This window comes from Mesoplodon mirus (genome assembly GCF_964341445.2).
Source record: "Mesoplodon mirus genome assembly, chromosome: 5".
In the NCBI taxonomy this organism is placed as follows: domain Eukaryota; kingdom Metazoa; phylum Chordata; class Mammalia; order Artiodactyla; family Ziphiidae; genus Mesoplodon; species Mesoplodon mirus.
The window spans coordinates 16,865,551-16,936,745 of NC_138980.1; the positions used below are offsets into that span (position 1 = coordinate 16,865,551).

The 71,195-nt window shown below is 48.6% G+C and overlaps 1 protein-coding gene across 2 annotated transcripts; it reads right to left on the bottom strand.

The window, feature by feature from the left end:
- Window positions 1-17,989: 17,989 nt before the first annotated feature.
- BOD1 (biorientation of chromosomes in cell division 1) lies at window positions 17,990-27,745 on the bottom strand. Of its 2 annotated transcripts, XM_082621320.1 has the most exons (5): window positions 27,299-27,745; window positions 25,774-25,836; window positions 23,619-23,743; window positions 19,760-19,956; window positions 17,990-18,780 (listed from the first exon to the last, which is right to left on the bottom strand). In XM_082621320.1, the coding sequence occupies exons 1-4, from the start codon at window positions 27,533-27,535 to the stop codon at window positions 19,761-19,763; spliced, it is 621 nt and encodes a 206-aa protein (XP_082477446.1). In that variant the 5' UTR covers window positions 27,536-27,745; the 3' UTR covers window positions 17,990-18,780; window position 19,760. The 2 variants fall into 2 exon arrangements, with proteins under 2 accessions (XP_082477446.1, XP_082477447.1); XM_082621321.1 differs by lacking the exon at window positions 25,774-25,836 and having other exon boundaries at window positions 27,299-27,740.
- Between the last annotated feature and the right edge of the window lie 43,450 nt (window positions 27,746-71,195).

Here is a 71,195-nt window from a genome sequence, read left to right on the forward strand (position 1 = left end):
GTATCAACATGACTTATCACTGCTGATGTTGACCTTAACACCTGGCTGTCAAGTGACCTTTTCCTCATTTCTGTAGTTCCTCTTTGGAGGAAGTTACTGTGTGCAGCCCACACTTACAGAGCAGGGAGAGTTATGCTGTCTCTCCGTGAGGGAGGAGTAGCTACATCAGTTCTATAGCCCTGGGCTGTCTCAACCCTACCATGTCAGGCTGGCTGACATGACCCAGAGTCCTGCCATAATATACCCATGAGTTTCCCAAACAATAGTGGAGAAGTTTTCTTTTTTCTGCTCTGAGCAGATTGTTTAAAAAAAAAAAAAGTCAAACAGTTACAAAACCACAGCAAAATAATGTCTCCTCCTTTCTCCCCTCTTTGAATGTGTGGCCAGCGCTGAACTGTGTGTCCAGAGCTCCCAACATGACATGCTCTCCCATGAATGCCCCAGAAGCACCTGGTCAAGGGAGATGGGGCCCTTGGGACTTGTGATTGGGTCCCAGCTCTGGGAGAATGCCACCAAGAATTTTTCCACTCTGTGATGAAAGGAAAGGCTCTTCTGGGTTGGGCTGCGCAATGAAAGGCAAAAGCAATTTGGAAAAAACAAGATGTAGCTACTAATGGCAAAGGTTTTTTTTTTTTACTGCAGAGACCGGGTCATCTATTAAAATGCTGCCATTGCCAAAGCTTGTCAGGCCCTTGGGAAATGTTATGGGTGCTTTTCATTACGGAGCTCACTTGCTGTCAGTGTCTCAAGGAGTTAAGTGAGAGCCTGGCCAATGTCACACAGTCCCTGCCAATGGAGGTGGTGTCCCCTAAGGGCTGGGGTTTGTTCGTCACATCATGCTATCTTGTGCTGCACTCCGCCAGCACACAGGCCGCAGGAGACATGAATTTCTGGGTTGCTGTGTCCTTCTCCCAGACCTGAGATGCAAGTTTCTCACAGAGGTCACGTGCCTTGTGCACGGCTCCATTGCAACGGGACAGAAAATATTCTCTGAGGGCTGTCTGTGGCTGGGTGCAGCGCTGAGTGAGATTTCTGCCTTCCTGAATCCTGAATTGAGAAGATGTGTCTAGATGAGCCATTGCTCTCCTAGCAGCTATTTGAAATGAGCTTTCAGCTGCTTCCAAATGCTTGCTGCAGGCTTCACAGCCTCCTCCAGAGAGATGGGCAGAGTGATACTCACCGCTGGAGGGGATGACATGAAGGCGGATCGCAAACAATGAAGATAGTGCGTGGTGGAGAATATATTTCCTCTTCCTCTTCTGGCACAGATCTCCAGCTCTTGGTTCTTAAAAAACAAAATCATTCCACATTTCCATTCCTTTTTTAAAAAAAGTCTTCATTTGGTGCGGTGGGGGGCAGTTTTAGGTTCATAGCAAGATTGAGAGGAAGGTATAGAGGTTTCCAATATACCCCCCTCCCCACACGTTTCCAGCCTTTTCCATTACCTACATCACTCACCAGAATGGTACGTTTGTTACCAAAGATGGATCTATATTGACACATCACAATCACCCACAGTCCAGAGTTTACCTTAAGGTTCAGTCTTGGTGTTGTACATTCTATGGGTTTGGATGAAAGTATAATGACATGTATCCATCATTAATTATAATGTCATACACAGTGTTTTCACTGCCTTAAAAATCCTCTGTGTTCATCTCCCCATGCACAACCACTGGCCACCACTGATCTTTCTACTGTCTCCATAGTTTTGCCTTTTCCAGAATGTCATCTAGTTGGAATCATACAGTATGTAACCCTTTCAGATTGGCTTCTTTCACTTAGTAATATTCACTTAGTAATATTTAAGTTTCTTCCATTGCTTTTGGAAGAAATGCTTTCTTCCAAAAGCATTTAAGACTTTCTTCCAAGTCTTTTCACGGCTTAATAGCTTATTTCTTTTTAGCACTGGATGATATTCCATTGTCCGGATGTACCACAGTTTATTTATTCATTCACCTACTGAAGGACGCTTTGATTGCTTCCAAGTTTGGGCCATTATGAATAAAGTTTCTGTAAATATTGCATGCAGGTTTTTTGTGGACACAGTTTTTAACTCTGAGTAAATACCAAGGACCATGATTGCTGGACCTTATGGTAAGAGTATCTTTAGTTTTGGAAGAAACCACCAAACTGTCTTCCAAAGTGGCCATACCATTTTTTTTTACTGAAGTATAGTTGACTTATAATATTATATTAGTTTTAGCTGTATAACAAGTGATTCGATATTTTTATAGATTATACACAATATAAAGTTATTATAAAATATTGGCTATATCCCCTGTACTGTACATTTGAATGTACCTTTGTATCCTTGTATCTTATCTATTTTATACATAGTAGCTTGTACCTCTTAATTCCCTACCCCTATCTTGCCCCCCTTTCCCTATCCCCACTGGTAACCATTAGTTTGTTCTCTATCTGTGAGTCTATTTCTGTTTTGTTATGTTTGTTCATTTGTTTTATTTTTTAGACTCCACATATAAGTGAAAACATACAGTATTTGGCCATGCCCCTCCCTACAGGACAAGGGTCAAGGGATGTGCCCACCTGGATCCTACGTCTCTCCTTACTTCTCGACCAGGCCCTGGGTACTCTGTACCCTGGAATTCCCTCCCCAAATGGCTCTGTTAGGTAGGACCTGGGTGACCCTGATCAAAGTATGTTGGAAGGAATGGAGATGAAGTGCCCCACAGACAAACTCACTTTGTCTGCTCAGGCTGCAATTACAACATACCATAGATTGGGCAGCTTAAACAAGAGAAATTTCTTTTTCTAGTGGTTCTGTAGACTGGAAGTCCAAGATCAGTGTGCCAGCCTGGTCAGATTCTGGTGACAGCCTTCTTCCTGGCTTGCGGATGGCTATCTTCTCACTGTGTCCTCACATGGCAAGGAGTCAGAGCACAAAAGCTCTCTGGTTTGTTTCTCTTCTTATAAGGGCACTAATTCAAATGGATCTGGCCTAACCTAACCTTAATTACTTCCATCAATGCCCTGTCTCCAAATACAATCATACTGGGGGCTAGGGCTTCAATATATGAATGTAGAGGGAGGAGAGGACAGAAACATTCAGCCCATAATGCTTACCAAGAAAAACATGGGAGGCTAGGTGGTGAATGATTCAGGCTCAACAGTGGGACAGCAGTGGAAGCTGCTCAGGGTCTCATCTTGGGGAATCATGTCTGAACATGAACCAAGGCAGCCAACTTTGGAGACCAAGTGTGGGACCCCACTGCAGAAACAGCAGATACAGAAAAGCAGGGACCACCCCGCAGTGGTTTATGTGTCCACAGGGCTGTGCAGAACTGGTGTTCAGCAGTGCCCCCTTGTGGTGCAGAGAGGCAAGAGCTCTTATCAAAGAGGGATATGGGCTTTCCAGTTCTCCCTGCATCCAGTATTTCAGAAGCAGGACTAAGGCCCTGGCGTCTCCGGAATACTCAAAAGCAAGATATTAAACTTTATAATAATAGAGTTTGAGAGGGAGGGAGGATTCAAGTGATGAATTAGGAAAAAAGAGATATGCCCAGATTCATATTGGTGATATAGGGCCTACCAGTTCCTCAGGAAAACAATACATCTGCATAGCCGTTAAGCAACTTGGTAATAAAAGGACTTCACCTGTTCACATTGGCTAACTTTTAAATACATTTGCGGTACATAAGAGCACAGGCTCATCTGAATATCCATAGAACATGGCACAAGACTTTAGTGGTTCTCTCTCATAAAATGAAATGCTTCAAATATTTTTTATAATATAAATTTGTTTATTTTTAATTTTAGTTTTGGCTGCACATGGTATTTGTTTTTCTCTTTTTGGCTGCGTTTGGTCTTCGTTGCTGAGCGCGGGCTTTCTCTGGTTGTGGTGAGTGGGGGCTCCTCTTCATTGCAGTGTATGGGCTTCTCATCGCGGTGGATTTTCTTGTTGCAGAGCACGGGCTCTAGGTGTGCCGGCTTCAGTAGTTGTGGCTTGCAGGCTCTAGAGCGCAGGCTCAGTCGTGTGGTGCACAGGCTTTGTTGCTCCGCGGCATGTGGGATCTTCCCGGACCAGGCCTCGAACCCGTGTCTCCTGCATTGGCAGGTGGATTCTTAACCACTGCACCACCAGGGAAGCCCACTTCGAATACTTTTTAAAAGTGAAAATCCAAGGCAGAACCAGAGCAGGGGCCTCTAAAATGCGTGGCCTGGAGCAGGGGTCCTTTTTGCCCAGGTCTAGAGCCAGGCTGCCTGAGCTCAATCATGGCTCCACCATCCACTAACTGTGAGCTTGGGGCAGGTTATTTTCTCTCCTTGAGCCTTACTTTCATCACCTGGAAGATGGGGGTAATGATATGACTCACCTTACAGGACTGTCATGAGGGTTAAATGAGTCCATCCATGTAAAACACACAGAATCAGGCCTGACATATGAGAGCTATTATTTTTATAAAACTCAGCCACTCTGAGTGCTTTCAAAATCATCCACTCACACATAGCAGCAGTGGTCAATGTAGCCTTTACTCAAGATTTAGTAAGTGGGCCAGAGGCCTGGGGTTACATTATGTTTTCCACAGTAAAAACCCTAAAGTTCTCCTTTCAGGAAGTTCTGTTCTCTGCATTCTCTTTGGTTATCCTGCCAGCAGGCTGTCTCTCCGGTGGCCCCCTGGCAGCCCCTACCATTCTCATTCCTCATGAACAGAATTTACCCTCTTTGTCCTTGGAGAAGACTCATTCCTCTTCCTGTCTCCTGGTCTCTGAACCATTCAGTCATATCGTTTTTTTATTTGTACATGTGCTATGGGTCTCACCCTGCATCCTGATCATTCTATCAAAGTACTTCTTTCAAGGAGATAAAACGTTCTCCCTCTGAGGATACTGGCAGAGGACACTTCCTCTGTCCTTCTATGTGCGGGACTGAAAGCTGCGCCTTGGAGGGCTTGTGAGGCTCAACTACACTATTTCAATGCTGCCTCTGCACCCACAGTTGAAGAGAGCTCCCCAGAGGCAGGCCTGACACCTTATTACAGACACCAGGGCCTGGCTTCCAGAGGCACAGATGGCGGGTGTGTGTGGAATGGCTGTGTGAGCGCTGCCCTTGGTCTCTGATGGGTCCCCAGGAACAGGGGGGCTCACCAAGCTCCCTCCCGGGAATGGCCCCTTTCTAGCTCCCACGAGTCACTTGCATTTTTTATCTTCACCTGAGGGCTCCTGAGAAGCTCTGCTCTGTGCTTTTCCCTAGCAACACAATGTTCTCAGCTTTGGCGTTTAAAACCACCCCTTTTGCATTGTTTCATCTTAAATAGAAAGGGAGCAAACAACTCAAGTGCCAAGATTAATGGGGAACACCCCATCCCCCCGCAAGTGTTCCTGATCAAGACCTGATGTCCATCTCTGATGTAAAACAAAATATAAATTAAGATTTTGTGCAAAGGTATCTAAATCCACAAGCAACTGAGAGGAAATATTTTTATCAGGTCAGATACTAGCTTAGATAACTGCATAATTTTAAAGGTTCACACAATGTGACCTCCAAAAATGAACTGAGACAGCTATGAAGTAGAGTTATAAATATATGTATATATATATATCTTTCTATTATATTGAGAACTAAAACCAAATCAGTAAATAAAGGATTTTGCAGCCTTCAAGCCATTATATTACTGCCACGTGGGCAGTGAGCCCTGAGGGAACTCAGGATGGAAAAAAGGATTGCCCGCCATCTAGCAGTCATCAGACTGCAGCCACCTCCGGAATGTGCACCTGAGAAAACTCAGGATTAGAAAGTAGAGGATACTGGCCCCAGGTAGCTGAGGTGCATATCAAAGGAATGACTTCAGTGAGCCCAGGCTCTTGCATCTTCCCATACATAGAAGAGCACTAAATTCCTTAATGTGAGATATCTAGTTTTCTTTTATTAACAGTAAGCTTTTGTTCTGAACTATCTGGTTTTGTTGCAAAAACTCCTATATGTCCTGGCTCCTCGCCTTCCTCTTCACAACAGTTTTCTCAGCATTATCTGAGTTGCTGTCTCCCAGGCTTGAAGTCCTAAGAATGTCTGCAGAATAAAACAACTCTCAACTTTTAGGTTGTGCATTTTTTTTTCAGTCAACAATATACACATATAACTTTTTTAACTTAACAAACATTTCATTGGAACTTGTTTTGTGCCAGGAAATGTTCTAAGAATGTTACAAACGGTGGCTCACTGGCTCCTCATATCAGCCCTCTGAGGCGGGTACTACTATAACCCCCATTTTACAGATGGGAAAACTGAGGGACAGGAGAATGAAGTAACTCACTCAAGAACACACAGCTGGTTGGGGGCAGCCAGGATGAGGAATCTACATCGTGGGGCTCTGGAGTCCACACTTTTTTACACCTATACTATCCTTCTAGAACTTCAAGGAGCCTAAGAAGTAATCTGTTTACCTGTGGGTCTGTTCAATGACCAGACTCGTGGTGCTCACCCATGCTGGGCCAGGTCCACGCCGGGTGGTGGCCCCACAGAGGGGAAGGCGTTTGTGGTCCTTACCATGTCAGCATCCCAGTCCCGGGTCCACACTCAGCCCTGCCACTTAAGAGAAATGCAATCCTTGGGCACCTTACTTAACCTCTAGTCTCCATTCTTTCAGTTGTAGAATGAGGATCAGACCACTGACCCGATCGGGTGGTCTTGAGGGTGAAATGAATGAGCACTTACAAAGCAGTATGTGAAGTCCTGCTGAGTGCTCAATCCACGCCCTTCTCCTACAGAGAAATATTTCCCACTCGGATTCTTGTTTCTATATGCATTTGTAGAGCCGTTCAGCAAACTTGCTTGTTTCACTGGGTGTTGGAGTGTGCTTGGTGCTGACAAAAGAAGGGTCAGCAGAGCCTGCGTGGCTCTGAGGGTTGACTCCAGGGCAGGTAGAAGTGATTTTCCAGGGTGGAGCAGGGTGAAACCTGGGGTTTGGAGCCAGACTTGGATTCCGATTCCAGGCAACCCTCCAACTTTATGATTTGGGGCCAGTCGTCTTATTGAGACTTCGTTGCTTCATCGGTGATGGCACCCATCACCTCGGATGGTGAGGGCACTCACGAGATGCTGTGTGTAAGGTACCCGGGGTGTGTACTCTGGTCAAGGCTGCTGTTGTGGTCACTCCTGGGGGCAAGGCCAGCGGGGGGCACTGAGAGGCAGGGGTGGGGCGGGTGATGCCAGGCCCAGTTGGGGTGGCGAAACAGAAGCTGGGGACTCGGCCTGGATGCCCTCTGGCTTCAGCACCTGTCTTGCTGCTTTGTCTGGCCAAAGGTCTTTCGTGGCCTGCCCCGTCCCTGGGCTCGGTCGTTATTTCCATCCAACCAGGCTGCCACCCTCCACCTGACCTCCTTCGAGGTCGGTGGCCTCCAGGACCAGCAGGGAGCGCGTGTTTACTTACACTGCCTCTGTCTGTTTATAGCGGTGGCACTGATGAGACCATCGCTGCGGTTGGGCCTGGGTGGCTGCCCCACAAAAACAGCTTTCAGGCCACACTCGGCTGGAAAACTGGGGGCAAAAGCAGGGTGAGATAGAAGTCAAGGTCAGGCCAGGATCTGGCTCAGGGGGAGAGTGAAACAGACAGGCAGTAAAAATAACAACGACTCTTTTTAAAGTCCTTACTACATACCAGATAGTACTCAGGGCTTCACATGCATTATCTCAGTAATGTATGCCACACGGCGGAGCTCTGCTGCACGGAGGAGGAAACAGAGAGGCTGAGAAACTTGTCCAAGGCTGCTCAGCTACTTTTTAGGGGAGCTGGGATTTGAGTCTGATCTCTCTGAAGTCGGAAGTCTGTGCCTTCTCCAGCTTGGTTATTTTGCCTCCCCAGGTAAAAATTAATACCAGTATTTCTGTTTAAAGAATTTCTATCGTCCTCAAGGCAATTTTATAGATGAGGAAACCGATGTTCAGGGAGGGCCAGTCGCTTGCCCAGGGTCGCACAGGCAGGAGTGACAGAGCTGGGGCACATCCCCCGGCTCCTCCAAACTGTGAGGGAAGGAGCCAAGCAGCTCTCTTCTGATAGAAACTTGTCCTCTAGGAAAATGCATGGCAGAGGCTCACTGGTTCCTTCTCCTGTCATGACCACGTGGAGTGGATCTGAGAAGCACACGTCTGCCATCTCTCTTTGGCTCTATGATAATAACCACAGCTTGGCTGAGTGAGGATTAAGAGCTGCGTGCTGCACGTTATTTCATCAATTCCCTCAGCGGCTCCGTGAAGTAGGAACCACCATTTGCCCCATTTTATTGAAGAGGAAACAGAGGCTCAGGGCATTAGGAAGACTTGCCCCAGATCACCCAGCGACTGAATGCGGTGCACTCACCCAGGTGGGTTTCACTTCAGAGCCCAGACCGGTCGCCGCTGCCTCCTGCTTTCTGCAACCCCCCCCCCAAATAGCTGGGGACCCTCCTCTCCCCCAGCTCTCCTCTCTCCCAGGCTGCATCCACGCCTCACGCTTCCTATCTCTCTTTTCCCTTTCCCCGCATCTTTTGGATCTTGCTCTAGTTCCACGCCTTGAGCTAGTCTCCCTGATCTCCGGCAGGAGACAAGCCCTTGCCCCAGCTCTGCTGCCCTCAGGCCAGCAGGCAACCAGGCTACTTCACAGCTCTGGACTTCAGTTTCTGTAAAATGGAGGTATAATGGCTAGTCTGCACTCTGGGGTGTTGGTCAAATGAGTCATTAACGACAACACCTACTGCTTCTGTTGCTACTATGAGCAATCACAATATTTAATGAGTGCTTACTATGTGCTCTGCATGGACCGGTGCTCTGCAGGCATGGGTAACTAGCGGATAAATGATGGAAAGGGGTGAACTAAGGGACGTGAGTGTTTCTGAGGTTCCTCTTAGCTGCTGTTCCCTCCCCTATTCCTATTCCTCTCCTATTTCTATATCCTATTCCTTTTCTATCCCCGCGGAGCCTGGCCATGAGTGGAGTGCCACGTCTCAGAGCCCATGGAACGAGAAAGCTGCCAGATAACAGAGGTAGTGGTTGAGTAAGGCGACCCTGTCCCTCGAAGATGTAGCTGTGTCACTCCTCACAAATGGATAGGCCACAAGTCAGTGTTACATGAGGGAACCTAAAAACCATCCCCTAGGTAACCTCTGGGAACCATGCACCTCCTGTTTCCAATTATTTTATTTTATTTATTTATTTTTGGCTGTGTTGGGTCTTTGTCGCTGTGTGTGGGCTTTTCTCTAGTTGTGGCGAGTGGGAGCTACTCTTCGTTGCGGTGTGCGGGCTTCTCATCGCAGTGGCTTCTCTTGTCGCGGAGCACAGGCTTTAGGCGCGGGGGCTTCGGTAGTTGTGGCTCACGGGCTCAGTAGTCGTGGCTCGCGGGCTCCAGAGTTCAGGCTCAGTAGTTGTTGTGCACGGGCTTCAGTAGCTGTGGCTTGTGGGCTCTAGAGCACAGGCTCAGTAGTTGTGGCACATGGGCTTAGCTGCTCGCGGCATGTGGGATCTTCCCGGACCAGGGCTCGAACCCGTGTCCCCTGCATTGGCAGGTGGATTCTCAACAACTGCGCCACTGGGGAAGTCCCGTTTCCATCTTACAACAACATTTGACAGATTTGTGGAAGGCCTGCTCTTGCCTCCCTTGGCCTCTCCAGTCCCCTTCACTCTGCACCTGGGTTTATCCCACCGAGGAGACCCCCCTGGCCAGGGGGAACAGCCCTTGTTGGAACAGTTCAATTCTAGGTCCCTAGCGGGGCAGCAGGGCTAGTATGATGTCGCTGGTCTCCACTCACAGGCCCAGTGCCCTGGTCGTTGCCTTTCTCTGACCGTCACGTGAGATGAGAGTGGGCACAGAGGTAACTCTGCTCCCTCAGGGCAGGCCCTGGCATCCTCTACCTCTTTCTTTTCTGCTCTGGAGGCATGTGATGAGAACACAGCCTGGCTCTATAGGCCCTGGGAGGGCCTTCTCCATATCTCACGCTGTCCCTCCCTCTCTAGCTCCAGGACTCCACGGGCCCCTCCTACTGCCCACCTTGCTCCCTCTCTTCCTCTGCCTCAGGTGGGAGAGGCCTGCATCCCCCTGGAGTGGTAAGTTCCAAGACTTGGGTGCAGCACAGGGAAGCAGGCAGAGCCACCTTCTTCAGGCTGGCTTTGGTTCAAGGCTGTGCCATCCGAGAGCTGGCTGGGGTGAGCACAGTCCCCATGTGGTCCAGCTTGTCTCCCTGGAGTTCTGTGTCAGGGTTTGGGGCCAGAGGCTCTGCTGATCATAAAGGACCACTTTGCCAGCATCAACTGTGCAAACATCTCCTCGGGGACTTGTAAGGAGGTGGGAGCCTGGGCCAAGGCAGGAGAGAAGTGGTCCTGGGTCTCCAGGCTGCAGAGGACTCATCTTACAACTGCAAACCACAAAATATTCCCAGGGTGAACTTAATGAGGAAAAGTGCAATGACGTAACACAATACTCCGTTTACGGCGATTTCAGTGAATAATGTTCTCTGTGTTTTCATCTACACTTGCCAAGCGTTTATGGAGAGATTTGTGCTTGGAATGGACATCAGTGAAATCCTAGCTTATTAATAACTTATGGAATATAACTAAGTTTCTGTTAGTTTCCACAGCTTGTGGACTTTTGCCAAACTGGTGGGTATTTTTTCAGGTGGTCTAACTTGGTGATGAGGAATAAGCAGACATCAGAAAGACAGGCGGCCTGCCACCAGAGGGGCTGACGCTGAGCCATGGCAAGAGGATCCAACAAGTGGATGGGAGAGGGTGGGGATGGTGAGACAGCGTGAACAAAGAAAAAAGAAAGAGTGAGCTTGACCCCAAGGCCTCTCTCTGTGGTCCACACCATCCGGGAGGTGACCCTACTGTTTCCTCTTGTGGACAAGCCTGAAGTCAGACAAGCCACCTGCTTCACTTGGCAGGGGCTGTCAAGTGGTGTGGATTCGATTCCACTGCCCCTGCCGTTTCATCTCTTCATTGTCACCATCCCCTGGCCCATTCATACCATAGGACCTTGAAGTGGGGGTCAGGTCAAGGGTTTGCAAAGTCACAGGGCCACCAGGTGGGACTGAGCAAGGTAAGTGTGCATGGAGATGGGAGAGTGGGGAGAGAAGATGAGAGTGCGGTGCCGGAGCCAGAACAGGGTGAGGGGCATCAGTGGGAGCTTGAGGTGGTGACAGTGATGGGAGATGAGTTCTGAATAGTGGTACTGATCCAGTGTAGATGTGTTTAGGATAATGGGAAAGCGGTAGAAAAGTAATTACTCTTAGAGGAAGGAAGGAAACTAGTTGAATCCCGAGAGGGTCTGGGAGCAGAGGCATATCTAACGCTCAGATTTGATTTTTAAATACCAGCCAAAGGAATCAAGCCTCCTTGGAAAAATGGCAGATTCCAAGGGAAAGTATAACATGAGCTTGGGGGCATCTTCTTGTGCCAGAAAGGAAGGAAGTGCTGAAAGAGAGATGGAGAAAAGTCCCACGGATACAAAAACCCACTGGCCAAATCTGGGACAATTTGAGCATCAAAAGAAATAACTCTTAACACTACTAGAACACATTGATTAAATAGGAATCCATGGGTCAACACGAATAGAAATAAATGAGAATAAATAAATGAGGACAAGGGAAAGCTTTCGTTACAGTAGGATGCCAACTAATAATTGTAGAGGAATGATGGAATTAGAAAATGACCACTTGGCCCTTGTCACAGGGATACTTAGTTCAGCAGAGAAACATCAATAGGTGTGAATGTTTGATGAAGAGTGGAATGTTTACAAAGTCTAAAAGTATCTCCCCACAAGATATTAATTAATTACAAAGGGATAAAACAGCAACCTGGCAGACACATCTTTAATCAAGTGATCAAAGTGAACATCACCAGCAAAGGGACAATCTAAATCATGCACCTAGTAGGATGCTATGAAAAGAACACAGCATCACTTCTGTGATATTCCTGCCAAAGATGCAGAATCTGAATCTAACCATGAGGAATCGTCAGACAAACCCAAGGACTAGTCTACCAAAGATCTGGCCTGTTGTCTTTATAAAGAACTATACCAGATTGAAGGAATCAAAGGAGATGCGACAACTAAATGTAGCATGTGATTCTGAACGGAATCCTTTCTCTGTAAAGGATATAATCGGGACAACTGGCAAAACTGAAGGTCTGCAGGTTAATGGTAGTCATGTATTAATGTTCATTTCCTAATGCTCTTACTGTGGCTATGTAGGAGACTGTCCTTGTTTGTAGGAATTACATGTTGAAGTACTTGGGGGTGATGGGGCATCATGTCAACAACTGCTCTCAAATGGTTCAGGAAAAAGAGTTATTTTTAGTATTCTTACAACTTTTTGGTAAGTTTGAAATCATTTCAAAGGAAAAGGAAAAAGTTTTAAGAAGTTATTAAACATCTACTAAGAGTCAGGCATCTTCGCTCAGTGCTGTGGTTGAAAGCTAGGCTTTGCAAAATGTGCTGTGTGTATGCCATGGAATATTATACAGCCTTAAAAATGATGGAAATTCTGACACATGCTGCAATATAGATGCACCTTGAGGACATTATGCTGAGTGAAATAAGCCAGTCTCAAAAAGACAAATATTGTACGATTTCACTTACATAAGGTACCTAGAGTAGTCAGACTCCTGAGACAGAAAGTAGGATGGTGGTTGCCAGGGGTTGGGGGAGGGGGAATGGGGAGTTATTGTTTAATGGGTATAGAGTTTCAGTTGGGCAATATAAAAAGTTCTGGAGATGGATGGTGGTGATGTTTGCATAACAAGATGAATGTACTTAATGTCACTGAAAAAATGGTTGAGATGGTAAATTTTATCATATGTATATTTTGCCATAATAAAAGAAATTGGAGGGGGAAAAAAAGCTAGGCTTTGGAGGTGAACAGCTTCTCAGCTCTGACACTTGTTACTGAGATCTCAGGTGAGTGCTTGTTTCTTTCTTTGTTACTGGTGACAAGGACACTGTCTTCATAGTGCAGAGTCAGAGACCCCATGGGGAAGCCCTTCATGTAGCGGCTGTAGTGGACAGCACAGAGCAAGTTCTCAAAACAGACGACCTCCTCTTATTCTGATCGTTATGCATCACTGACTCCATAACTCCACAGGGTGGCTGCCGTTTTCCCCACTACCCCTCCTCCCACCTCCAAGACTTGTGGACTATTCAGCCCCCAGCCCACTATCTCCCCCTTCCTAGGAACTTCTTCTGTGGGCAGTTAGAGAGGTGGAGTGTGTCCCAGCTGAAGACAGATATGAAAACTTACGTGCTTATATATGCACAGACTGTCTCTGGAGAGGTCTGTATAGACCGGATAACAGCGAGGGTATCTGGAAGCCTGGAGGGACACAGTGGGAAACTTCTGTTAAACCCATTTGTACCCTTGGGATGTCTTCCCACATACAAGCATTATTCCTTTAAATCAATAAGATAATTAGCTGGCTCAATCAATCAAACAAATTACCCAAAGAGGGGCCCTCAATGACAACTGAGTTCCTTTTGGAGGACCTGTCTTTAGGCAGATAAGAGGAGTTCAGAGAAAGCCTCTCCCTGCATTTGCTCTTTTTCAAGGGCCTACAGCTCAAAGTAGTCAGTGTACTAAAGCAGCTTATTTTGTGGAGGCACGTCCTCAACTCCCACGGTCATAGTTTGGAGCGGCATATTCTGCTACCCTTCACTCTCATTTACAAAACGTTAAGCTATGTACACTGATTAGTTCCCCACATAAGCCTTCTTCTGGCCTTGGCTCGGGAGACTGCCTCTTGGGGCACCTCTGAGAGGCTTCTGAGAACACTGGTTTCTGCCTGCTTCCTCCTTGCACCTCACCCGCCTCTCCATGCTGTCTACATCCTGTCACCCTCATGCGTCCTCGGGTGGTTCTATGTAGACACCCAGACAGGGATGTGAGGGAACCGCAGGCACCCTTCCTATCTTGAAAATTCTAGAACCAAAATCGGGTAGATTAACAATCTAGTCTCATGGAAAATGAAGGTCTAGAAGACAGCTAAAGAGCTGTTTTTGAATAATTTAAAATAATCACAAGATAATGACCCTCTAGGGCAAGTATTTCCAACTCAAATGTCCTCAGGGGCCAGCAGGGTGATGGAAATGGGTGAAGCCAGCCAGTGGCATCTGCATGTCCCACTCATCTGAAATGGTGAGCTGCTCTCAAACTTGGGCTGTTTGTTAGCCAGTGGGAATATGAAAGTGTTTCCAAACCTTGACATTCTCCTTTAGGAGCCAGAAATACAAATCTATATGGAAATCTCCCCATTTAAATATATCGGTAATTGGGCTTCCCTGGTGGCGCAGTGGTTGAGAGTCTGCCTGACGATGCAGGGGACAAGGGTTCGTGCCCCGATCCGGGAAGATCCCACATGTCGCGGAGCGGCTGGGCCCGTGAGCCATGGCCGCTGAGCCTGCGTGTCCGGAGCCTGTGCTCCGCAATGGGAGAGGCCACAGCAGTGAGAGGCCTGCGTACTGCAAAAAAAAAAAAAAAAAAATCGGTAATTAATAGACAATAGTCACAATTCCTTGGCCAATAGAACATGGTTAGAGGGCACAGCAGAGCAGCCTGTCAGCTGGCAAACTCTGCCCTGTGACATGCACTTGAGTGAGGGGAGCGAAGGTTGGCTAGAACTAAGGGCATGTGTTGAGAAGTAGAAGGAGGTCAAGTTGATTTGATTTGGGTCTACCTGTGGAATGAGGGGAGGATCCCGGAGGACTGACAAGCTGGGACTTGTTCTGTTAAGTAATAGGGCGGCAGAGTAGCAAACGGCGAGGCGGACGGGGAAACATGGGCTTTGAATTCAGAGAGGCTTGGCTTCAAACCTTGCTTCCCTATTTAATAGCTGTGTAATGAGTAAGATGCTTCACCTCTCTTGAGTCTTGGTTTCCTCATCCATAAAACGGAGGATAGATCCTACCTAACAGGGTCATGAGAATTAAATGAAGTTGTGCCTATGAAAATGTCTACCACCTCGTAGGTGCCTAGTTCACTTGTTTCTTCCTTTCAAAGGTTTGTGAGTGAGGACGATACTTGATGAAAGCAGTGTTTCAGGAGGAATGGCCAAATGGCAGCTTGGAGACTGGAGTCAGAAAGACTGGCTAGGTCTCAGGCGGTGTGACCAGTTTGAGAGGACAGGTAATTATTACTGCACGGCCTTGGAGTTGAGCCCATCCCCAGGGACAAGACCATAAAAGCTGACCCCCCGGCTCCTCCACGGGTAAGGTGATGGACAGTGTGCAATGCACAGTGCTAAAGACAGCTTGGCTGCGCCAGCTTTCCTGTCTGTTTCCCACCCCATCTTCCGCAGCCTTAGGGCAGCCAAGTGAGCCAGAGCCTGGCCTCTTGCCAGCGCTGATCCAGACGTGAGTTTTGAGCCCAAACCTCAGTGCCAGCCTCAGGCACCAGCCAGGCCCTGACCTTTGCTGGGTCCCTGCACATCTCTCCTCTAACTTTAGGAGCCACTGAAGGCCTTTCTGCAGAGTTCCTGGTAAAATTCTGAGCTGCTAAGCAAACTCATCTTCAGAAGATGGCTGATAGCTTTTGAAAGCTAAGGAGGTTTAAATTACATGCAGACATTTCTAAGCCAAAATGGCCAAACGCACAGTCCTTGCAAGGGACTAATGGGAGAATTAGCAAAAAAAAAAAAAAGAGAGAGAGAGATGAGAGTCTTGTGCCTCAGGAGCAGAAGAGACACTGATTTTATACACTATGTAGACATTATGTTTATCCACTAATATAATTAAACCGTCATTACCAGTCAGCAGCACTGACTTTCCAAAGTTTTCCTAAAGTGAAAATGATTTTTAGTGTGCATCAGAATCATCTGGAAGGCTTGTTGGCCCCTCCTCCAAGTCTCTGAATCAGTAGATCTGGGATCAGGGCTGCATTTCCAACAGTTCCAGGGTGATACTGATGATGCTTGCTGGTGGCTGGGTGGTATGCTTTCAGAAGCACTGCTGTAATGAATCTGCTAGTATTTATTCAGTCCATAGTGCTAATGAGTGTTCCAGAATGAATGGGAATCCCGACATCCATCCCCTGAGTAAATAGAAGTTAATGTTAAACAACAGAAATAGGATAAAACGACGATTGAAAATCTGATCTAGGAGCCACAAACTTCACTACAAGCCAGGAAGGAGTTAGACAGTCATGACTAGGTGGACATGGTGGTTTGGCAATACCAGTCAAGCACTGAGGCTAGTAACTGGGAACACGCTGGGAGCAATCGTCTCCAGTAGTAATTGTAGACACTGCCCCAGGTCAAAGAAATGGACTACAAAAATGAGCATGGGGTTCTTCTTATCACCGTGACTCTAAGGCTTTGATGGCTTCTAAAGGTTGGTAATATTTGGTGATGTCTTACAAAGGCTAGTTCTGTGCTTCACGAGGTTTTTGCAAATGGCACTGGTTTTTCCAACTATAGGGAGAGAAGCCTTGAGGTCCGAGACAACTAGTTTCTTGTTTAGGAGTGAATATAGCAAGGGTGTTTCAGGATATGATATTTTTGGGTGGCCTCATCCTCCTCAGGGAGGAATTCTTTTACTTTATCTCAGAACACACGAATTGTCTAGGCTCTGCACACCTAACCTAATACACAAGCATGAGGACTCCACTGAGAATGCAAATAGGCTTCGCGGGTGACCCATTATTAAGGAGAGAGCAGAGGTGGCTCTGGGCTCCCCAGCCCCTCTGGTGCTGTTTGTCTGGTCTCCTTTTCCCGGCCTGCCGATCTAACCACATTTACTCAAGGGCATATGGGCACTACTTCCATCTCACCTTGGCTCAGCTAAGAGTCAAAGCCAGCCCTCTGTCCCAAAAGCGGTGATGAGTTTAGTTACTCCTGTCATCTGATGATTTCATTTGAAAAAATTACCTCTAGTCTACAGTGACTTAGTGGATATAACACTGATTTAAAAAAAAGAACAAAACTCCTTGGTATCTTGGCATATTTAACATTCTGTGAAAATTATGGTGTTTCTCATCAACTGGTACACTCTTCTCTAGTAATGGAAAAAAAGAGAACTGAGATGGACAAGAAACTGTCCGCCAAAAAGCATACACAACAGTCACTTGGGCATTTGTGGGCAGAAGGCCACCTTCCCTGGGTTGCTCTATTCTGCCCTGTCACTGGGATGAGGTCAGTGTTGGATGGGCAGGATTTTGGCCGGGTTGACAGAAAGGGGCTCTGCTGAGGCCTCCCTCCGGTGGCAGAGGCCTCCCAGGGAAGGAGGCTCATGGTCTTGAAGAGGGGACACTAGTCTGAGAAGCTTCCTTGCAGAGCATAGGACTGGTAAGACTGGTCATTCCATGTTTACCTATTAGCGGAGTGAAGAGGACTAGAGGGGCCCTTCTCCGGGTATTGAGGACTTGGTAGTTGAATCCCAAACTGAAAAGGACACCAACCTGTTTCAGCTGGAAGCAGAACACACTTTAGAAGTAACTGCCGCCTGCCCTAAACATGTGGTCAGCTTGCTTTTAAACTCAGGGCACATGTTGCCCGAACATCTTGCTAAATATGGAAGTGCAGTCCTAACTTACAGGTATTGATGGTAAAGGTGCAAGTCTAAACAGGTTAAAGTTTGAGTAACAATATCCAGGAGTAGACTCAACTAAAAACGAAAGACACTTAGTTGAAGTAATTTTTGGTATCATCCAAGGCTTGGGATGCAAAATGCCGAGTCATCACCTGGAACCTGTCAGAAACACTCTCAGGTCCTCCCAGGACTTCTGAATCAGATTATGCATTTTTTTCTTAAAATCCCCAGGTGACACTTCCACAAACAAGTTTGGGAAACACTGATAGAACGCACTACGCTCAACTAAAGACTGGCATCAGGAATAGTCTGGGGAAGAGAGGAACGTCTTGCTCACTTCCAGCTACACCCACTAGCTGCAGGACGACGGTACTTCCAAGGCATGTCTACCAGTCCTTCACTGCCATTAAGTCGTGTTGTGCACAGGAATGGCATGCAGGCCGAGGAAAAAGGTTACACTGCGCACCTGGGGTCTAAGAATTAGTCGAAGCTTCAGAGTATCAAATGATTTAATTACAAAACTTAAGCCACTTACTAATTATTCACCTTCTAAAAAACACAAACATGAGAATAAAATAAACACACCGAAGACTCACTAGCCCTTGCAGGATAGGAAGAAGCCCTGGACAGAGAGCCTGCAAATATTTTTCCTTATACCTAAGTCTACATTTCCTCATGCATTCTAGGGTCCCATGTTTTGACACCTCTTACAGGGGAAAGGAAACGGAAGCTAAAGAGTCATGGACAAGAGGGTCACAACAACCTTAAAGCTATTTGATGCTAATGGCTTGTACACTCTTATTTGAAACTCTGAGAAACAGTATCAAATAAGCATTGTCAAATACCTACTCCTGGCTAACCTTTACTGTCATTCCTTGAAATTGCATCTTTGGGACTGGTTATGTTCCTTCATTGTAGGTGTTGCTTATCCCCAAGCACAAACCCTAAAATTCATACACAGTCTCTAAGTTCAAGTACAAAGGTTTGTTTCAGGACAACCCCAAGTTGATGTAGTGTTTCTTAATGTATCTGTAGTGTCTACTGGGTGTCACCCCTTGGACAGGCTGGCCAGACGGCAGCACGAGGTGGGGCCCACGTGGTCAATTCTCCTACTGGCCCACTTGCTCTCTACTTTATCTGGACACCGCCCCACAGTCAATGTTGAATTGTGAAGTCAGTGACGACCTTGGCCTGTCTTCACTCTGAAGTTGTACTCTTATGTAACTGAATCCAGTTCTTCACCATTAATTCAATGGAGCTTCCAAAACGTGTCAGGCATATTCTAAAAAGAAAAGATAATCATATCAAAATGTTAGTTTTGTGTTATGTTTAATTTTATGTCCCCAAAGGAATTAAACTAGAAAGACTTGAAATGAATGTTTTACACTCCATAATGGAATTGAGGTCTTCTCCTAATATAGATAGGTACAAAGGGACAATTCCTCTCGAGTGCCCGATGTGAGCCTGATGTTCTCACTTTGTTCACTCACTGATGCTTATTTTATTTATCAAAAGTAACAGACATCTTAAAGAATCTTACAAAGAGAACACTGAAGTAGAATGAGGGGATGAGGCACACCCTGATGGTTACCAACAATGGCTGAGTTAAGAGTCTGCCACTGCTTACTTGGTGATTGCTGATTATGTTTACTAATGTGTCCCAAGCTCTGCAAAAAGCATTGTTTTGTGCATCTAGAGCTGATTTTTAAAATTACATTTCAAATGTAAAAAAAGAAAAAAAGGAGTGCTCATAACAGAAGAATCCCACGGTAACTGACAGTGGTGAATTGAAATCCTTACTAAATACAAGGAAATCCAGCAGGGCTTAAAGCAGACTCTGAGTCCCATTTAGGATGCCACTTTAGAATGCATTGCTTGATTTTATATAAAAACTGTAAACCCAAGTTAACTCATGTCCAGGGGAGAGGCTCATTTAAACAATTTCAGAACAACAAGACTTTCATCTGAATTTGCCTTGTGCACACCAATCATCCCAGGTGGTTTCTAATGAAACATCTATTCACAGCTTAAACGTTTAGCTCTGCTGGCACAGAAAATCATACTCATGGACACAGGCAAACATTACTAATTAGTTCTCAGTAAAAAATGACTCATAACAAAATGAAGTCCATTTGCAGTAAATACTTTTCTGAATAGACAAGAAACATGACCCTAAAAAATAGGCTTACTCCTTTTCTATCCATTTTCTATATCTATAAGCCAGAGGTGAATGTTCCTGGACAAAAGATGGGATACTGGACCTTAGGAAGCATCCTGGGATGGAGCTGGAGGGTCCTGGCTTTCAGGCTCTGGAGGGGGTGCTGGCACAGCTTCTTTTTTCTGGGCCGCCAGGAACTCGTGAATTGCTCGTTCTATCTGTGGCCTGAAGATGTGGTTTAGTTTGGGATCCACCACCTGGGAAATAATTCTGTCCACTCCAGCTTCCAACATCCCTGACCTTGAGGAGACAAACAGGTCATTCCATTATTTAGCCTCCAAGTGTCATGAGAGAGCCCAATAAATGTCCACCTGGTCCAAAGTACAGCCCCTAGAAGGAGTTCTTTCACAGGGCGGTCCACTTACCACATAGGGCTCAAGCCATGATATCTTTAGAGGGCAATTCACGACCAGCAGCTATCATTACTCCTAATTCACAATCTCATCCACTCCCACCTCAACCTTGTACAAAAGAACCACACAAAACTGTCCCAAAGACAAAGAGCAAGTACCAATATGGTAGGAAAGATCCGACGGCAGGGGGAGAGTTGAAAACCTCAATCTGTCAAAGCCAGTAAGCCTCCCACTTGACTCCATTTCCTTCAATATCTATCCTCTCACAAGTCAACACAGGAGAAGCAGCCTCCAGCAGCAACCTGGCTAGTAAGCCCTAAATCTTATACAACACCAATCAGTCAGGGCTGGGAATGTTTACAGCATCACCAGCAATTCAACAAGGCCTTTGGCTGTGGTTGTTACCTATGACACATACTAGGCAACTTGGAAGCAAACAGGTAAACAGACAAGAAACAGACTGGTTCTCAGTCCCTAAGGGGCTAAAATACATCTCCAATCCTTTCTGAAACAGAGCAAACATTAGTCAAGATGTCTATATTCAAACACCAGGGGTGGGTAGTGAGGAAGATTATGGTCATAGGAAACAAATCTCATTTGAAGAGTTTGGAAAATAGTCCATGCAGGGTCAAACTGAATTGTTCTCCTCAAAGGATTAAAACAGTCAAATACCATCACAAGCATGGTGGACAGGTTTTACTTACTTTCCTTTAGACCTGAGTTCTTAGGCCATTCAAGCTTTTGCTTGGGTAAAAATAGGTCCTGCAGTAATGGGGCAAATGGTGTGTCAGGAGACAACTGGGTGGACACACACAGTGATAAGTGAGATGAGAAACAGGCCTTGAACTGGTTAGGCTGAGTAGTGAATAAAGTGCTTCCTAGATCCAGTGGGAACTGACAGCTTATCAACAGAAAGCCTAGATGTAAACAGACCACCATTAGAGTACAGAGGCACTTTTGGGCAGACGCCAATAGACAGTGTGTGCCCTTAGAGATGAGCACCGTGGAACACAGAGAGGTCAGCAGCAGGCCATGGGTCAGTGGGGAAGCAAAGTCACCTCTCCTTAGGCACAAGCCAATGGCTGTCCACCTACACCACCCCGCTTCCCAGGTCAGATTCACAGGGGTCTTTACTGGAGGTGAAAGCCTGACCAAGGAAAACAAAGTACCAAGAGTGTAGCTCCCTTTCTTGGAGATTTTAAAAGTGTTTGGAGAAAACAGGATCTTGTCAGGAGCCTAAAACAGAAGACGAAACGAACAAATATGCAATTAGAAGACTTATCAGTCATAATTAGGTTCAACAGTAGAGCCTGATTTCCTGTTAAGCCCTCCACACTGCAGAACTGGGATACAGCTTCTGGACCTGAACAGTCAGGCCAGCCAGACAATGCTGAGGGCTGTGGTGTTTCATCTGTAGGGTTAAGTAGCAAATCTTCACTTTAAAACTTCATTAGAATTTGCCTCAAATTCAAAATGTTAGCAAGAATCACATAGAAATGTCTCAGTATTACATCCAAATTCATGTTTTCAGGTTAAATACATTCTAGATCAAATCAAAAAGGAGGAAATATTTACATAGGTGGTAAAACTATGAAAAAAAAGCAAGGAAAGAATGACCATCCAACTCAGAAGTATGGTAACCTTCTGAGAGGAGGGAGGTATATCAAGAAAGGAGGGAAGCAGGGCCGGGGTGTTCTGGAGGGTGCTGGTAAGTTCTATTTCTCAACCTGGGTGGTGACTACAGGGATGTTCTAATTACCTGTTACACTGCATCTCTGTTCTAAGCACCTTTCTGTGTTACATTTCATATTAAAGGTATATAAAGAGAAGCGCCACATGCATACCTCAAGAATGACATTGTGTATTAGAAATTAACAGTAATGTTGACAGTTTTCATACCATTAATGGCACCCTTTCAAATATTTCAAATATTTGGTGTTTTGATTTAGTTTCTTACTATGCTTGCCAACCTTTTAGAAGGCAGGGTTAAAAAAAAAAGTTTCATCTGATTTGTTACTGCAGCTGTCAAATAGGTTTTTTGTAAGGATTAGCAATAACACATATAGGGACCAGTGCCAGACATGAAATAGTTGCTCAGTGAGCAGAAGCTATCGTCCCCTTCTCTCTGAAAGATCCCTGTGCCACAGTCTGCTCCCTAGAGAAACAGAAAGGCAATGGGTGGTAAATCCAGAATGACAAGGCACTGGGCATCTTTTGGTATCATGCTTCTTCCCTAACTCCGAGAGCTTTTATAAATTTTAGTTTCATTTAAAAAGATTCAGATTTCATCAGCCATACAGCCATACTAAAAGTGCCAGCTTGTTAATAAGCATCGTTTTCTATTTTACAAAACTTATTTTGAAATTAGATATCCATAGAAAGTTGCAAAGAATTACATAGGGAGGTCCACGCACTCCTTTACCCAGCCACCCCGAATGCTTGTACTGTGCACAACTGCAGTACATCAAAGCCAGGAACACAGGAAAAAGGAAAAATTCTGTAACTATATGTGGTGATGGATGTTAACTAGACTTACTGTGGTGATCATTTCAAAATATATACAAATATTGAATCTTTATGTTTGAAACTAATTATACCTGAAACCAATATGCTGTATGTCAATTATACCTCCAAAAACAAAGGGGGTGGGGGCAAAAATCCAGAAAACCAGCACGGGTACTCTCCTGACCTCGGTTACATCTCAGTTACAGCTGCACTCATGTGCGTCTGCGTGGGTAGCTCTGCACAACTTTATCATGAGGAGCTTCATGTAACCACCACAATTAAGATACTCACCTGTACCCCACCCCCTTCACGCTACTCCTTTCTAGCCACACTCACCGTTCCCGACCCTAAGCCCTAGCAGTCACTAATCTATTCTCCATCCCTATAATTATATGTTAGTTCACGAATGTTACAGAAATGGAATCGTGCACCACTATCTTTTTGATACTGGGTTTTTTTTCACTCAGCACAATTCCCTGATATTTCTGTTTTTAAAGAGGAAGGCTTCACAGGCTTTTAGATATTCCAGGAGAGACAGTGGGTCAAGAAAACCTGAACATAAGCGCTGGTATTAAGAGCAAAAAAAGGATTCTGAATGGATTAGAAAAAGCTTATCTTAGGACACTGGATTTCATGAGCCACCACCACTTTTGTGCCAGTGACACTGAGAAGTCACTTGGATGAGCAATCAGTAGCACCTCATTAACTAAGGTTCAGTTTGCTACTGTGAAGAATATACTTTAATAAGACTCCATGCCTTCCTGAAAGCTGCCATTACTTCAAAGAGTATGAAATATGTCTTACAGCTTGGAATATCTTTCCTGGTAGAGGTGTGCATGGGAGGCCTGTGTGGGTAGCAAGAATTTCAATTGAGTTCTTTGCTCACTTGAACCTTAACTTTAATAGGGGCGGGGCCTGCTGTAACTTGTATGTCATATTTGCTGGAAAGTACCATGCATCTTGACCAAACAGTGCCTTGCACTGGCCTTCTTGCGAGTCACACTTGTGATTACTGCCTTTTCGCTCTCAATTCTGCTTACTTACTGAACCACACTCTGTCTCAGACCATTTCGCAATTGGTTTTTGTTCATCGTAGGATTCCACTCCTGCTTGTCCAGATGTGTTGACACAAAATTATCCACTTTCTGCCTCAGGTTTTGGTAAGCTGGCTAAAATATTAAAAAGAAGGGGCAACGTCAGAAGTTACATGCACCAAAGTTTTGGAAATTAGTCATTCAGAACACTGCTTTTCATAGAAACGCAGAATTTCAGGTCCTTAAATACACTCCCATCGTGTCCATGAAGATCACCACGCAGCATGGCAGAGCATGGATTAATGACCAACATGTGTGCCTGCTTTATGGTGGGTAGGTACCATGCCAGATGCTTTATTACCCCACTTACTTTTCAAATAGCTCTACGAGGGAGGTCCTATTGGCTCTCTCCTGCTCTCATGTTAGAGGATACAGGCTTAGAAAAAGTAAACAACTTGGCTACAAGGCTAAAATGTGGTAAAGCCAAGGTTAGACCCAGGCCGTTTCCAAATCAAAGGAAATGGGTTCTAGTCCAGCTCCATTGCTTACTAGCTCTCTGACTTTCGACAGGTCAGCCAACCTGAGTCTCAGTTATTTCCGTCTGTAAAACAAATATTACTGCCCTGCTTACCTCACAGGGTCTTCTTGGCAACAAGCAAGGCCTCAGGAAAGTTCTCCGCATAAAATGAAGGGCCACCCAACCCTCAGCATGACTCATGAATGCACACTGAAGTCAAAGCCTACGGAACACTGCGAAAGGCTAAAGGGAAGCAAAACTTAAGTCCCGAAAGGAGCTTGAGAGGCACTTATTGGTCTCAAATGTTCTAGACCCAACTAGGATCAGAACAAAAGCAGAAAGGAACTTGATGAACACAAGGACTCCATGTGAACATAAGGAATGCATGTTCTAAGCCTCCAAGACCTTCTGGCACCATTAGCTGTTCTTCTCCAAACCAGGTGTAGCAGTGTGCATTGCTGTTCACACTTCATTCCTCTCTGCTCCCACTACGGGCAGAGGATACTTCCCTACCCCAGTGACACTGCGTTTAGCAGTGTGATTTGCTCTGGCCAATGGAGTGTTAGTGACAAGAGGTCCTAAATGTGGCTGTGCCACCTGGCTTGGCTCTTGTACTCTGGTGACCTTTGATGAGGGCATATCCTTTGCAGCCCCTGTCCATTTGGCCTGGGACCTAGGATGAGCACATGTGCAGCAGACCTACCCCAACCCACAGCTTGGACCCAAGCCCAGGCCACCTACAGCTGAGCACCAAGCCTATCTAGATCAGAGGAACTTTAGCTGACGTGTAGCCCCATCAGCATGAGAACAAATGCTTGTTATAAGTCACTGAGATTTGGTTTATTATGTAGTGTTACTGTGACAAAAGTTTGCTAACAGTCAGGTAAATGAAACTGACAAAGGAGTCAATAGGCCTCAACTCCATGAATGGGCTCTTCCCAAAGGCCATGACTCACAGACATGAAGACTCTCCACCAAACCTGGAGAGAGTAAGGCAGGGAGATGGGTGAGGACTAAAATTCACAGATACCCATGTACTGTCTGCCTAGCAACTCCTTTTTCCTGGTAACCATCTTCCCCTCTTCATTACCCACTACTGTGGGTAGGGCAGTGGGTGCCATGTTCTCCTGGCTACAGGGGTGGGTGCCTACCCATGTTGAGACGATGCAGACACTTCCTGGGATTTTTTGAACTGGAGCTGTTTCTAGAGGAAGAAGCTGTAAGATGTAACCAATAGATACTAGTAACCAAATGGATGACTCTGCTCTGCAGTGACAGTTAAAAGAGTTATGAAGAATAGGCATGAAAGACAGCCCTAGCGGAGCATCCCTGGTTCCAAATGCATCCCTACCCTTCTGGCAGTTTGTTCATTCTATCTTTCCTTAGATCCCATGAGCCAACAGATTCTCCCCTTTGCTTACAGGAGTTAGAATTAGATTTGTAGCTTTTAACCATTAATCCTGATACTATACCTTCTATGATTCAAAATAACTCACCCAGTTTTAGATAGAAACAGTTCACAGGGAAAAGGACAAAGGACAGCTGTCACCACCAAACCTTAATAGACCCTGACAATATAGAATAACCCCTTCAGTTCATGAAGTGAAAGGACCTAATGTGCCTGCCACTAACATTTTATTATACTTACTATCACTATCTCCGTCTCTTCTTCACCTATCAGTTTGTTCTGTTTGTTTATATTTTGGATGCACTGCAAAGTAAATTACAAACACCATCAGTACACTTTTTATGTCTGTAGTCTGGGGTGGAGCCTAACAATATGTAAATCTGACAAGTTGTCAGGTGACACTGATGATCCAGGGGTCACACTTTGAGAACCACGGGACTAAAGCAACAAAGGATGTGCCTAAAACACACTACCTTCAAGAATTAAGACAACCAGGTTGACTACCAGAAAGAACATCTAAGGAGGTGTTAAGTGGTGAAGGCTCCAATTCCCCCTCCCCCAACAGATTCTCAATACCGATTTAAAGAAATGTATACTACATTGATTAAGCCACACAAAACCCAGTGAGACAAATGAAACATGAGTGGAGAACTTGCAATGGGAAGTTGAGAACACCCAGTATCGGGAAAGGTGAAAGCTCTGTCAATACGTACCTGGGAACCTTAAATAAGGAAAATTAAATACCCCATTTCAAGGACAGCACTTGTCCTTGAGTTTTTAATCTTGGAGAATAACAGCATACACCACTTACTATTTATACTATCTGGTCTACGTTTCAGTTTTCTACCCTAGAATACAATCTTTGAGGACTGGGTAGTGACTTGCTCGTTCCTGTATCCACAAACCCCATCAATAAATGTTTAATGGGTACATGGACAAGGTCTTTCCCTATTTTTAAGGCCTAGTTTTAAGCTCACAATCTTGCTGTGAGGTACGCAAAAGATTTCCATGATAGGCTCAGAGAGGAGAAATCACTTCCCTCTAGCAGCCCATTCAGTAACAGAGCCTCCTAAGTCTTGTTGGAGAAGCTTCTGAAAAGGGAGTAAACGAATATTCCAGCAACTGCTGTTTGTCTGACACTTAACACACGTGACTTCACAGAATACAAATGAACCTTGGCAAGTAGGTAAAGTGAAACAGCACTGCACTACCTGTTGACTTGGCTGACCTATGGCATTAGGATCTAAAATAGGCACCAAATCCCTTTCAATCAATGATGGAGAACAAAATAGGGTGCTGGTTCTACAACAGTGTACCTTAATTACCTGTGCATAGAAGTCTGCAAATCACTAAGCTAGAGAAAAGGAACAAATAGTTATTATAGGCTGATGATTGTGCATTCAAACCATTCACGCTTACTTACCTGGTTTTCTCCACTGTTTTTAACATACTGAGATTTGTTACTGAGGGCTTTAAAGGAGTCCCATCTTGGGAAAGACAGGAGATAGACAGGCTGTGAAACCGGTATTGGATCCCCAAGTTGAGAGATGCGACTGGGCTAAGTCGCACCGAATAGTGATGGGGCTGGGAGCCGAACCCACGTGGGCATCCCTCAGAAAGCTTCCTATACTGCCCTAAGCGGTCTCCTCGCTGCTGAGATTTTTAAGGTGTCTTTTGTTTTCCTCTCTCCTTTGGAAATGCGAAATGCAACCCTGGCAGCCTCCTGCCCAGCCCGGCCCGCCTGAGCCCAGGCGGCCTAATCTACCTTGGTGTCCACGTCGGCCAGGCAGTCCCGGCGGAAGCTGTCAAACAGCCCCCGGCTCTTGAGCTGCTCCACGATGAGCGCGATGAGCTGCGGGTCACCGGGAGGCAGTGAGGCCGGGTTGATGGGGCCGCCGCTCCCACCGGCCCCCGTCGCGCCTGTCGTCGCCCCCGTCGAGGCCTGGCCGGCGCCGCCGCCGCCCACCGCGCCGGTGCCCCCCCCGCCCCCGCCGTCCGCCATGGCTGCGCCCCGGGCCCGCGAAGGAGACTGAATACGGATTCCTCTCAAGGACAGAGGGCCTGGGTCGTGTAGAGGTGGCCGAGGGGCCGGAGAAGGAGGAGGCGGCGGCGGGGGAGGAGGAAGGGGTGGCGGCGGGGACGGCAGCGGCGGCGGCGACGGCAGGCTCTGAGGCAGCAGAGGTGGTGGTAGAGGCGGCAGAAACCGCCCACCCCATCCAGGGCGCTCTCCGGGTGACGACACCGCCGACCTCTGCATTGTGGGGCAGGAGGTTTTCCGGCAGTCATCTCCGGCTTTCTTATAGGCAGAGGTCTGGCCGACGGAAACTACATCTCCCGGCAGGCTCCGGACTCTCGTCTCCAGTTTGCGGGGCAGTATGGGACTTGTAGGCTTAGACCCTCGTGATTGCTGCAGCCTGGGCTGGCCTTCCTCGCTCCGTTACTGCCCTCTCTCTTTAAATCAGCGCGTTCCCAAAGTGCCTGATTATAAGAATCGTCTGCTAGGCTGATTGAAAGTATAGATTCACAGGTTTGTCCCTTAGAGATTCTGATTCAATATTTCTGGGTCGGGGCCTAGGAATCTGTGCTTTTAACATGCATTCCCGCGCCTTTCTTGAACAATACGATCCAGGAAATGTGGGAAACAGTGGACTAGTCAAATTTCTTTTATTCAGAAATTGTGGGTTTATTTCCCCTTCTGATTTTAATAGAAATGCATACTTATTTTAGAAAATTGAAAAATAATGGAAAACTGCTGTAAAAAAAGTTTCCCTGATTCTCTATTTTATGTATTTCCTTCCAGATATTAAATATTGTCAGTAATAATAATAATAAACGAATATTGAGTAATTGGAGTATTACAGGCATGATGCTAAGTACTTCACATACACTAATTCACAATCTAAAAAGCAGATCTTGTCATCGCTATTTTACAGAGGCAGAAATGGAGGCACAGAAAATTTGTTACCCTGATCACGTAGCTAGAGGTGGAAGAGGAGGGTTTGAACAAAGGTTTCCTGAATCCAAATCTTGGCAATGTTTAACCTAAGGTGTTCTACATTCTGAGAGCTAGCTGGCATCAAAGGTAAGGCTTTTTTCTTGATTTTTTTGTAGCCCCAGTTTACTGTTGGAACTGCCACCACTGTCCTCTCTTCCATTCAGCCTTTTGTCCATTATTGACTGAACTCCTGCCCACAACCCCTGGCAATTCTACCTGCTGTTGTTATTTCCTCATCTTCCATAAGCAGTGGAGGGGTTGTAAATAATAAATTCTTCAATATCCTTGCCTTCTGGGAAGAGGCATAATAGACAGAGATCTGGGATGCTCTCCACTCTACCATTTCCTATTTAACAGAGTTTAACCCTTAAAATGAAAATCGGGATGTTAGTTTATACTCATCCTTTAACTCAAGCTAAATCTTCCTCAAAGGTTAAGTTAATGACCATCATTCTCTCTTAATACTTCACCATCCTGGAGATTACCTAATGATTATTCCTCCTAGTTGTCCCACACTCATCACCCGCCTTTAGCCCCAGGAGATGCCCCATTCAGACCGCCTGGGCCTCATGTCCATTCTCCTCCAAGCTCCCTGACTTTGACCAGCCTCTTCTCCATTTTGGCACAACACACCTGACTCTCTTTCTCCAGGGTAACTTTTCTGACCCTCTGACCTAATCTGGTCTTGTCTCACTGGTATAGACTCTCAGAGCCTCTTTCTTGTAGCAATTATTATAATCAAAATTGAATAATTTATGGGCTAGTTGGCCACCTGTTTCCCCTGCTACAGTGTAAGCTGTAGAGCCGGGACCACAGCTTGCTCGTCATCACTGTGTTCCCAGCCCATAGCTCAATGCCTAGCTCAAAGCAGATGTGTAGGGCTTCCCTGGTGGCGCAGTGGTTGAGAGTCCACCTGTGGATGCGGGGGACACGGGTTCGTGCCCCGGTCCGGGAAAAACCCCATGCCGCGGAGCGGCTGGGCCTGTGAGCCATGGCCGCTGAGCCTGCGCGTCCGGAGCCTGTGCTCCACAGCGGGAGAGGCCACAACAGTGAGAGGCCCACATACTGCAAAAAAAAAAAAAAAAAAAAGCAGATGTGTAAATTTTTGTCTATTTCCTATAATCATGGGATAGAGTCAGAGAGAGAGAGAGAGAAAGTGAGTGTGTGTGTGTGTGTGTGTGTGTGGAGGGGGGGAGGTGGGTGGAGGAGGGCGTCATTTGTAGCCACTACTTTCAGAAAAGAAAGTAGGAGATGATGGATTAATCCATCATGACCAAATGGGTAAGTGGTCCTGGAGATTGGCAGCAAATGGTTTAACCCTTTGTCAGTCTCATGGGGACCTTGTGTCCTAGTTGCTAGAACTCTCAACTGTGAACAGAGGCTGCACCCTATACCTGTGACCTTGCCTCTGGAATTGATATAAATTGGGTGTGGTGGGGTCGGGGGAATGAGGAGTGAAGGAAATCAAGACTAAGGGAGGCTTATTGTTCGTCCAAATTTGCAGTAGGAAGCTTCCACTACATCCAAAATGCATTCCTCCCCCAAGTCAAGGAGCATGTAATACACAATAATTGTCACCAGGGAGCGCCATTGCTGTATTAATAATCCAGGACCTTTAGAAATTTCTATGCAGAATACTGTTTTAATTTTGGCCGAGGTGGTGATCTCATTTTCAGATATCCTTTAGGAAAAAATAGTTGTTGCCTCTCATTGTTAAAATTTGTCTGTAACAAATATCCTGAGCCCAGTGAATTGTACATATTAGGTGTTGGAATATTTTATGTCAAAGACTGCAGGCCAAACCCAGATCTCAAAGGAGAAAGGGCAGAAACTAGAAATGAGATCCACAGTTTGCCAAGGGAGATGTGATAAAGCAGCCAAGTGTGTGGGCTTTTTGCATCAGGTGGCACTGGATTGGAAGCCCAGCTCCATCACTTTGGGGTGGTGTGACTTTGGGAAAGTTGCATCACCTCTCCGAGCCTCAGTTCCATTTTAGCAATCCATTTAGCATAATTCCTGGTCCTCAGCAAATGTTGATAACATATTACAGTCACAGATTCACATTTGGGTTGGGAAGTTATTTGATTAACCACTGTCTCCTCTGCTAACTTCTAAATTCCATGAAGGAATGGCTTATCTGTTTCGTTTATCATTGTGTCCCCAGCACCTAGAACAGTGTCTGGTACATATGGGCTCTCTGTAAATATATGATAGACGGATGGATGAAGAAAGTAATGAATGAGTAAATGGGAAATTTGCTCTTCTAAGTATAGGATCAGGCCATTCAAGAGTTTTGATACCTCCTTCCACCAAATGGCAGAATATACTCAATATATTGACTATATATACAGAGGGGTTAGGTGTTCTAGTGAGCTTTCCATATGTGTGACTGAACTGGACTAGGAGCCTGGGGCTGGGAGCAGGCCCCAGGTTTAGAAGCCAGTCTATGTGTTGCCTTGGTAACCTTCCTACCTTCTAATCCAAGATCTGGTTATTTAAGCAAGAGCATTCCAGAGCTCAGGGCTGCATTAAGACACCACATCCACTTGGGGTAGACAGGTTGTTGGTCCTTATTCATGTTCATGGTGTGGCCCTTTTTCTCCTTGCTTCCTTGTTTTCATCCAAAGAGGCTTACTAATTCTTAGGCTGGACAGGTATTCATTTCTTAATTGCCAGCATCCAGCGTTTCTCGAGATTGTCTGTCTGTAGTGTATTGGCTACATCTGCATCAGAGGATCTTGGCTGCTTTTTGTTTGTTTCTTTGCGATGTTTTCCAGCATCTCTAATGACAGATTGGATCCAAATACACACTCAGAAAACAGGGCTTTGATAAGCAGGCGTCCTCAGCACCAATCAATACTACCACTGCCCCTCCCACCTAACATGCATCTTAGATAACATTTCAGGCTGCAGTGTTTTTAACACGTTGTCATTTTGAATTATTATTACTAAAGAATGCTGAATGGAAGAGGCAACCTGATATAATGTAGAGAAAAGAATGGGAAGTTTGGAATCTGGCTTGGGTTTGGATCCAGCACCTCTGCTATCGTCTATGTGACCTAGGACAATCTTCTGAGCCTCAGTTTGTCGTGAAATGTAGAGATAATATATATGCAGAAGGTGGCACATGGTAGGCACTAATAGCTAATAACATGGTCTTGAAACAACATCCTAATGTACTCATTTGTAGTCTGTTGTGGGCAGAAATCTTGAATAATATATATTCAGAATTAATACATATTTAATTACTTTGCTAGTTTTAATCTTGTGATGACATAGAGAACCACTCAGCCAATCCCTAAATTGGTGGGCTCAGTGAAGCCAAGTTCACAGTCGAGCCCTCCAAGCTATTGCTGCTGTGGTCTGGATCCGTCCTCTGCCTTTGTCTTCACACCTACAATGCCGTCTCTCATTCTCCAGTGACACACATATCGAATCATTTACTTCTAGTTGCCTATCCAGTATCCATTCCCCTTCTTTATCAACAGAACCCAATTTTGTCTGGGGCTTCGGTGTGCCCTGTTGAAGTGTGTACTTCCCTAGATTCCTTTGTTGCTAGGAGTGACCATAGGTGCCATTTCTGGCCAAGGAGATAGAAGCTAAGGGTATCTGGGAAAACTTTGCCTTACTGATAGAAGCATTGCCCCTTCCTGCTGTGGTGTCGAGGTGCAGCAGTCCTAAACCAGCACCCTAAGGGTTAGTTAGGGGCCAGTTACAAACTGGTTCTGGCCAGTGAGTTGTGAACAGAGGTGAGAGTTGTGTCAGTTCTGGGCCAGGACATTTAAGTACCAACATGAAGCTGAATCACTTTGCTGTACAGCAGAAACTAGCACAACATTGTAAAGCAACTATACTCCAGTAAAAAATTTTTTTAAAAGTACCAACATGAGACCCTCCAAGAATTCTCCTTTCATCTGCCATGTTAACCAGCACAATTTGAGATAGTGGCTGATCTATCATCCTGAGCCCCAAAGTGAGGGGACATGGAGTAGGGGCCCCGGTTGGCCCCTAATGAACCAGCAGGAGTGAGAAATAAACCTTGGTTGTTTTACGCCACTGAGGTTGTGGAGTTGTTTGTTACTGTAGCATAATCTAGCCCATCCTGAGTGATATAACCTTGACCCCATTCCTCCACTAAACCCATCATTTGTGGAATGACTGAATGCAAAAACTAAGTAACAAATGATTAACTAAAAGCATGAATTAGCTTCCTTCTCCTGGGCCCCATCCCTTCAGATCGTGTCTAGGAATGACTATAAATCCACCTAGTTTACTCTGTGTACCTTTGTAGAGAGCTGAGGTCAGTCTTTCTTCAACTTTGGTGTTCATCAGAATTCTCTGAGGACCTCATTAAAAATACAGATGCCCCGCCATCCCCTCAGACCTGCAGAATCAATCCTTAGAGGTGGGTCTTGGCCATCTGCATTTATAATAAGTTTCCTAGGAGGTTCTGACAATGGGCCACAGTTAGGAACAGTTGCCACTTTGGGTAGAAAATTCAGACCCCCATCAACAGGTCTGAAAGGGTGATTGTTTTTGGCATGTGGGTTTTCCAGCATCTCTCAGTCATCCCTGCCTCAGCTCCTACTCTCAGCCCTCACCCAGTTGGCTACTTCTACCTAAGTGATCACCTTTGATTAAAGGTTCCCTTGAAAATATCAGTGACATCTCCCCTCCGGCCCTTGCATCTCTTGTCTGTAAAAAGAAGGGAGTTTATACCTAGAGGGAGGCCATCAATAGTGGTGCCTGAGAGTGGAGGCAGGTATGAAGGGTGCACGGGGGTGCCAGTAACTGATCGAGGCAGCTCTGGGGCCGTCCCACAGAAGGTGGCATTCAGACAGGGTCCTAATGAGTGTGGTGGGCATTGCCCTTCTTTGTAGAAGTGCCTTTGAACATGTTCGTGCATTTGGGCCCTCCCCACCTTATGAGTCTTGGCAGCATGGGGAGACCCCCTTCTACCTGGGAGCCCAGAGACTTGCTTTCCCGGCTTCCCAAACATGTGGTCTTGACTTCAGCCATCAGAGGCCAACCTGGCACTTGACACAGCAGGTAGCATGTGAAGAAGCAAGCTCCATAATTGGGGGAGGTGGTGTCTGCCTCCAGAAGGGCCATGGTGGGGTCCCGCAGGGTGTCCAGTACCTGCACGGGCAACATCAGAGGCACCTGATGCTGTTCTGTGCCAGCATTGGGACAGTGGTATCTCCATGGTGTGATATGGAGGTGGCTCCTGTCCATGTCGTCTCCAAGCCTGGATCTCTGGCCCTCCCAGGGATTCTGGAAGCCACCCCATATTCTTTACTGTATACCTTTACTGATTAAACCAACCAGAATTCATTTCTGCTGTGACTAAAGGACTTTTCCTGGATAAGTAGGTAGAGAGGAGAGTTTCATGGTCCCAGGCAGAGGGTACAGCTTGAGCAAAGGCCCAGAGTCTTGAAGAGCGTGGATATATTCTGAAAAGGGTTGCCAGTCCCATGGGTTGCAGAGCATGTATTTGGGGTGGAGTGGGGACCAGAAAGAGATGAGGTTGATGAAATAAGCTGGGACCTCAAATGCTACCATTTCAGAGGTTGAATGTGACCTTGGAGTGGAGACAATGGGTTTTAAATAGGGCAGGAGCAGTATCAGATGCAAAATTGACAAAGATTTCTCTGGGACAGCACAGAGTGTGACTGGACCCAGTGAAGCTGGGGGCAGGGAGACGGATGAGGAAGCTAGAAGAGGCATCTCATGGGGTAGGTGTTGGCTAGGGCGTCCCTGCCTCTTGAGATCTGGCTAAGACTGCTCACTCCTTCCTCATCACCTCCCCCCACCCCGCCCCATTGCCTTCCTAGGCCCTGCAGAAGGCCAGGCGGGACCCCTTCCACAATTTCTGCAACTTCTCCGTAGCCATCTCTGCTTCGGAGCTCCTGCCTCTGCTGTATTCATTTTAGTTTATGGATTTTCATGTGAAACTCAGCACCTTGATTCTTTGGCACAGACTGAAATTCTGAGAGTATCAGAGGAGAGACTGACATGTCAGCAACATTAAAAACAAACAAACTGCAAATTGTACTTTCAACTGTCTTGTTCTTAGAGGACTCTGCATGTCCCGAGGGATTCATGGTCAGCTGTTTCTCCTCATGGGTGCACCAGCCTCAGTGCAACTCTTTACCTCCTCTCTCCCCTCCCCGGTCCCGCCTACCTCTTCACTCCCACCCTCATGGTTTGCCTGTGAAATGCCAGATACTCCTGATGGGATGCACCACAAGTCAGCCCTCTCAAGCCCTCTCTTCCGAACTCAGCTCCAGGCCCACTTTTGCACCTCCAGGCCCATGGAAGAGGCCATCCAAACATGAGGTTATCCTCTTAAAAAGCTCCGCACCCCTTTGAAGACAGCAGTGTTAACAATTATTTTTCCACATCTATGATAGCTTTTCACAGTTGAATTTTGCTGTTAGTAATTGTTTTATTTATTTATTTATTTACTTTATTATTTTTTTGCCTGTGCCACGTGGCTTGCGGGATCTTAGTTCCCTGACCAGGGATTGAACTCGCACCCTCGGCAGTGAAAGCACAAAGCCCTAACCATTGGACTGCCAGGGAATTCTGAGCTGCTAATAACTGTAAACCACAAAATAGAAGAATTTTGTCTATCTCATGTAAAAGTCTGGAGGAAGGCTGACAGGGCAGCTCCGTGACCGTCAGGCTCCCAGGCTCCTCCGCCATCTTGAGAGCTCTGATCGAAGGTGGCTGCCCAAGTCTCCAGGCCCGAGGGAGCTACGGGCAGGTTGGGAAGTGTCGCTGGACCTTTTTGGTACAAGCTCTGGTTAAAATTTGGTGTTCATGCTATTAAGGAAGAAGTGACAAATGCACATCGGGAGGAAGCTAGTGGTCTGTGCTGTATCTATGAAGACCACTTATCTCTTTTTTTTTTTTTTGTGGTACGTGGGCCTCTCACTGTTGTGGCCTCTCCCGCTGCGGAGCACAGGCTCCGGACGCGCAGGCTCAGCGGCCATGGCTCACGGGCCCAGCTGCTCCGCGGCATGTGGGATCTTCCCGGACCGGGGCACGAACCCGTGTCCCCTGCATCGGCAGGCGGACTCTCAACCACTGCGCCACCAGGGAAGCCCAAGACCACTTATCTCAGAAGTTAACCTGAACTTTTCCCTGGATTGGGTATTGAAGGAAGCTTAAATGTTTAGTCTGTTGGTCATGGTGTACAATGGTACCAATAGTTGTTCTCACTCCTTTAGAAGTGTCAGCATTACAACTCCAGGAAGGGCTGGGGGCCAGTCAGACCCGGGGTGTTTGAGGCCCCTCATGGGTACAGGCAGACCCTCACTCATAGTGCTTTGCTTCCCTGTGTTTTCCTGGGACTCAGTCTGGCCAGTCACCTCTCTGTAGCTGAAATAGAGTATGGGCCCAAGAGGCCTGTGGATGCACCAAATATCTCAGCTCCTGCTGCCCGTAGAGACTTTATTTCCAGAGGGATACTAGGGCTACTGAGAAGTGCCCGTCTTTCTGGGGAGACAGTACAAGGGCTAAGGAGCCTATGAGTGAGGACGAGGCTGCCTGCCTGCCCGAGCTCCAGGAGGCCACCTTGGCTTCTGGCTCTGGTTACTCCTGGCCCCTCCAGTGCTTCATTGGTGGGCTGTGCTCTGAGCATTGTCTGCTGCCATGTGCAATTTGAGTGGACCGCTTCCGTGATCACACTCTAAAGCTGGGGTTTCCTCTGTCCCTTAGGGGTGCTAGAGGAATGTTCAGGTCCCAGTGGATCAACCTGGAATGAAACTCAGGTCTCCTGACTCCATTTCAGTGCCTTTTTCTTCTCCTCCCTCCCTAGGAAGGCTCTGGTTGGCAGGCTCCATGTCGTAGACTGTGGGCATCATTAATGCTATTCACTGGATAGTCCCAGCTCTCTGCTTTCTAGACCCGAGGCAGGATTGTAACTGCTGGCCTCAAGGCAGGACCATGTGACTAGTTCCAACCAATGAGCCATGAGTAGAAGTGATGCCACTTCTGGACTAGAGCCTTCAATGGCTGCTCCAGATCTCTCTTGCCATCTGCTGAGGTGACAGTGGGCAGTGATGGTGGGAGCTCCATCAGCCTGTGACCGGGAGCAGGGCCCCCAGCTGACCCCTGATGGATCTGTAGAGTGAACAAGAAATAAATCTCTGGTGGTGTAAAAATTTAGGATTTTTTTTTGTTATCACAGCATTACCCATCCTAACCTAACAGTGCACACCTACCGTCTATTTGGTTGCCTGGCATCTCAATGCCCTTCCTATTTGGGGGGTAACCTCTACCCTCTTGAGACGTGTTGGGAGGCAGAGCCTTCCTATAGATGAAACTGCCAGGTACCACTTTCCCAGCTCGCCTTGCAGCTCAGGTGCAGGCACGTGGCCAAAGCCAGAGAAGACAGTGCAGTACCATGGGCTCGGCATTTGTAGCGGCTGCAGTGGTGACACTGTCGGGCTGGTTCCGTTGCAAGAGTTTGGGCTGTGATTCTGGCTGTGTGACCTCCCTTTTCTCTTGCCGACTCCCTAAGCCTAGTTCTCCAGCCTTCCTGTCTCGTCTGTGAGCTGCTCAGTATCCTTTCGATAAATTCGCGTTCAATTTAAATCACCGAGCTCATTTATGTTGCTTCCCCGACTAAGAGACTTGGATGGATACAACCAATTTAGAGGGAAGCGTGGGGTGGCACGGGAGCCAGGAGCTAGAAGGAAGGATCTGGCAAGATGCACCTGACTTCTCTCCCCTGCACGAGCTGCTCCTCTGGGAGCAACATTTGTCTGTCTTAGGCCAGAGCAAGACAAAGGGTGCTGGGCAGGGGCTCTGGTCAGACTTGGTCAGCCTTTGGGCATGTGAACCTCACTTTTCTTATCTGTGAAATGGGGCCAATTATAGGACCTCACTTACAGAGTGGTTGTAAGGAATGTATTTGAAAGAGAATGTATTTGAGAGAGTTCTGGGAACCGTAGAACAAAACCCCAGTGCAGGGCTTCCCTGGTGGCGCAGTGGTTGAGAGTCCGCCTGCCGATGCAGGGGACGCGGGTTCGTGCCCCGATCCCGGAGGATCCCACGTGCCGCGGAGCGGCTGGGCCCGCGAGCCATGGCCGCGGAGCCTGTGTGTCCGGAGCCTGTGCTCCGCAACGGGAGAGGCCACAGCAGTGAGAGGCCCGCGTACAGCAAAAAAAAAAAAAAAAAAACCCCAGTGCAGGTTCACCACATTATTCTGTGTTAGCTTGCCCGAATATATCCAGCTAGGGAATCTTGGTTGGCGTGACAGGGTTAAATGAAAACTGTTCTTCCGGATGCCACCGTTCGATCACTTACCTCTTGGGAGGTCACAGGCCAGTCCTTACAATTCAGATCCATCTGAGAGTCTACTCAAGAGACCAGAGACCTCAGACTGGAAGTAATGAAAAGATTCCTGATGGGCTTGGTAAAGGCAGAGAAGCACAGAGATGGGAAAGGATATTAGGAGTTGTTTTATTCAATCCCCTCCATTTTCATAGTTCAGAGAGGGAGAGGCACCAACTCACAGCCACACAGCAACTCTGTGGCTGAGCTTGGGGTTGGGATGCAGATCTTTTCACTCTGCCAGTGTGCCTTAATCTGGAGATATGTTTGTGCTGTAATCCAAGGATGCAAAGTGAATTTTGGGAATATGACAACTCTCCCTCAAATTAATAACCCCCATTTCCTAGCAATCTATGATCAACTGATCCTTGTGCCCCCCTACAGAAGGATCCCTGGAGTACCCCTTCTCTTTTTTCTTTCTCAGCCCTCTAAAACACTTTATTGAGGAAGGGTGAAAAATTGCTGAATCGATCTTTTTCAATTAGCACGGGATCTGAATCAAAGAAATTTGGAAGAAGAGAACTTTCTCATCCGAGTGGCTGCCAACACCCCCGCCCCAGCTGAAGTGCTCCCTTGTTCTCGCCTGCTCTGCCCCAGATTCGTGGGCCACTCTCCGAATCGTTGGCAATTTTCTCTGCACTGTCCTGACAACCTCCGGCCTTGAAAATTAAAAAACTAGTTACCGAATCTCGCTCCTAACGGCTTTGTCCTTGTCAGCGATTCGACAGAGAAATCTGGAAGAGGGAGCCTCCTTAGGCCTGCAGTGGGCTGAAATGCCACCAGAATGGCAATGGGCTTTGCCGTGGGAGGAGGGGAGAATGTGCAGTGTGCCAGGAGTGAATGAATGAATGAAAGGGAGAGAGAGAGAGAGAGAGAGAGAGAGAGAGCGAGAGAGAGAGCGCGAGCGCACAAACTTTGGGCTTCAAATTAAAAAATTCCAGTGTCTTAGCAGAGGTCCTGGTGTCTGTACTCCAGGACCTTCTGCCAAATGCTGAGCAGGGCGCTTTTCCCCACGCCATTGCCCTCTGGTCCTCCGCCAGGGTACAGAGCTCTGGGCTGGAGAGGGGGGCAGTCAGAATTTGGTGAGGAAATGGCTCCAAAATGGGGAAAGCCCTGGGAGGCCGGCCCACCTAGTCAGCTTGCTATCTGGCCAAGCTTCCCCCACCACCTCAAGGATCTCCCCGGATTTCAGACATTAGTACTCACTCCACATACCATCACCGGCCCCCTCACCACCCTGCTGAAGGAATTTTAAGAAATCCTCAAAAACTGGAGGAATTTTAATTACCCTTAATTAAGAAAAAACTTTCTAGAAGACCAGTGTGATGGGTGACTCACTGCGACATGGGTGTCCCTGAGCTGCAGGAGGGTGGGGCTCAGCCTCGTGGCTCTGGGTCCCCAGCCCTTGGCTTTGGGACCCACACAGAGCAAAGGCCTGGCAGGTGCTTGTTGGGTGAAGGAGTAGGAACGGCTTCATTCAGAGAGTTCTTGCTCCTGCCTCATCCCCCCGGGGCGTGGACTTGCAGCCTGACATGGGGATTTGCAGGGACGCAGGAGAGACAGGTATCTAAGCACTGGGTCCTCAGGGCCAGGCCGAACGAGGTCTGTGACTTCATAGCCAAGAGACCTTGAACAAGTTGCTTGACATCCTCAAGTGTGTCTCCTTATCTCTGACATGGGAATCACCATGGTGACCACGCAGAGTGAGGCTGTGAATTAAACAAAAGCCTGCACGTCTGCTAGCTGTATAGTCAGTGCTCAATAAAAAGAAAAACTTAACCAGGCCTAGGCCCAGAGCCCCTCCCGAGATAGGGAGACTCTTCTCAAGAGCTTCTGCCTCATCATCCACGGATCTTGGGATTAGTCTCATTACTGGACAGGCCTGGCATGGAAGGGACCCCGGAAGCTGGGCTGGTCCTTGCTATTTAACTGAGCACGTGCATTCACTCAGTCAGTCTCTCATTCGTTCATACAAATATCAGTACTTATTGAGTGCCTTCTACATGCTGCCTTGTGCTGGGGTTTGGGCTAAAAGAGTAAGTGAAAGGTGGCCTGATCTCAGTTCTTGAAGCTCATAAACCAACAAGAAACAAACAAACAAAGTCAAGATCAAAATCATTTGGGGTCCAGATCAGTAGGTGGTCAGGGAAAGCTTCTCTTGCGGGCAGTATTTGAACCGAGATCTAAATAACAAGGAGTGGCCATGCTCGGGCCGGAGGGAAGAGGGATCTGGGAAGGAAGCAATAGTTCAAAGGCTTGGAGGTGGGGACAGGACTGGTTAGGGGGCAAGTGTGGCCAAGGTTGATGGAGCAGCAGGATGGGGGTAGCAGATGGTTTCTGGGAAGCCCTGGGAGAGCTCATTTCATAGGAAGGCTGCCCAGAGGACTGGGGCTGGGCCCAGAGTCCAGAACATGTACTGAGGGTGGAGTGTTTTCACCAATGTCTCCCTGGAGGCCTGCTCTGGCCCCCTCTTTGCCCTACACCTGCTGTGACTCTGCATTAAAGGACAGATCATTCAGAATAGAGGTGTAGCTCCGCCATTATTATGTGTGGCCCACTTTCTCACAGTGCATGTCTCCCTGACCTTGGGGGCCGTGCCTGGGTGGAGGGGGTGAATATGCTTTCCTGTCTGCCACCAGGCTCTCCTGCTGCCCTTAGTGTGTGGAGCACACACTGGTGCTGGCTGCCAGGGATGCAGGTAGTCCTGCTGGAATCGGAGATACCCTTCCCCAGCTGGGTCCTGATTGGGACAGTGGTCAAGTAAGCTCCACGGTGGGCCCATCCTCCAGGCCCCCAACCTGAGATCACTCCCATGACCAAGGCTTCCTTGGTCCCAGCTGTACAAACAGAGGACCTGCAGCCCCCCTGAATGTTGGATCTGGGGTCCCAACGCACGTTGGCGTGACCAGCCAATTCACAAAGGGCTGCCTGCTTGGGGTCAGGCACCAAGGACCCTCTGGTGATATGGAGCCTGAGGCTCTTCCTGTCAAAAGGAGCTAAGAGACATTTAACCCAGCGCCATTCATTCATTCATTCAATAAGTGTATGTTAAGTACCTACCATGTGCCATGCATTATATTAGTGCCATGTTATATGCTATACATGGGGAACTATGTGGTGAACAAAATACAAATGATTCTGGTTTTCACAGACATTAATATTTTTAAGGGGGTGAAGACACACAAAACAAGGAAACCTACATATACGTAATTCTGAACACAGTAAGTGAGAGAAAACACAAGAGCAAGACATACAGCATATGTTACAGATCCAGTTTGGTCAAAACTGATCTAACGGTCCAGGTATGAAGGCTTAGGTAAGGCGCCAGCCACATATAAATACCCAGAATGCCCGTATCATCTGTGAAGTTCATTACTAATAATACTGCCAAAATGAATAAATATGAAAACCATGTTGTTGAGAAAGTCTGAAATGTGGCCAGTATTGAGATTAGCTGGCGAATCCTGATGTTAATGAAAGTGGTTAAATTTGACAGTCGTTGACTGTCTTCGTAAACTCAGAGATGGGAACAGGTGAGAGGTCTGTGGAGCATCTCCTGTGTCAGGCTCTGTGGGGGGCACTGGGGGTCCCCAGGATGTTAAATGTTAACTAGAAGTAAAGTGCTCCTGCCTGCCCGCCCCTTGGAGCACCTCACAGGGCCTGCCCGCGCCGTGCCACGTGAGGCATGGCCAGGCTGCAAATTCCCGCTTGTCTGTTTTGTTTTGCTTCAAGATTTGACCTTGTTGCCAGATTTCTGTCGAGATTAACCCGACAGAGTTCCGAATGTACTTCATTCTACGGCGGGTTAGGTTTCCACAGTCGATGAAGTCAATTATGCCTACATCTCCGTGAAGCAGGCGCAGAAGGGGAGGTTTGCATGGCAGAAAAACCTCTTTTTAGATTGGGCAGAATAGAATTCATGCTTGAGAAGAGTGCTATTTCTGTCTCTAGTCTCATTTTGTACCCATTTCAGTCTGAAGCTGTGTCCCATTCCAGTGCAAAACCCTCTTCCTCCCCCTCCTCCCCCTCATCTCCTTCTCCTCCCCCACTCATCTCCTCCTCCTCCCCCTTCCCCAACTCAGCTCCTCCTCCCCCACTCATCTCCTCCTCCTCCCCCTTCCCCAACTCATCTCCTCCTCCCCCCACCCATCTCCTCCCCCTCCTCCCCCTCATCTCCTTCTCCTCCCCCACTCATCTCTTCCTCCTCCCCCTTCCCCAACTCATCTCCTCCTCCCCTCACTCATCTCCTCCTCCTCCCCCCACCCATCTCCTCCCCCTCCTCCCCCTCATCTCCTTCTCCTCCCCCACTCATCTCTTCCTCCTCCCCCCACTCATCTCCTCCCCCTCCTCCTCCTCATCTCCTCCTCCCCCCACTCATCTCCTCCTCCTCCCCCCACTCATCTCCTCCCCCACCTCCCCCTCATCTCCTCCTCCCCCTCATCTCCTCCTCCCCCCACTCATCTCCTCCTCCTCCCCCCACTCATCTCCTCCCCCTCCTCCCCCTCATCTCCTCCTCCCCCCACTCATCTCCTCCTCCTCCCCCCACTCATCTCCTCCCCCTCCTCCTCCTCATCTCCTCCTCCCCCCACTCATCTCCTCCTCCTCCCCCCACTCATCTCCTCCCCCTTCTCCCCCTTATCTCCCCCTCCTCCCCCCACTCACCTTCTCCCACTCTTCCTCCTCCTTTTCCTCCTCTTCCTCCTCCCTCCTCATCTTCTCTCCCCTCCTCCCCCTTATCTTTCTCCCCTTCCTCCACTTCTTCTCCCATACCCCCTTCTGCCTCTCTTCCCTCTCCTCCTTTTAAAATCAATCCACATTTATTTGGCTTTAATTTGGAGTATAGTAGCAATTAGGAGATTTAGTGTTAGAGGAAAATCAGGTAACCGTGGAGCTGCTGACATAATTTATAGGAGTTCCTCTGTTTTTCTCTGTAAAATGGGAATGGTTCAATACCACATGTATTTGCGCATATATTTGTTTATGCCAGTCTTCTGGGTTCTGTGAGGAATAAAAAAAGGAATTAATAGGACAATATCCTCCCTCTTAATAACTTCCTATCTCAGTGGGAACCTCTTATCTGATGGGGACTTTCTGTCTCAGGACACTCGAGACAGATCACAGTGTGTACATAATTGAAAGACAGATCGAGAGGCACAGACATGAGATGCTCGCAGAGACTGGGGTCACTGTGGGCTGGAGGAAGGCTCTGTAGACAATGTGGTGCTTAAACTGAGTCCTGAAGTTGGAAGGGTCTGGAATCGGAGGGCTAGGCACTCCTGATTCTGATGGAAGGAACAGGTATGGTCATAGCACCAACTTGTCTGTCCCTAGATTCCCTGTTCCTACACTGCGGGGACCTGCCTTCTTGTTTTCCTACCTGTCTTCCCTGCACTGCAGTCCCCTACCCCCAAACCTTTTTGGTATTGGGCTTTCCTCTTCCCTTTCCTCTCACTGACAGTGACCAGCCCTGTCAGCTGTGCCCATTGTCCGGGAGAGGTTTCCCTCGGCTCTCCCAGGAGGACCAGATGTCCTAGTACAACGAGAGCAATGAACGTGTCAGGAAGGGCTTGGGCCCTGAGCTCACACTGACTCGAGTCTAGATCCTGCTCTGACTGTGGACCTGGGCAAGCCAGTTGACAAGTTGAGCCCCCCGATCCTCTCCTCCAACCTGAGGGTGATAATCCCCACCTCGCAAAGCTGTTTTCAGGAGGAAATAAGATAATGCATGGGTCTGGTGCAGGTGAAGACTCTCCCAAAATACTAGTTCCAACTTTTCCCCAGTTCATTTCAGCTAAGCGTGATGGATGGCAAAGAGAACCAGCCAGGGGGCCAGAGCGAAAGCCCTCACACCATGGAAGCTGATCACACTGGCCTTGGTTCCTGGTTCCTGGGTCAAGGAGAGGTATCTTTTGGATGAGTGACTTATCCACGGGGAGCTGCACTTTCCTCATCTGTCAAACAGAGGTACCTAGAGTCCCCCCCAGGGCTGTGCTCAGCGTGAAACTAGACAAAGCAGGTGAAGAGTTGCACCCAGTGGCTGGAGTATAGAAAGTGCTAGCTATGGTGACTGCGGCTGATCCAAGGCCACAGAAATGGTACCCTCCATGGCATCGGGCAGAACTTTCGTACCAGCCTTAGAAAGATGATGAAATGAGTTGGAAATGGCATCAGGTCTTTGCATGGAGTGGCTCACCATCTCGAATAACCGTATCTGCAGGCCGGAAGCATGTTTGGAAATAGGACTCGGGAGCCCGGATGTAACTGATTTGCTTGCGGTGCCCTTTGGAGCTCATGCACACATCCTGCCCTCCTCAGAATTCACACAATCCCAAGAGCTCATCATATCTGCAGAACAGAGTAACCAAACCTGAGGCAGCTCGCATTCTAGGGCGCTTTGTTCACTGACCTTAAAAACAAACCCAGCACACTGACAACAACCTGCCAGCCTGCTTCAGGCAGGGCAGAACCCAGGGACTGGAGAGTTCTCCTCACCTGCTGATCGGAATGACAGCAGCAGAGATCCAAGTGTAAGGCACTGGTTATCTTTCTGGTTCGAGGTGCCCAGCGGGACTGAAGGGGCTTGGATCCCAGGGAGGGTGGTTGGGTAGAACTGAAAAAGGAAGGCGGCTCAGCTGATACAAAGCCAACCCCACTGAGGTTTTAATCAGGGCCCTGAGTGCCTTGGGCCTTCTCTGCCGCTCGCCTGGAGGGCCTGGCTCAGTTATTTTCAGACTTCTCAGGTCCATGGAGGTTTGGCAGGCATGAGGAACAGAACAGAGGGACCCAACTGGAATAAGTCCCCAGGAATAGAACTGCTTGCAGGAAAATCAAAGTAATAAATATCTGGACATATTTTCATGCTTCTAGACCGGCTTAAAATGCATCGTGTTACTGGAGCCTGCCCTTATTATGGGAAAGTGGGCCATGAAACTGATAAGAACAGGAAGGTGCTCACCCCCTCTCCCTTAATGATATTTGACAGCAATAATTATTATGATGATAACAACAGAAGCAGCTCACACTGATTGAGTCCATCCTATGTGCCAGGCAGTTTTCTAGGCACTTGACGTACATTAATGCATTTAAGCCTCACCACAACTCTATGAGGTAGGGTGCTAATATCGATTTTACAGAGGGGGAAACAGGAGGCTCAAAGAGCAAGTGCAAGGACCAAGAGATAATATTCTTAGACCAGTGTGGTCCCAGCCATCAAAGAGCCTGCAGTCCAGTGATGGGTCATTAGGTTTGAGGAGTGAATAAATGAATCAATCAGTAGCTGTAGGCAGACCATGATGCATGACGTGAACGCAAATAAGAGATGCAGACAATTAGAAAGGAGAGGTTGTCTGAGCCTGAAAAGATTGGTAGGATTCCAGCAGTTGATCAAGATGGAAGGGGGAAGGGCCTTCTGGTGGAAGTCACTGTTCAGGAAAAGCCCGAAGCAAGTCTGGATGAAAGGATCCTAGTGTGGCTGGACTTGGGATTCATAGAAGGCAGGGCTAGGAAAGGGACGTGGAGCTGGATTGGGAGACCTTGAATGCCGAGTGGAAGGGACTAGGTCTTTTTTGGTCAACTGTAGGGAACAACTGAAGTTTGGAGCACTGGAGGCCCAGGACACTGCTCTTCCTCTTGGCTTAGGGAAGGAAGTAGAAAGAACAAAAGTGACCTTTGGAGTCAGGCAGTCGGCTTTAATCTTCATCTTCCTCACAAATTTGCTCTGTTGTCCTTGAGGAAGTTACCCAACTTCTCCAAGCAAAGCGGATACTTACCTGCATTTCAGAGGTTTTTGGAGACCATTAGATATGATAATGTATGTAAAGTGTAAGGTGTATAGTAGGTGTTCCATGATGGTGGCCAATATTATTTACTAATAATATGAACTCTCTTGTTTATTTTCTTTTTTGTACCTGTTTCCAAAAGCAGGTCTGCAGACTCCTAGGGATCCCCCAGACTCTTTTAGCGGGTTCTTGAGGTTAAAACTGTTTTCATAATAACTCTGGGACATTGTTTGCATTTTTCATCCTGTTGATATCTGGACTGGTGGTGAGTAAAACTGCTGGCATCTTAGTACAAATCAAGGAAGCAGCACCAAAGTGTACAAGGAATCATTGTGTCCTTCACTATCACACATATACCAGCTTCACTTAAGAATGTCCTAAATGAAGCAGTCAAATGATTAACTTTAGAAATCTCCTCCTTTGAGTACCTGTCTTTTTAATGATCTGTGTTTAAAAAAAAAAAAAGAAAGCTACATAGAAAGCACTTCTGCCGCATACCAAAGCACAACGGTTGTTGAAGGTAAGGTCAAGAAAAACACGTGTAATTGAATTGTCCACTGGATTGGTCACTTTTTTAATGGCACATCATTTTTACTTGAAAGAACAGCTGACACACCAGGGTTTTCAAATTTGGGCAGATATTTTCTCAAAAATGAACAAAGTGAGCCTGTCCTTTTAATGAAAGCAACAGGCAGTATTTGTCACCAGTGATAAAATTCAAGCTGTTAAGTGAAAATTAGAAGTTTGGAAAACTTTATCTGCCACTCTGAGCTTGACATCTTCTCATGAAACAGTCTCTGATGAGAACTATGGTGATACTAATAAATTTGAAGTTTGTTTGGTTTTTTTTTTGCGGTACGCGGGCCTCTCACTGTTGTGGCCTCTCCCTTTGCGGAGCACAGGCTCCGGACGCGCAGGCTCAGCGGCCATGGCTCACAGGCCCAGCCGCTCCGCGGCACGTGGGATCTTCCCGGACCGGGGCACGAACCCGTGTCCCCTGCATCGGCAGGCGGACTCCCAACCACTGTGCCACCAGGGAAGCCCCAAGACCAAAGATTTTTGAGAGATGCTGCCTCATGGCCTGGCACATAGTAGGTGCTCATTAAATAGGTGTGGAGTCCAGGCCTTTGGGGGGTGATGGCAGGCCAGGCCGCCTGGTCCCCATGTCACTCTGTTTCTCTGTTCTTTGAAGCACAGTGTCTGGACTGCCTGGCCCTCCCTCCTGTGACTCTAAGCAGGGGCTGGACGTGGTGATTTTGGAGCTCCCTCAAACCAAGTTCTGCTGCCCAGTTTATGCTAAGTAGGATTACCCATGAGCCCTTACATTCACATCCCAAATCGCCTCTGCAGACTGCAGGTTCTAATTCCATTTGTTTTCGGCCTTTATCGCTGGGTTTAGGCCAGATTGGGAAGCCTGCAGAGCTGCTGAGACAGTAATTTGCAACTAAATGTAAGACATGTTAGGGGTCAGGCCTGAGGCAGATGTAGGCTATTTTTAAAGATGGGCCACTTAAGAAGAGTAAAGGTGGACCACTTAGCACTAGGACCTTCCTCCGCCTGGCTTGGGATATTACCTTCTGCAGGAGGGGAAATGCTGATTCCGCTCTCCTTGCTCAAAGGCAGAAAGAGGTGGGGGAGCGGTGACTGTTCCCTGACACCCAGCCATCCAATCTCCTCTCTCCTTTTCTCCTTCTCTGGGCTGCTCCCCGTGGGCCTGAAAGAGCACATCTTTCCCAGTGGCCTGAGCAACTGCCTGTCATCAGAGTCAAGGCCACGATCCACTTGAGGAAACAGCAATGGGGCCTGGGAACAAAGCTAATTAGCTAATGTACTAAGACATATAAATAAAGAAATCCAACCACCTCCAAGGTTGGCTTGTGGAGGTTGAGGTGACCCTGGGGCTTCAGTGCCGCCAGGGCCCTTGGAGAAGGTCAGATGCACCCGAGCTCCCTTTGCTTGGGTCTTACTGGGGTGGGACCCCTGGGGAGACAGGGCTGGTTGCAACGCTGGTTGGGGACAAATGCTTTTGGACAGCATCTTAGGTGGAGTTTCTCAGGCAACAGACTCTGAGACAGAGGAGCTTTGGGGGAGCAGGCTTGGGAACCACACCTGTGAGGGAGGGAGTGGAGCGAGGCTAGCCAGAGAAGGTGGGCTGGGGTGCAGCTGCAACAGAGAGCTCAGCCCATCCCCCGGGGAGCTTTGGTGGCCCCGCAGAGTTGTCCTGAATTGAATCAAGGGGTTTCAGTTTTGTTCCCCCATAATGGTCAGTCCCTGTTTGCCGGCTGCCCCCAGGGGAAATGACTAGAGCCGACATCCACGCAGTTCTCTGCGGTCTAGTGCAATTCCCAGTGAAGGACTCAGTGAGGGCCACCAGCAGCCGACAGTGCTGGAAGCCAGAGGGACGAGTGCCTGGGTCCTGATGGGCCACCTGGGCAGTGTACCATGGCACAGCCCACAGAGGCAATCGGAGGCCATTTGAGGATGCAGGGAACAGAGGGATGCAAGTCAAAGCACGCAGGGAGCTGGAAACAGCAAGTTTCATTTAAAAATAAGCATTGCGGGGCTTCCCTGGTGGCGCAGTGGCTGAGAGTCCGCCTGCCAATGCAGGGGACACGGGTTCGTGCCCCGGTCCGGGAAGATCCCACATGCCGCAGAGCGGCTGGGCCCGTGAGCCGTGGCCGCTGAGCCTGCGCGTCCGGAGCCTGTGCTCCGCAACGGGAGAGGCCCGCGTACCGCAAAAAAAAAAAAAATAAAAAAAATAAAATAAAAATAAGCATTGCTTCAAAGGAACCACAGAAGATACTCAGTGCATATCTGTTGAATGGCTGGATGAGAGAATGAATAGAAAAATGAAATTGTATATGGGAATCCAATATGTACAAAGGATAGAATTGCTCTTGGGCAGGTATTTAACCTTTCTGTGCTTCAAATTTCTCATCCATAGAATGGGACTAGTAATGGCACCATCGTCATCAATGTTTTTGTGAGGATGAAGTAATTTAATATGTGTAAATGCTTAGGACAGTGCCTGGTGCATGACAAAACCATATAAAAGTTCACTCTGATGCTGGTTGTTACTACCGTTGCGAGGGTTGTGGTTATTGCTGTTATGCAAAGTGCTCACCCATCGCGGCAGGCCCCAGGTACAGCCATGCAGCTCGAGGTCTCCAACGAGCAGAGTTACAAACCAGCAGCTGCCGGGAATGGTGGCGACATGTGTGTGGTTGGGGTTTGGCTCGGATTTTGGTTAGGACAGAGTTTCCCCAAGTGTTGGGAACACTGGTAGTATCTAGGGTTCCTGTAGTGGGGGACACAGACAAAGCGTCAGAGAGAGCATCTCTCAACTCTGATTATATCAAGAAGCTCTCAGGCTGGTGTTGGGGTGTCCCTAATGCCTCCCTAACAGTAGCTCTTCTCTCTTTTTAATGACAACGAGAGAGCAGGCTGCAGACTTAGCAGCTCCCCGAGTTGCAGAACTTGGCTGGGTTTCAGGAACGTTATCTTGTTTTCAGTGTTCTTATTTTTATGATGATCATCTATCTATAGCAAGTGAAACCTGTTTTCCAATTGCTACGATGAGAGAAAGATTCTTCTTAACATAAATTTTATAAAATAGAAATCGGTGAGTTGATTTCAGGAAAAATGTGACATAACTAAGAGCCCAGGTCCCACATGGATATGGCAAGCATGCAAAGGGTTTCCACGAGTAACTGAACTTTGAAAAGCCCTGGGTTTAAGGAAACAGACAGGAAGTGTGAGGGAGGCAGACTTGGCAGGACTGGAACCTGCTTCCATCGCTTTGCACACAGAGAATGCCCCTGCCTTCTCACCTCTGTGCGGCTTGGATCCAACACACCTTTCCCATCCTGGCTCCAGGGCCGCTTCCTTCACCAGATTTTCCCTGGTCCCATCCCAGGTGACAGTTACCTCTCTCCTTGCTCTATCCCCATAGCACTTAGGGGGCAGTGAGGCTTTTCTGTTCTGTTAGAGTAGTGCACCCCCAATTCCAGTCATTTGCAGTGAACACAGCACAGAGCATGCAGCAGGTGCTCAATGAATGTTCACTCTGAATCTGCACCTTACTAAACCATGGCCAGATGATAAGCACGTGCACTGCTCCAGGTAAATGGAGCCAGAGATGGAACCCATGGCAAAGTGCTGTGGGACCCCCAGCTGCCCATTGCATGGGCATCCTGTGGTTGAAGACTTTGCACATAGCTCAAGCTGAACTTGGTGGGAAGTGGGCCTGAGGGCTGGGCGGTGAAGGCCAGAGGCAGGCAGCCACGATCCCTGTTTCTGTGAGGTGCCGTGGGCAGCTAAGGGCCATGGGAGTTCATCACAACTGATGTCTGTGGCAGCTCTTGTCCTGTCCCCAGGAGCCACCTGCTCTTATCAAAGCCACCCATCCTCCTGCTCCCTCCTCAGGACACTGCCATGTCCTCCTCCCCATCGTAGCTGACTAGTGCTCTATCCTGGTGGTATTAGCTGCTCATTAGGAGGGGACAGGAGCTTTCTTCTCTCAACACCATGATTACCCTTCTCCTGTTCCCATCTGGGGAGAGATAGTGTGGCCTGGTAGGAAGCTCCCCAGGGTACCCTGATGCCATGCAGACTCGGTTTTGAACCCTAGCTCCTCCACTGATGGCCTTGTGACCTTGGCCAAGTGACCTCCCTCTTGGAGTCTCAGGTTCTCCATCCTGATCCCTGCCCTCCAGGTTGTACCAACGGGACCGGCATAGTGATGGGTGTGTGGCAAGAGCTCCTGCTCGACAAAGCTTGGGTTCCTCCGCCTGCTGTGCTCCAAGGTTGCAGTGGGGTTGGGGGGGGGTGGCATGGCTTGGGAGGAAAATGCTAAAGGGGAGGTGCCCCTGCCCCCACTGTAATGGCTGCAAACGAAGAGTTTGATTTCCTCTTACAATGGACAATCCAGAATTTGTAATCCTCAAATTTTAGTGAGCGTAAGCACCATCTGAGGATGCTTGCTAAAATGCAGATTCCTGGGTGCTGCCTCCCGAGAGTCTGGGTGGGGCTGGAGAAGGCCCTTTAAATAGTCCCCTCAGGGGTCTACGGCAGGTGGTTCCTGGGAACACCTCTGAGAGCCCTGCCCTAGGTCACAGGGCTGGGCCGTCTAGTCCAGAGGTCACAGCTGGAGGACCACCCCTCGAAACTGAGAGAGTTTTCCATTTCTATTCAGCTTTCTTGTTCTTTGGGAAAATGTGGAGCATTGGCAATCCTGGGCCTGCCATGCTACCCGACAAGGGGCCAGAGCTCCTGCCCCCTTCAAACGGGGCTGCCGTTGCTATTTAAAGTCCTGGCCTAAATTCTGGTGTCATTGGCATTTGCGGTCTCTGGCTGGTCCAGTCCCCTCGACCCACAGATCAGGCAACTGAAGTCCAGAGCGAAAATAGCTCAGGCGTGGAGAGCCAGGTTTGGTGAGGCTGCTGAAAGCAAAGGCCAAGATGGGGACGTGAGGAGAGGGAGTCCACACGGTGTTACTTGAACTTCTGGATCCAGCTTGTTCCCTGAGTTAAAAGTACCCACCCCACCTAGGGTCGCCAGATAAAACACAGGTTGGCCAGTTAAATTCAAATTTCAGATAAATAATGACTCTTTTTTTCTATAAGTATGCCCCATGACGTATTTGAGACCTATCTATACTAAAAATTATCAGTTGTTTATCTGAAATTCAGATTTACCTGAGCATCCTGTATTTCTGTATTTTTATTTGCTAAATCTGGAACCCCAACCTCACGCCTCTTTTGGGCTGAAGCCAGTCTGCTTGGTTTTCTGAGTCTTACAACTAAAGGGATCCCAGTGGAAGCAGGCAGTTGAGAAATGACTCAACTTGCCTGGCATCACAAGGCTAGCAAGTCACAGTGGCTGGATTGGAACTCAAGTCTGTGACTCACGAACCTGTGATTACTCCTCTGAGAGGCTGGGGTGTTGTGGAGAACAGATGATCGGGAAGCTCATGTGACAGAATTGGGCTGAACAGAACACGGGGCAGGGAAGAGGGCCAAGAGAGAAGGAGATAGGGACCTGTACCTTTGCTGACTGAGAGAGAGCAGTAGTTTTTATTATTATTTGCTAATTCGCTCACTCAATATTTATCAAGTAGCTATCAGGGACAAGGCACTGTGCTTGTTTCGCTGATATCTGAAATGGGCTGCTACTATCATTGTTTATCTTCTGCATTGCACAGGATGGGAGAGCGTTGCTCAGTGAGGCCACAGGACTGGGAACTGAGGGAACTGGGGCTTTTCCAGGCCTCCTGAGCTCCATGCCCCACCCTGCCAGCCCACATGGAGGCCAGTCTGCTCTGCCACTTGCTGCGTGTTCAAACCTGACTCCCCATCCCCTGCCTGGGCAAAGCAATGCAAGTTGAAATTGCTAGTAAAGGCTCAGGCTGCACCCGCCCTTGGCAGGTGCATCTGTTGTGAAATATCTGATGTTCAATCCTGACAGCCTGTGTCCCACACCTGGCCACAGCCCTCCTTGCACACCCCTAGTGTGGGTGCCCAGCTGTGTCTCCTTTCTGTGTTGTGGGATGGAGGATGCTGGGGGAGGGGGATAGGAGCTCTGGGCCTCAGCAATGCTGGAAGTTGGATCCAGGCCTCTGGTGCCATGGTGACGGTTACTATAGAAACACACGGGCTGCACTCAGCACTCCTACCAGGATCTGCGGGGGGTTTTCATAGACTGGAGTTGATAGAGAAGGGGGACTCAGTAGTGGTTAGAGTCCTCCTTCCACAGTGAGGGCCAGGTCTGTTCTTGGGGCTGCCCCACCTGTGTCTCCATCTTCCTCTCCTGCCACTTCCCCTCCCATCCCCTCCCGTTACCCCGAACAGTCTCCGGTCCTGGTGGCTTTGGCTGTGGCACTCTCAGCCTGGAGGACCCAGGCTTCTTCCCTTGGCTAATTCCTACTCATCCTCCAAGCCTCGTCCTGATACTCTCTTTCATTCAGCAAATATTTATTGAGTGTCTACGGAGTACAGGACACTGTTCTGGCCACTGGGGACCAAGACAGACAAGGGCCCTGCTCTCACGGAGCTGCCAGTCTCGGTGGAGAAACAGGCATGAAGGAAGCACCCAAGTAGGTGCACAAGAATACATTCCGACGGTGCCATGGAGAGAGCGAGGAGGGTGACGAGGCCGACAATACGGGGCTGTAGGGATTGGGGGTCAGGGACTGTGTGTCTAGGGAGTGACATCTCTCCTCTCGCACCCTCCAGCTATCTCACCTGCATAGTCTGGTCTCTGAATCACAGCACTGATGACGCTATAATGTCGCTGCCTGTCTCCCACCCTAAACTGCTTCCTCCTTGAAGGCAGGAGCAAGGTGTCATTTGTCTCTGTGTCCCCAAGGTCTGGTGCATAACAGGGACTTGCTAGGGCACACACACTTACCGGCTGTGACCCATGGGTCAGGCGGTGTCACAGAGGGCCTCTCATTTCCTCTTCATATTGAGTCCAGGACGTAAGTAGAATTTGATTATTTCCTATCACTTTAGAGATAGTGGAACCAAGCTCAGCCAGGTTAAGAAACTAGCTTCACGCCCCTCCCTAGTCCACAGAAGGGCTGAGAGTCAAACCCAGTCCGTCCTCTTTGTGCTCCTTTTATGTAATGTGGTAACAGCTTTATGGAGGTATAATTCACATACCGTACAATCCACCCTTTTTTTTTTTTTTTTTTTTTTGTGGTACGCGGGCCTCTCACTGTTGTGGCCTCTCCCGTTGCGGAGCACAGGCTCCGGACGCGCAGGCTCAGCGGCCATGGCTCACGGGCCCAGCCGCTCCGCGGCATGTGGGATCTTCCCGGACCGGAGCATGAACCCGCATCCCCTGCATCGGCAGGCGGACTCTCAACCGCTGCGCCACCAGGGAAGCCCCAATCCACCCCTTTAAAGCATACAAGTTAATGGCTTTTAGTTTATTCACAGAGTTGTGAGAACATCGGAACAATCAGTTTTAGAACATTTCAATTGCAGCTCCCCAGACAACCAAATTCCTCCAGCCAGGGCCCCCAACCTGAGCCTCGCGGGAGGACTTGAAGTTCAGAAGTTGGCTGCAGTTGTAAATTTAGAGCTGAGGGGTTCTGCGTGGGATGGCTGCCTCTCTCTTGGCATAGCAATAATGAGCTTTTGCTTGTTGGCATTTTAAATGTATATGCTTGGCTTCTCTGAATTAAGACCCTGATTCTCTACTGAAAATCTCAAAACAACCTACGGACAAATAAGTTGAATTCCAGGAGAGCCTTCAGAAGGCTTTCCTCGCTGGGACATGGCGGGTGCTATCCCTGCAGTGGCTCAGAATGTCCGGAATTCACCAGACTCTGCATTTTTAAAGCCTGAAGCTTTCTGGAAGCTTTCTGGAAGCCTGACTTTGTGGCATGTGCTGGCATAGAAGGGACTGCAGCCAGGAGGAACCGGGGACTCTTTGAACCCCAAGGACCACTCTACCCCCACTCTTCATGAAGGGCCCGTGGTGACCAGTTTAATGCATATGTCCAGATCACTTAGCCCCAGAACCAGTGAGTGGAGTAGGCGATGGATTTATCCTTTCCTCAGTGCCAGGGGAGGCTCCATTGCCCCAAATTTTCACATCCTTCCCCCCTCCCTCCTTCAACTAACCACAAGTGCCTGAAATTCACCTCTGAAGATGTATTTATTAAACTATTGAATGGGAGCGGTTTCACTTTTCCCCCAGCTTGGTGCACGAAAGAGGTCACGTGTCGTTTCACCACGCACACCATAGCCCCCAGTCGCCCAGTTTAGCAGAAGGTTTAGAATCTCTCTCCTGGCTCCATCTCTCCCTCCCTTGGAGTCGTGCAAGAGATTCAGGTTCTTCATTGGTCTCCAGGGGTCAGGCTGCAGTCAAAGATGGGTGAGGCGAGCTCTGGAGAACCTTACCAAGTTCTTGCATGCTCATGGGCAGCTCTGCATTTTCTGTGCCTGCTCGGATACAGGAACCAAACCTGGCCTGTTGAAGCAGGAAAGGATTTCTTAAAGGTTGCTTGTTGGCTAGCTTCCAGAGTCTTTCCGAGGGCCAGAGACCCAGGCTTGGAGGTCGCTCAGCCAGGAACAACTCCCAAGACCACACGACTCTTCCTCCACTGGGTACAGACACTGCCATTGGTACCACCAACACTAGCAGGACCGGACCCTGCATCTGGGCCTGATGTCGCCACTGGAAACCGGATTCAGCTCGTGGCTGCCGTGCTCTCCACACAGTCCCTGCTTCCCTGTGTCATTAGTGCCCACGCTGTCCTGAGAGGGCATGTCTGATAGGAGAAGCCTAGCTCACGTGCCATCTCCCTGGCTACACGGGAGGCTGGGAAGTGAATTTCAGCTTTCGTAGTGGGAGGTGGTCTCTGCCCGCCGGCTAGACTCATGGGGCGGCGAATTCTCCCTCAAATGAGCCACCCAAATGAATGCTCAGTTACCAGTGTCTTCTATGCAGATCTGTCCATCTCCACCCTGTACCTCTGTTCCATGGGATTTGAAGAGGGACAGCCATCGGCCCCTCCTTCCCCCTTCCCCCAGGACCATAAGTGTCTGCCTGGCGTTTCTATAACTAAGCTGAGCCACACGTGACTGCACAGAATAAAGAAGCCTACTTCAAGGTGACCATAAAACCCACATGGACCCAAGTGGGAGGAGCTGTTCCCCAAAGGAAATCAGGGTACCGTTTCCAAAAGACAGGATTCTGGGCAGGAAAAACGACACATATTCACCACAGCTGAGGAATACTGTGGCAAATCAGTTAGGAAACAGAAGTAACACATTAGAGAAGACACGGAGGGGTCTCAGCGAGTACCAGTGTCTTCAGTGGAATGATCTGGAATGCGCATGGCTCTCAGCCTGTTCTTACACCCCTGTTGCCCCCTCAGGATTCCCTTTCCTCTCCTCTTTGTCTTTCAGGGGATGCCTTTCCCCATCCCATCCTACCTGTTCCGGAGAGGCTGTGATGTCCTCATGTGGGTCTTCCTCCCTGACAGGTGGTGCGCTCTGGGCTTAGAGGTCAGGCTTTGGATTTGAGCAGCTCTGGGCTCTGCTTGGACTCTGCTCCTTTCTATTTTTTTTTTTTTAATGTTTTGGCCACACTGGGCGGCGTGCGGGATCCTAGCTCCCCGACCAGGGATCGAACCCGCACCTCCTGCAGTGGAAGCACAGAGTCCCAACCACTGGACCAGCAGAGAAGTCCCAGACTCTTCTCCTTTTTTGTAAGTTGGGCAGCTTTACCTTTCTCAGCCTTGGTTTCTTCACCTATAGCATACATTAAATGATAGTATTTATGTCCTAGGATTGTTTTGAACTTTAAATGAGATTGTTCAAGTAAAGTATGTAACGGTACATGGCACAATAACTTGATAAAAGGCAGTCGTTTCATATTACTGATGGTAGTTAGCATAAATAATCATTATTATCATTTAAGAGTTGGGGCAAGTTATTCACCACCTCTGAGCCTCAGTTTCCCCCACAGTAAAGGGTGTGAAAATATGGGTCCCCTATTGCTTGAACCATGTTTAGTGCAGAGCAGTGGTCCAGGAAATGTTCATTATTCAGTGACATCATAACGAAGCTTTCCCACAAATGTTTGTGGAATGAGGGTAGGGTTGTTGTTGTTTTTTTGTGTGTGTGTGTGGTACGCAGGCCTCTCACTGTTGTGGCCTCTCCCGTTGCGGAGCACAGGCTCCGGACGCGCAGGCTCAGCGGCCATGGCTCGTGGGCCCAGCCACTCCGCGGCATGTGGGATCTTCCTGGACCGGGGCACGAACCCATGTCCCCTGCATCGGCAGGCGGACTCTCAACCACTGCGCCACCAGGGAAGCCCTAGGGATTTTTTTAAAGGGAGACTGGTGCTTGTAGATGTTCAGGCAGGGTGAGGTGGAAGGGATGCGCGATTACAGACTCTATGGGCAAAGCACCTTGGGCCGGAGAGACCCCAGGGGCACTGTGTAGGCCTTGATCAGTTTAGCACTTCCTAGGATTTTGACGTCCTCTTTCCGTTCTTTCACGGCTCAGGCATCCAAGGTCACCTCGTTATGGTTCTGTGTGAAGACAGCACCCCAAAGGGGCCATCGATTTGGAACATCTGATCGGCTTTTGGAGTCGGATCTACTAGCTTGTAAAATCTAATAAATGTCACAGATCTGTCAGGCCCATTAACCTCTGGAGGCCTATTAAAAGACTCTGCTTTTGCTAAGGAGATTCTGTTTCTGTCACACAGACGCCAGAGCAGCCAATTCTAAAAACCCTGGAATTTAGGAAGTTAGGAAGGGGGCAGGTTTAAAATGGGATCCCCTGGTCTCTACCGGTTTTGCCTTAAGACTCTGCCACCTCTTCCACTGGTACATACAGAACCTCTGTCAACACGACCAGCCCTGTGGTAGGTAGGTGGGTGGGTGGCCTCCCCCAGGAAACGGTCCAGAACTTCTTTACCTGCCTCCAAGAAAACGAACCCCGTCCTTCCCTTCAGAATAACCCTCCCCCATCTCTGTTTTACCCCTTACAACACTGAAGCATGATTATTTGCTGCACGTCGGTCCCTTCCATTAGTTTATGAGGGCCGCAAGAGTGGCGTGTTTGTAGGGATCTCTTTGACAAGAAGTGAGGGAAACCCGAACCCAAACTACGTTAGCAGGAAAGGGAATTTGGTTGGTGCATCTGTCACAAGCCCTCCCCATACATGACAAGACGGGTGCTGGCCGGTCCCATGTGATGGCAGGGCTGCCTGCAGCAGCTGCCGGCATCCTGCGGCCAGCCTAACATTCCTGTGAAAAGGGACTTTCTTTCCCAGTAGAGCCCGCCAAGCTGCCAGGCTGATTTCCGTTGGCCCAGCCTGAATCCACCTTCCAATCCCCACGCGTTCCTCTGGCAAAGCACTTAGCATGTTGTGCTGTAATTACTGTTTGCTTGCCTGTTTCCTCTCTGGAACTGTGAGTTCCCTGATGGGTGGAACCAATTCCATTTTCCCAGTGCCTAGGTTAAGGCCTGGCACAGAGTGAGCACTTACTAAATGTGTTATGAATGAAATTAATGTTGTTGACACTCTTCCGTGTATTAGGCACTGTGAAAGTCTTTTTGGAGGAAATTGTGTCTCCAAAGTGGCTGCAAAAATACCCCCTACCTCCCATGCCTCTTTGTGAAGAGAACTGCTATGTCCACACCAGTGGCAGAGTCCATTTGCCCTGGCGTTGAATCCTTTGGGGCTGGCCCTCACACCTGTTATGACCAACAGAATGTGATGGAGGTGACGCCAGCTAACTTTTGGGCCTTAAGAGAGCTGTAGCGTCTGTCTTCACCTCTTGCAATATCCCTCACGGCCATTCTATGAGGAAGCACAAGCAGCCACGTGGAGAGGTGCATGGAGGAGAACCAAGATGCCCGGCCAACAGCTCCAGCTGAGATCCTAGGTGGTGGTCAGAGCTAACCACTAGTCATATGGGCAAGGCCATTTTGGACTATCCAGCCATCCCTGAGCCTCAGCTGCACCATGTGAAGCCAAAGAACCACTGAATCAATCTACAAAATCATGAAACATAATAATAATACAATTTTATCCTCCCATCGGTCCTATGGAAACAGGCTCAGAGACATTAAGCAGCTTTCCTTCAATCACACAGTCCTTAAACAGTAGGGCATCCGACTTACAGCCAAGATGTGCCCGTGGAAACTAATTTTGCCAGCAATTAATAATGGAAATCAGTAATTGGAAAGCAAGTCATTTGGCCACATCACAGGAATGCATCTTAGAGCGAGGCAGTGGATTTGGTTTGATTCTTACTGAGGACTTTGGCATGGTAGCTAGATTTAGCATAGTAGCACGTAAGGTAGGGGCTACATCGGTAGCACGGTGGGAGAGATGTAGGCTGCTGTGCTGTGATAGGGGATGGTGAGGACTGTGGCAAACAGGAGAGGGCATGCCTCATCTAAAAGGGATAGCCGTCATGGAGGCCATGGCTTTTGCTGCTAGGCGTCTATGTTGGCCCAACAGCACCAGCTCCTTCAAGACTTCAAAAGCACTGAGTATTCAAACCCCTCAGTTTTGTCTGAGTCGGGGGGAAGTGGGATGGAGAAGACATTTGAACGCCAGATCTGACCCACAGAAGCCCAGTGTCTGACTTTCTTCCCAAAGAGCCCTCCCAGTTTAGGCTCTAGAGAGAGAAACATACCCACTGCCTTTGTTCCAACAGAAAAAAAAGCAATTTTTTTCACTAGAAGCTCTAGAAAAGGTTCCAAAATGTTCCGATTTTTTTTTTCCATAGTTAAGATAATTCACAGGGAACTCCTGGCCCATCTTCCACCTCCCAACTGGCTTTTGCTTCTCTGAGCTCACCTCATCTTGTGAAATGCTGCTGCTTCCCAGGGAAGGCCAGCCAGGGAAACTCCTTGTGGAGAGGCAGGCAGCTCCTGTTTCCCTAGGCCTACCCAGCCATGGGTCCCCACCCCAGGCATGGGGCCCCTGGCAGTCTGAAGGGATGTTGTACTCCCTGAATACATGTGGTCCCATGGAGCCATCCTGGGCAGAAAACATCCCACTAAGTGAATTCGCTTACTGGGTCCATGACCTGAAGGTGGAGGCTTCTGCAGAGAGCCTGATCCAGGCCTGTGATGGCCTCAGAGGCCCTCAGAGAGGCTGGGCGGTCATGCTGTCCTCATCCTTGACCTTGCCTTATGGGCAGCCTCAAGCTCATGGCCTTTGTTTCTATGTGTTCTTCTGCCCTTTTACAGAATGGTAAAAACCTGCCCCGCTTCTCTCTGTCTCCTGATGCTTCATGCTGCTGCTTGGGTAGCTGTTTACAGCTACATCAAGTGTTTCACATCCATGAACTGATTTAGCATTTAGTGCTGCCTATTAACATTGTAGTGGTGCCTGACCAGGGCTCCAACGGTAGGCAACTTGTCCAAGATCATATGGTTAGTGAATGTAGTAGACCCAGCTATTCTCTGATTATTTCTGTTTTTCACTCAGCGGATTTTAAAAGTAATAGTGATGATAATAATTCCTATGTTAATCATTGAAAAGTCCCCTTTCTTACCCTGATTCCCCTATGCCCAGTCTTCTCCTCAGAGGCAGCCACTGTTACTGGCTTTTGGTGTGTCCATCTGGATATCGAATGTAATAAAATTACATGAAGTTGGGACTGGTTGGGATTAGCCAGGCTCCACAGCCACTTGACTAATGATCACTGCTTCTTGGGGAGAGCCTGGTGTGTGCTCAGGGATGCCCATGCTTGGTCACTGGTAGTGGTGACAATGCAAGGCCTTTCACCAGGGTACTACAGTGGACCCAGTGCTTGACCTGGGCATCAGTGGCCTGATACAGGCCAGTCAGTTTCACAGGGCAGCACACTCCACTTTTACAAGATGAACCAGGAAATTCCCAATGTGGGTGTCCATCCGAATTATAGGAGTGCTTTACAAAATTCAGATTCCCGGGTGTCACCCCAGGCCAATGGAATCAAAATATCCTCTTTTTTTTAAAACAATTCACTGTTTTTTAAAAATTTATTTATTTTATTTATTTTTGGATGTGTTGGGTCTTAGTTGCTGTGCGCAGGCTTTCTCTAATTGCGGTGAGTGGGGGCTACTCTTCGTTGCGGTGCGCGGGCTTCTCATTGCGGTGGCTTCTCTTGTGGCGGAACACGGGCTCTAGGCACGCAGGCTTCAGTAGTTGTGGCTCACGGGCTTAGGTGCTCCGCGTCATGTAGGATCTTCCCAGACCAGGGCTCGAACCCGTGTCCCCTGCATTGGCAGGTGGATTCTTAACCACTATGCCATCAGGGAAGCCCTCAAAATATCTTTGAGAAGGCCAAAGAATCTGTCATTTTAAACCTCTGTAATATCCTTTAGTGAATTCACAAAAGTACACAAAGATTTACATATAAGGGAATATAAGTGCTAGAAAGCTTGCTGCTGCCTTGTTTGAGCACGTAATTAGAATGTCCATAGATGTCCATCAATAAGGGGCCAATTCTGTATGACGGAATACTATGCAGTCATAAAAAATTAGTTATATCTTCATGTCCTGGCATATTGATACAAACATCCAAAATACACTGATAACAAAAAGAACAGGGAACAAAATGGTGTGTGGACTGGGCATCCAGGAGTGTAGAGAATAGTTTTGCTTGCACATACATGGATTGCCTTCTGGAAGGTACATAAGAAAGAGTGGTTGCTTCTGGAGAGGAGACACTGGGGGACTCTTTACTGAATACCCTTTTGTACAGCTGGAGGGTACAGCGGTGTGCATGCAAAAGGAAACCATTCTCCTGCCAGCATCTGCAGAGCTCCCAGGTAAATCTGATGAGCCCCTAGGCTTGGTAAACCGCTGGATTAGATGATTCTTGCCCTCCTGGGGATGTTTCAGCTCTAAAACTCAGGCCCTGGGATTAGTGACTAATACATGTGACAGAGACTTGTGAACTGTAAGGTGACATCAGAAGTGCGGTGTCACCATTGCTAACCCCCATGAATCAGTCTGGAAGGGCCGCAGTGATGACACGTTCTCTAGATGGGGCTGAGTGCTACTGTCAATGTATGCAGTTCATAAATGCCAGCCCCTTGCCAGTGGACACCAAGCATGGGCTGTGCTGGACCCCTGAACAGTGGTTGGCCTCCCCAGCTTTTTAGGGAGAAGGACGGTGATGGGACACACCGGTAGGCCAGAGGCGGAAGGCCCTGTGGAAGAGGCCCTGCCCTGGGACTCCCTGCCCGTTCCCAGGTGAGGGCATCACAGCTGCCGTTTAGAGAGCGCCTACTCTGAGCCAGGCACTGGACCAGGCTCCTCTGTGTGCATTGTCCTCTTTAGCTCACTTTGTACAGATGGGAAACTGGGTCTCAGAGAGGTCAAGTGACTTGCCTTTCTGAAAGAACTTAGATCTTTCTGGCTATAGAGCAAGTCCTGTTTCCCGGTTTTCATGACCCAAGTGACCTCCTACTCTAATGGGACCTGCTGCCATGGGGTCCCACGTTCCCAGCATACTTTCCTATGTGCCTCTCTCAGAGCCCCCAGTGACCCAACTCCCAGGGGTTTAGGTGACTGGGGTCTCTGGGCTCTGAGCTCAGAGTCACTTCAGTCAAGCGTGTGGGTGGTGATGTGGGAAAGAGGCGAAGGCACCTTGTGATCGCAGAGTTCAGGCAGACTGGGTGGGTGACCTTGGCAAGTGCCTGAGCTCCGGCTGTACTACAGGATCGCACCTGCTTGGGTTTTGTCTGCGAGGATCAAGCAGCAAGCTTGGCACGGGGTAATTTTACACATTCACTCTACCAGCAATGGACCCTTCACGTATCCCACGCCATACTGCCAGCGCCTAGAATAGCACCTGGTACATAGTAGGCACTCAATAAATATGTTGCCTATATGAACAAATGAGCCGTTGACGTGTTTGCTGGAGCTGCTGCTGACAAACTAGGTAACAATGGACCAGTTCCTTCCCCTCTCCTAGCCTCAGTTTCCCCAGCTCCAAGGAAGTGGGTCCCTTCCACCAGGTCTCAACCCACCCAGCCCAGGTCTCATCTGAACCAGCCTTCAGGGACCTGTGAGCAGCCCAGAGCAAGTTGTCCTGTTTCCCTGAATATTAGTCTTTGAACTAAACAAATCTATTTGGAGTATTCAGCGTTGCCATGGTATTACAACTGCTCTCTCTGTCTCTCTCTGTCTCTCTGTCTCCACCAAGCAGCTGAGAAGTCCTTTCCTCCTCCCAGGTCCCCTCCAGCCCCACCCCAGGAGGTGGCCCACGGGCCTTAAAGCCCAGCTCTGCAGTTCCCAGAGAGAGATGTCTTCTGAAGTCACAGGATAGCTGTTGCTTCCTGGCAAGGTGTTCATTTGGTTTTATCCTTTGGGGAGGCAAATTGTAGCCATAGGAGCTGTGGAGTCAGGGCTCCCCAAGGAAGTGGCGGCTCTCCCCAGGCTGCAAGTGGTGACTAGCCTACACCTGAAAGGTTAGAACCTCATGCCACCTGTCCAACTCTCATACCAATATGACCCCAGATGCAAGCTGGGTGGGAAATGGGAATGACCTCTAAATGGGCCCATGGACCAGAGGACCCTGGTTCTGTGAAAGACCAGAGCACTACAGACATAGGCCACTGCTTTGGGGCAATAATTAATGTTGGTTCAAATTTGAGACTTAAATTTAGTCATGGCTGCTCTCTGAGGCCACTGCCAGAGCTTGGGGGCTTTTGGGATGGAATTTTCTTTGCCCGCTTAATTGAGATGTAATTGACATGTAACATTTGTAAGCTTAAGGTGTACCATGTGGTAATTTGATACACGGATCTACTGCAAAGTGTTGGCCCTAATAAGGCTTGTTAACACATCCTTCACCTCACATAATCACCATGTTGTTGTCGTGGTGAGAACATTTACGATTTACTTTCGTATCAACTTTCCGAATTGTTCGCTGTAGTTACCATGCTGTACGTTAGATCCTTGGAGCTTATTCATCTTATAACTGAAAGTGTCTGCCCTTTGACCGGCACCTCCCCATTTCCCCACCCCGCCAGCTCCTGGTAGCCATCTGTCTCCTCTCTGTTTCTATGAGTTCAACATTTTCAGATTCCACGTCTAAGTGAGGTCATACTGTATTTGTCTTTCTCTACCTGAATGATTTGGGGTGGAAATTCTTAAAGGCACTGCCATGGTGGGAGGGAAGGGCCAGAAGTTTCTGTTAGTAACCAGATTCTGGCAAAGGTTAATAAGTAATAACACCTTTTTAGTATATAAATAATTATTATAATAAATGAAATTTGTGTGCCTGTTGTGTCCTGCACTAAGTAGTAACATCCCCATTTCACTGATGAGGAAACAGGGGCTCAGAGGGGTCCAATACTTGACTGAGGTGATTTGGACTGTGTTGTCCGGAATCCGCTTCCCTGCATGGCCCTGGGTGTGACTGGGGGAAGGAGGCACGTGTGCGAGAATCCGGAAGTGGAGGTGAGCGGCGGCCATACTCAGCTCGGACCTCGTTGGATGTGGTGGCGGTGAGATGCTGAAGGGCCAGTGGTGCCTGGGGGCCTTTGCTCTCTTTGGCTCTGTGTCCAGCTCTCCTCCCCCAGACACTCTGGCAGATGCACGAAGGCAGCAGCCCCCTGGTTTCTCCCCCACCAGCTCCCCCTTCCCAGTCCCATTCGGCTTCCCGGATCCACCAGCCCGTCAGCCATCTGACCCTCCCACTCCCCTGTCCCAACCTTCCTTCTCCCACAGGGTGTAAGGTCGAACTCCAATAATGAAGCCCTTATCCCACGACCCTAGTGGCCTCTTCCCCACTTGAATCCTGACTAATCCCTTGACAAAGGCACGGATACTAAGAGGTGTAAGAAACCTCGACTTAAACCCAGCTCTGTCCGACTGGGAAGCCTCTATTCTCCCGGTGATGTGCTCTAGGATTCTCATCAATAGGGCGTTGTTGGTCAGCCAGGTGCCCAGTGCTGTGGTAGACCACGGATGACACTGAAGAAAGAGAAGCCAGGCCTGCTCTCAGGGAGTTTTTGTCTGTTAGAGAGAGAAAATGAACAGACACGGCACTTTGAGGACATATATGTCAGGGTCTTTCTTAGCAGAGATGATGTCAATTACTAGAGTTTAATTCCATAAGCTTTATGTGTAGGGCATAAAGCCACACCCTGGAGGGGCTGCAAAAGTGAGCCGGCCGTGGGCCCTGGCAGGGTAAGGTACGTAATTAAATAGACGTACAGCCAAAGAGCCGATGACATCTACTGTGTGTGCTTGGAAGGCAGCCAAGCCCTCTTCGTCCAGAAACTTGTTCCTTTGGGAAAGGATGCTTCCTCTAGTCTCACCCCATGTGATCTAGGCGTGGCTGACCCTTCTCTCCCGCCACAGTGAGTGGTCCAGGGCGTTGAGGGTCAGTTGAAGGACTTTCGCTGGAGCTATGGGAAAGGGGGCTCTTTCCATGGACTTGTCATGCTGGCAAGAAGTGAGCCTGGGTCCTGCAGGGGCTGCCACCTGGACAAAGGCTGCCCAAAGGTGGGCGGGGAGGCAGGGTGAGAGGTGTAGAGATAGGCAGCTTCCTGCCGTCCTTACACCAGCCCTGGGTCTGCTCTGGCCCTGGCAAGTATATATTTGTGAGTCTCTTCTCCCAGTTGGGTTTTGTCATGGAAAACCACCTGACTTAAACACAAAGACTCAGGAGGGAGTGGTCACACTTGCTTAGGGCCTCCGAAAGGCCTCCTGGAAGGGTTGGCTTGAGTCCTTGGGAGAGAGATCAGGAAGGGACAGATGAAGGCAGGGAGAAGGGAGGGTGTTAGGCGGAGGGAGGGGAGGGGACGCTCGTCCGCTGAGAGATGTACACTGGGGCAGTTTGGCTGGGACCAGGCTCTGTGGGACAGAAGAGCAGGGTGAGGTCAGGAGGGCACAAGGCCAAGGTGAAGCGGGCCTTGAGTATCAAGCCGAGGCCATGGAGAGCCATGGAGGGTTTTAGATCAGGGATGCAGTGGGTGTCATGCCTGGTGTTGCTCAAGATGCTACCTGTTCAGGGAGATGGGTGTATCACCATCGAATGAGCTGGGGGGACGTCTGTCGGAACTCGAAACGTGTTCCATGGCATCTGAACTGGGAAAAGGCCCGGGTGACTCGCTCCACACCTGGCTGCCTTGGTCTCGAGAACATCGCTGGGTCTGAAGCTCCTCCACCTCAGAGGACAGGATTGGGTGACCCAGATGAACAGGGGCCAACAGGGGGCTTCCCTGCATTCCGTAGTGGGAGGACCGCAACCCCATCAGGCCAAGGGCTCAGGAACCCTCTTCTGTTTCTCCTCTGTGTCCCCCATCGCACACGTGATCACCCAGTAGGAGGATTATCTGATGACTGACTGTCCGTCTCAGGTGCTGACAAGGGCCAGAGAGCTAATAGGACTGAGTGTAAGTCCACAGAGAGTGGGAGCGCTGTTGGGGTGCAGAGCTCATGACCATCTAGGGGGGCAGCAGAAATTAAAGCCAAGAGGGAATGGAATCCTCCAGATTTTTTTTAAAGAGAAGCCAGGATTTCTAGACTTTGATGTGCAATTGCCTGTTTTAAATGTTGGAAGCCATTTTCTTTTAAGAATAAACCAAACATGCCCAGGGCCCAGGTTCTTGTAGCACCCCACCTGTTCACCCTGCACCAGCTCTAAATACCACGAGGACAGGACCAGCTCTGTTGTAGCCCCAGGGCCCGGATCAAGGAAGACTGTCATCGTCTACCGTGTGAATAAAGGAATGGATGAATGAATGTTTTCCATGGTATGTTTCTGGCTGGGCCATGGCATGAGGATCCAGAGGATCCTCCTTTCTCGGATGCATTGTTATGACTGCCAGGACTCTTTGGCTGGCCTGGGGGCCTGGAGTCATCACGAGTAAGACTATCTACCTCTTTGCCTCTCGGGCAGCTGCAGAAATGTTATTAGCATTGTACAGCCCACCAAGAAGGTATCCCCCCATCTTCCCCAGCTGCCTGGCTGGAATTTCTGGAGCCCGAGGAAAGTGCTGGCCACCTTGCCAGCTTCCAGGGCCCTATTGAGCCTTGGGCATCCTTGGGCATCAAAGCTTGTGGGAGGGACCGAGGTGCCGCCTGTCTATGGGTGGCAGGTGTCAGCACCTCGCCTTCCAGATACCTTCCCCAGGTTTGTTTCCTCAGCAGTCCAAATTTGCTCGTGGAGAGAGGGGCCCTGCAGTGAGCCCAAAGCCATTTTCCAAAGTCTTCCCCCAGCAGGGAAGAAGGAGGTCCGTGCAGCCCTTCCATCCCAGAGAGACTGCCAAGGCCATCCTTGCATCACTCAGTGTGGTGACTGAGACCCTCCAGCAATGCGTCCTTCTCCTCCACTCGCCTACAGGTCCCATCTGTGCCATACTTCCAGGCTTTAGCATCTACCCATCCACTCAAAACCAATTTACAGCAGGCTTGCTGTGTGTAGGACCGGGGATGGGTGGGGACAGTACCTACTCTCCTGTAGCTCCAAGTGTCAGACCGAGCCATCACAGACGTGTATGCGGAAGTGTCAACTTTGCTGAGCGTCAGGGAGGGAAAGAAGAGGAAGTCATGAGGCATAAAACAGGGGATCTGACCTAGTCTGGGGGCGGGAGTCTTTGTCAGGGAGGAGTGTTTGAGTGGTGCCCAGGGAAGCGGTTTTCAGCAGGGATTCTGACGTGCAGAGATGAAGGCCACCTCGGCTGCTACAGGAGCACAGGGTGATGGGTGCGGGGGCGCTGTCAGGAGCCTGTGATGGCAGTCCAGGAGGAGCTGGGGGGTGCGGAAAGGTGGGCGGCAGCAGCAAAGATGGGGCGGAGCAGTGGGCAGATTCGCGTTATATTTAGGAGGATTTGGTGACAGCTTGGACGAGTGAGTGGGCAGGTGCCAGGGTGCCGCCTGTATTTGTGGCTTGTGACCCTGGGGGGCTGGTGGTACCTCTGCTGAGACGGGGGATCCTGGGGAGAAGCAGGCTGTGGGGGGGTGCTGAGGGGAGTGGGGAGGGGACGTCTGAGCCAGCCGCCCGACGTCATCCCCCTCCCCAGATGTGCTCTGCTTCTCACATGCCCACACTGTTCCACGTGCAGCTGCCCAGAAAGCTCTTCTTTCTGCTCTCTTGGCCAAATGCCTGTTCACGCTCCAAGGTCCAGGTCAGATGCCCCTTCCTCAGGGATACTCAGCTGCACCCTTGGTGGGAGCTCAGCATTTCCCTTTGCTCATAGCCTGAGTCACACTGGACCCGAAGGAACATTTCAGCTGGGGAGGAAGGAAGTGGGGAAGCCGGCAGCAAGCTGAGGGTCACCTTGGCTTCTGGGAGCAGGAGGGCAAGGGGTGTGCATGTGTGTGTGTGTGCACACGCTCACGCGTGTGTGTAAAGACTGTGTGAGTGTGCGTGTGAGAGAGCATGAGTGTGTGCGTGTGTGCTTGCCTGAGAGTGGAGGGGGAGGCGAGTGCGGGGAGGCTAGTGCAGGGAGGCGAGGACGGGGAGGCTGGCCTTGCCTGTCTCTGCCACTCCTGGGAGGACTGTATATGTTGTTTGCTCAGGGTCATGGGCGACGGAGATAGGTCCACCTGGCTTTGAGTCTGAGCTCTTGCACATCATAAGCCCTGTGACCTTGGGTGAGCAATATTACCTCGCTGAGCCTAAGGGGACTTGTCTGTAATGGGATTATAATGGGATCTGCCCCACTGGGCTGGTGTGAGAAGTGAATAAGATGATGCTTGTAAGAATACTTAAGCAGGACGTGGCATGTGAAAGCACTCACACCTAGTGGCCATTCACCCCAAACTCCCTCACACCCCAGACACGCTGCCCACCACACAGGCCTCGTCTCCTGGTTATTCCTGCACCCATGTGCTCCCAGTGACACTCAGCAAAGCAACAGTCTTGTGTTTGTTTATTTATATATTTATGTGGTTGAAGTTATCTCCTCCATAAGCTCCAAGAGGGCTGGAGTGGGGTCTTGCTTTGCTCGCTATTGTCTCCTGGGCACCTACTGTGAGTGGCACATAATGGATACGTAAGAAGCTTTTATTCAATCAGTTAATGACTGTAGAATGGTCGTCTCTTCCCTCCTAGTCTCCTTCCCTCCCTCTTTCCTGTTTCTTTGACACTCCACCCCCACTAGCAGAGCTGACCCTCACACTCGACCCGGGACAGGACTCACTGTCCTCTCTGGGTGGGATAAAGCTGGTAGCCAGAACCTGGAAGGAGAGTGAAGTGTCCAAGACAGATCTGAGGCTCCCCTGAGACTTCATGGTATGGCCAATGTCTGTCAAAGAGCGGGTGCTTCATTATTTAATCGATGGCTGCCGTCACCTTTCACACCTCTGAGCACACTTCACAAATTACACTTTCCCTTTTTTTTTTTAATCCTGAGGCTCATTATTATTTTTACTACTTTTAAGATCTCATTCCTTGTTTTAAGCCTCCTAAATTAAGGCCACTAATTTATATTCGGCCATAATGGCCGAGTTTTCTAATTTGTTAATTATTGTTGAACTCTAAGCTGCTAGGAGGTCTTACCAGAAGGTCTCTTTTGGCCTGGAGAACCCTTAAAATTGTTAATGAATTTCTTCCTGCTGTGAGTCCAGCCAAATAAAACAAATGCAAGAAAGCATTTCACTGCCATCTGAAAGATTGATATTCATCCTCCCAAAATAAAGCCGCTCTTTCCCATTATATTTGGGAGCTGAGGCTCCAGATATTTACATGGAAAACGAGGAGCGGCTAGCAGTTGGATTTTTTCCCCTTTTTTTTTACCTTCAGGAAATTGCTCTCTTATGCAAGAGAAGTGCAAGTTCACTCACAGCAGAGCAGTCATATGATAAGAAATCTGTTTGCAAGAGAGGGAGGCTCATATCGCCTTTGAGAAGCTGCGTTTGTTTGAGGGAAAACACAGGGAGAGAAAGCATTTTTCTGGGGGACAGCGAAGGGATTAAGGCATCATGACAAGCACATGGCTTAGAAATGAGCCCAATTAAAAAAACATGAACCCATCTGACCCTCATAGGAAAATCCGGAGCTGTCACCGTTCACTCCTTGATTTGAGAAATCAGCACAATTATTCTGGAGATCATTAAGATTCTGGGGGAATGAGTTTTCTGATTTTGCCTGTGATTTCCATTTTCTCGTCACTGACAGAAGCTGCATTTATGGATCTTTCTCTTTTAAACAGGAGCTTCTCAGACTAGAGTATTAAAAATTGGCCTCCCCCAAAGGTATCATGCCAAAGCTTAAATGGGTTCATCTCGGCTGGTTCCGTGAGAACTGTCCCCGTCCCCCTCACCCCCTCACCTAAAACCTTTTTTTTTTTTTTTTTTTTTTGCCTTTGGAGATGGATTCACAGCCATGGGCAGGCAATTAGATTTCAAAGCCGGAGAACTCCGTTGCACTTTGCCAGGAACTGCTGAAGCAAGCAAGACAGCCCATGGGCTTTCAATGCCTGGCCCCGAAGCAGCCCCTCCCAATGCAGCTCTCCCAGGATGGGCTAGAGGAGTGTGTGTTTGTCTTTGTTCTGCAAAGGGAAATCTAATTTCATCCCTGGAGCCCTATCTGCGTGGTAGTTCCGTAGCTAGGCGATACTGGCACGTTCAAAAGGCTGGGAGATAGCCGAGTTCGTGAGATGCTGAGAGCTGGCGGGGTTTAGGAGAGGGTCAGCTTCCAGCGAACAGGGCAGCCCTCGGGACTGATTCTCAGGCTTTATCTGTGGCTCGGTTCCTTGGAGGGCTGCTATCTCTCTGAAGACTGAAGGCACCCTTGTGTCCCCAACCCAGCCTTCTCTCTTGCTGCCGACTGAGTCACGAGGTTTGGGAATGAGATCTGGTTTCCAAAGCTGCTGAGAACAAAATGCCAGCACTTGTTCCAGAAGCAGGCTGGTGCTGTGGCTAGAACTGTGAACTGGGAGCCACCTGGAGACGGACCCAGAATCGGTGGGTTGTGTCTGTGACCCCAGACAGTGCTGCTCCTCTCGTGGAGCTCATCTGCTCACTGGGAAAAGAAAGTGCACAGCTAAATAACTAGAAAGATACTGCTAGTGATGAGTGCTGTGATTACTGAGTGATGTGAAAGAGCAAGAAGGGAGGGCTTCTCGGTGGAGGTGACATTCAAGGCGAGACGATGAGAAGGAGCCAGCCACACAGAGATCTGAGGGAACAGCATCCTAGGTAGAAGAAACAGCAAGTGCAGAGCCTCTGAGCAGGGAGTGATCTTGGCACGTCTGTTAAGCAGCAAGGAAGCATGTGTGGCCGGAGCCTGGGTGACCAAGGGGGAAAGGGCATGAGATGAAGTCGGAGAAGTAGGCACAATCATAGGAAGAAGTCTGAGGGAGATGCTGAATGTGTCGTGGTAGTTTGGAGGCAGGGGAGAGACAGATGACCTGATTTATGTTTTAAGAGTATCACTCTGCTTTCTGGGTGGAGGATGGATTGGATGGGCACAAGGCAGGAAGCAGGGCTGCCAATCAGAAAGCTACTCAGGCACTCCAGGTGGGAGAATGGAATCATTTTATCTTCCAGTGACAGAGACACCTTCCACGAAACAAATACGGTGCCCTTCGTCAAGAAAATATTTCTAGGGTTTTGCTTATTCTGGACACTGAGAGCCACACCCCAGTGGACAGCTGGATGGAGGTTTGAGTGCGCTCTGACATATGTTTTACTAACCAGGCCCCAGAAACTCACCTGTGGGCAAGGGTCTGATTTTTTGAGCACCAGCAGCCCTGCAATAACAAGCCAGTGAGAGTGGTCTTGAGCACGGTGGATACTCAAAGCAAACCCCCAGTGGAATATAGTGGAATAGCCACAGTCTGTGTTGTGTAACTGTGAGGCAAGGCAAAATAATATAAGCCATGTTTGATTTTCAGGGATGAATTCCAGACCACGGGTCTGATGCCTAGCTATCTATAGAAATCAACACACACAGGGATAAATTTAAGACATGCTATATACCTATGCCCTACATATTTCGTAGCATTCTGACACGGTTATCAATTACACTGTACAAAGGAGAGCAAATCATGCCCATTTTATTGCATGTGATGCTGGACAACATTCAAATTTCTTAAATTCTTTGT

Excerpts from the sequence above, each read along its gene's own strand:
- BOD1 (XM_082621320.1), bottom strand. The coding sequence starts at position 27,535 with ATGGCGGACGGCGGGGGCGGGGGGGGCACCGGCGCGGTGGGCGGCGGC. Across the intron at positions 23,744-25,773 it reads AAGAGACGGAGATAGTGATA|CCAGCTTACCAAAACCTGAG; the intron begins GTAAGTATAATA and ends TTAATATTTTAG. Across the intron at positions 19,957-23,618 it reads CTGAGACAGAGTGTGGTTCA|GTCAGGGATGTTGGAAGCTG; the intron begins GTAAGTAAGCAG and ends TGTCTCCTCAAG.